A 72089-nucleotide genomic window follows, 5' to 3' on the forward strand; every position below is an offset into this window, starting at 1 on the left:
CAGTCCACATCTCATGACTGAGGCTCTCTGCTACCTGAGCTCACTAGTCTTGGCTTCCAAGGCACATGGCCCCTCATGCTGCCCTGGCGTGAGGGCTGGTCAGAAAACCCAACAGTTTTTCTCAAGAAAGATTTAAATAAATTCATAAAAAATGTGAAACAAAATTAAACTATTTTTTCTTTTCATTTAGTTTTGAAACTTTTTGTTTGTTTCATTTAATACTTAGGGGAGGGAGGGATTTTTGGATTATTTCCCCTCCTGGCTCTATTTTGTACCCCCCCCCCCCAACACACACTTATTTCTATTGTAAAAAGGGGGAAAGTAGAAAAGGGAGAAAAAGTGGAAAAATCAGCTATTTTGGTCTCCCCTGCCCCTTTTTCTTCTAGTGGACCAGGTCGCCAATAGAAAGCAAAGGGAGAGGAAGGGGAAAAATCAGTGTAGAAACTTCCTTTCAACACCGTATTCCCCCCTCCTCCCACCAACCTGTCATTGAAACATCATTCTCCCATGAGAAATTTTGTTTTTATTAAAACATCGTTTTTCAGCATGAACATTTTGGTTGACAAATGTCAAGCGGTTCCAGCGGTCCGGGGTGGGGGTGTCTGGCAGCAGCGAGCAGATTCCCAGCAGCACCCCCATGCCAGCAGCTACTTCAGCTTCTTCACACGCTCCAGAAAGCTGCTCTTAGGAGGGCTTGGTTGGGAGCATTTTTGTTTGTTTATTTTTTGTTTTGTTTTTACCCCAAATGTGAATAATTTGGTCCTGTTTGTGGAAAGATTTGTCGCTCCTCGTGCATTTGACACTTGGGAGCAGACAGTCTGTGAGTAGTGCCTTGGCTCCTTTGAAAAGCAGAAGAGAAGGTTAATAAACACCGTCAATCGTTTTGCCTCTGCAAATTCTTCCCTTTTGATAGCCTCCAGCCATTTCAAGCTTGCTCTTCTTGCTTAGTCAGGTGAACTGCTTGGGCCTGATTCCTTGCACCTTGTGCAGCCATCATCATCTCATAAAGGGACTGTCCCTCCACCCTAGAGACTTACATAGCCCCATCACTGGACTATCTGAGCATCTCATAACCTTTAAAGTTCTTCTCCTCACACACCTCTGGAAGATAGGGAAGTGCTGCCCCAAGTGTAACTAATGCAAAGATGCTGCCTGAGACTGCAGAGAGCGGAGTCAGTTGCTCAGAGAGGAGGGGAACCACCCCGAGTGCAATCAGTATAGCCTAAGACAGTCACTCGGAGAGGGGGAACTGCCACACGCATAACCAGCTGAGGCTCTTTGCAGACCAACATTTTCCAGCCTTTCTTCACAGCCATGAGGGCAAGGAATAGACTTTTTTTTAATTGAACACTAAGATTCTGACATAACCCCATGACTCCAAGATTTGGGGTCCAAATCTGGCCATGATCAGACCCCTGACTGCTTCTCTTATACAAACTGATGAAATCCCAGTCCACGGTGATACGGCTGTTTTCAAATTGTGTAAATTGCCTAAGCAGGCACTAATCACTAAAATAAATCAGCAAAATAAAGAACTGGCTGATACTGATTTAGCCCTACTTTGACCTGTTTACACAGAGCTGGACATTTCTGCCGCAGTATATTACACAATCCAAGCTCCTTTGCAAACACAGATTAGTGACTCAGGTTGTATTGGTTGGTGCTTGTCTGTATTTTCTTTGATCTTGCATGAATGTCTAAGAAACTCAGAGAAGAGTGGTCATGCAGACAGAGCAACACACAAGACAGATGGAGTGACAGGGTGACCAGGGGTCCGTTTTTTGACCGGAACACCTGGTCAAAAAGGGACCCTGGCGGCTCTGGACAGTCGGTGCTGCCCAGCTAAGGCAGGCTAGTCCCCACCTATTCTGACACCGCGCTGAGCTAGGGTGACCAGACAGCAAGTGTGAAAAATCAGGATGGGGATGGGGGGTAATAGGATCCTATATAAGAAAAAGACCCAAAAATCGGGACTGGCCCTATAAAATCGGGACATCTGGTCACCCTACTCTGCGCCCTGGAAATGGCCAGCAGGTCCAGCTCCTAGGCGGGGAGGGGGAGCCCCGGAGGCTCTGCGTGCTGCCCCGCCCCAAGCATTGACTCTGCACTCCCATTGGCCGGTTCCCGGCCAATGGGAGCTGGGGGGTAGTGGTGGCTGCAGGTGAGAGCAGCTTGCAGAACTGCCTGCGTGCCTCCGCCTAGGAGCTGGACCTGCTGGCCACTTCTGAGGTGCAGCATGGTCCGCTGTGCCAGGACAGGCAGGAAGCCTGCCTTAGCACCCCGGCTGCGCCACTGACCGGGAGCCACCGCAGGTAAGCCTGCACCCCAACCCCGCTCCCCAATCCTCTGCCCCAGCCCTGAGCCCCCCCCCCCCACCTGGAGCCCCCTCCTGTATCCCAAACCCCTCATCCCTGGTCCCATCCCAGAGCCCACACCCCCAGCCCAGAGTCCCCACACCCTAACCCCCTGCCCCAGCCCAGAGACCCCTCCCACACTCTGAACCCCTCATCCCCAGCCTCAACCCAGAGCCCACACCTCCAACCCAGAGCCCTCACCGCCCTGCACTCTAACCCCCTACCTCAGCCCAGAGCCCCCTCCCACACCCTGAACCCCTCATCCCTGGCCCCACCCCAGAGCCAGCACTCCCAGCCCAGAGCCCTCACTCCCTCCCACACCCCAAACCCCTCATCCCCAGCCCCAGCCCAGAACCCACACCCCCAGCACCCTGCACTCCAACTCTCTGCCCCAGCCCAAAACCCCCTCCCACACCGTGAACCCCTCATCTCACCCCACCCCAGAGCCAGCACTCCCAGCCCAGAACCCTCACCTTGTCCCACACCTCAACCCCATGCCTCAACCCACAGCACTCTCCTGCATTCCGAATCCCTTGGCCCCATTCCCCAGCCTGGACCCCCCTCCGGCACCCCAAACTCCTCATCCCTGGTCCCACCCCAGAGCCTGGACCCCTCATTTCTGGCCCCACCCCGGAGCCCTCCCCTCCTCCTGCACTCCAACCTCCTGCCCCAGCCCAGTGCAAGTGAGTGAGGGTGGGGGAGAGTGAGCCATCGAGGAAGGGGGAATGTAGTGAGTGGGGGGGGCTCAGGGAAGGGGCAGGGCTAGGATGTTCAGTTTTGTGCAATTAGAAAGTTGGCAACCCGTGACACCCACACTCTGAGATGTTGGAACAAACATGGGAGACACGCTGGACCAGTCACTTTTGAACAGGAAATTAGAAATGTACTTTGATCTGCCTGAAACATGCTTTCATTTACTCCTTGGCCAAAGATCCCCGTGACTCTGCCAAAAGGCTCATAGGCTTAGTTCTTGCTAGGTAAGATATATAGGCAGCTGGCATCAAAGCCTACTGTGTCCCTGCCAACTTGTGTGGTGGTAAATGTGATTAGTGAGACCTTGCTCCTACATTTCCATTTGTGGATTCGTTGGCGAGTGCGCTGCAACTTTTGCAAACACCGACCGTGTGCAACAGGGCAAACAAGGTTACTGCTGTTTGCTATGCCAAACCTAGCGTGCTGCTATTGCATCATTCATTGTCTGAAGGTAGAACATGTCCCACCTGCATGCGCACGCCTCACTTTTCTCTCTGTACAAGCTGCCATGCAGAACTTATGAAAGCAAGATGAAAGATTCCCACACCACTTGTGTAACCAAGCTGCACACACAACGAATGCAGGTTTTGGAATCTCAGCCCTGACCAGTGTTGCCAGCCCCAGGGACATGCAACACAGCAGAGGTGAGACTGCCTCTTGTGATTGCTAGTGTGCTGTGCACGGGCCCACCCGGGGGCAAGGGCCCAGAGCCCTGTACTGAGAGCAGTGAGAGGCTGCAGGGAGCACCAATGGCAACACATCTGGAGCCAGAAGCAGCAGCACCAGCACTACGCTGGGGAGGAGGGCAATCCCGACTGCAAGGGGTTTGCGATGGACCTGGAAGGCACTCAGATACGAAGGTGATGGGCACAGTGTAAGAACTTGAACAGACTGGGCCCAGGCAAAACTCTTGTTTGGGTCAGTGGGAACAGATGATTGGCGGTAGGGATGAGGATATTGCATCACTGGGGGCGTGCGGGGGGGGGAGGAGCCTCCAGGGATTGGCACCCCTCATCCCTATGGAAAGGCCAACCAAGATCTTAGGAGAGCTGTAAACACTGATGGATTAACAGGTCATAAAAAATGTCTGAATAGCCAGGAACCCAGCATGTGGACAGGAGCTAACTGGGATCTGCATTACCACTCCTGAGGTGTGGAAAGAGTTCAGCCTTCTAGGTTAGGCATGGGAGAGAGGGAGAAGTTTTGTTCTTAACTGTGGGAGGGAAGAAGTGCTGGTAGCATCTCTGAATGTATGAAATAGTTGCTAAAGATCCCACAGTTGCAGTCCAGGGGGATAAACTGCAAAACAACGGCTAATGCTGCACAGAGTGGCCCAGTGGTTTGCCCAGGAGATTTCTCACAAAATGTATCCTCTTATGGACACTGAACAACCCTTTGGGGCAGGGCCGGCCTTAGGATTTATGGGGCCCTACGCAGTATTATTAAACTGGTGCCCCATGCCCGACGGCAACCGGGGGGAGGGACGAGGTAGCAAAGGATACCGAGCCGCCCGTCCCATCCCACAGCAGCGGAGAGTCACAGTTCCCCGCAGAAACCCCCAGGCCCTCTCCCTCACGCAGAATGTGCGGCGCTGGTGTATTCGGCTCTGTGAATACGGCCCCTGCCTAATCAGACTGCAGCATGTGCTGGGTGTGCGGGAGACGACTGGCTCTTACCTGCTGTCATGGGTGGTGAGTGAAGCTGCCGCTTGGGGAGTCCAGCTCTCCAGCCCACCTCTTCTGCCTGTGGCTCCACCCATATTCCACCCCTACTCTGCCCAGGCCCCATCCCCACTCTGCCCAGGCCCCGCCCTCTCCCCACTGTCTCCCTCCTCTCTTCCCTCCCCGCTCACCCCCTTCCAGCCAAACCCCTGAACCCCAATGAAGCAAATGACATTTGAAAGAAATTGCAGAAGACTGTTTTTTTTTCAAAAGAAAATGGGGCATGTTTTCCACTGCAGGCCAGAAGGTGAAGACGGGACATGCAGAAGGTACCTAATTAAAAGCAAGTATCAGGGGATAGTTGTGTTAGTCTGTATCCACAAAAACAATGAGGAGTCCGGTGGCCCGTGTATCTGAAGAAGTGGGTTTTTCACCCACAGAAGCTTATGCCCAAATAAATCTGTTAGTCTTTAAGGTGCCACCGGACTCCTCATTGTTTTAATTAAAAGCACTAAATTTAGGAATAAAAAATGTCAGTCACAGGTATTTTGCTACACTCTGAAGTTTGTCAGAGATTTATTTGCAAAAACTTTGTAGTAACAGCAAGTCAGCTGTCCTGCTGACTGTAACAGGAGAGGAGGGACAGCTCAGTGGTTTGAGCTTTGGCCTGCTTAAACCTGGAGTTGTGAGTTCAATCCTTGAGGGGGCCATTTAGGGATCTGGGGCAAAAATCTGTCTGGGGTTTGGTCCTGCTTTGAGGAAGGGGTTGGACTAGATGACCTCCTGAGGTCCCTTCCAACCCTGATATTCTATGATTATGGAATACATGATGCAGCTCTTCTCTGTTTTACATTTTCTTAATCAGTATTTCTAAGCTTCAGTATTTCAGAACTTCTGGGGGGTAGCTGAATAGGGGTTAGATAGCTGAATAGATATAGCTAGGAGGCTAAGGGTATGTCTGCACTATGAGAGTAGTTCGATTTTACTTAAAGCGAATTTGTGGAACCGATATTACAAAGTCGAACATGTGTATCCACACTAAGGACAGTAATTCGACTTTGTGAGTCCACACTAACGGGGCAAGCATCGACACTGGAAGCGGTGCACTGTGGGTAGCTATCCCACAGTTCCCACAGTCTCCGCTGCCCACTGGAATTCTGGGTCGAGCCCCCAATGCCTGCTGGGGCAAAAAATGTGTCGAGGGTGGTTCTGGGTAACTGTCGTCATTCAACCCTCACTCCCGCCCTCCCTCCATGAAAGCGCCGGCGGGCAATCAGTTCGCGCACTTTTCTGGTGATTGACAGCGCGAACATCACAGTACTGCGAGCATGGAGCCCGCTGCGACCATCGCTGCAGTTATGGCCGTTGTCAACACCTTGCACCTTATCATCCACCTTTTTCAGAGGCAGATGCTGAGAAATCGGGCGAGGAGGCTACGGCAGCGCGGTGAGGACATTAAGTCTGAGAGGGGCACAGACCTCTCACAAAGCACGGGACCCCACGCCGTGGACATCATGGTGGCAATGGGTCATGTTGATGCTGTGGAACAGCGATTCTGGGCCCAGGAAACAAGCACGGACTGGTGGGACCGCATAGTGCTGCAGGTCTGGGATGAATCACAGTGGCTGAGAAACTTTCGGATGCGTAAGGGAACTTTCCTGGAACTTTGTGAGTTGCTGTCCCCTGCTCTGAAGCGCAAGGACACCCGCATGCGAGCAGCCCTGACTGTCCAGAAGCGAGTGGCCATAGTCCTCTGGAAGCTTGCAATGCCAGACAGCTACCGGTCAGTCGCGAACCAATTTGGAGTGGGCAAGTCTACCGTGGGGGTTGCTGTAATGCAAGTAGCCAACGCAATTGTTGAGCTACTGCTCTCAAAGGTAGTGACCCTGGGAAACATGCAGGTGATCATAGATGGCTTCGCTGCGATGGGATTCCCAAACTGCTGTGGGGCTATAGATGGAACTCACATCCCTATCCTGGGACCGGACCACCAGGCCAGCCAGTACATTAACTGAAAGGGCTACTTTTCAATGGTGCTGCAAGCACTGGTGGACCATAGGGGACGTTTTACCAACATCAACGTCGGATGGCCGGGCAAGGTTCATGACGCTCGCGTTTTCAGGAACTCTGGTCTGTTTAGACGGCTGCAGGAAGGTATTTACTTCCCGGACCACAAAATAACTGTTGGGGATGTGGAGATGCCTATAGTGATCCTCGGGGACCCAGCCTACCCGCTAATGCCCTGGCTCATGAAGCCCTATACAGGCGCCCTGGACAGTGAAAAAGAACTCTTCAACTACCGGCTGAGCAAGTGCAGAATGGTGGTGGAGTGTGCTTTTGGACGTCTGAAGGGGAGATGGAGAAGCTTACTGACTCGCTCTGATCTCAGTGAAACCAATATCCCCATTGTTATTGCAGCTTGCTGTGTGCTCCACAATCTCTGTGAGAGCAAGGGGGAGACGTATATGGCGGGGTGGGAGGTTGAGGCAAATCGCCTGGCTGCTGATTACGCCCAGCCAGACAGCCGGGCGATTAGAAGAGCCCAGCGGGACGCACTGTGCATCCGGGAAGCTTTGAAAGCTAGGTTCCAGAGTGAGCAGGGTAACCTGTGACTATTAAGTTTGTTTAAACAGAAGCTGAACCTGCCCCCGTTTCTTTACCCAGTTAATGTTGACTATCCTCTCCAGTTACCAACCCCCTTCCCCCCACTTCCAACATATCTTTAAAAATAAAATAAATGAAACTTTGTTCATTAACACCGTTTTCTTTATTAACGATTTTGTGGTAGTGTTGAAACTGGGATGCAGACTGTGGTGGGGAGCGGGTGTAGTGATGGAAAGGACACTTCTAAACTCGATGAATGACAGGCTCCTGCTCCTAGAGCGGTCCGCAGTGGTGGACTGGTTGTTTCAACGGAGCCTGCCACCCCTCCTGTTCGGGACTCTGTGTGTGGGGGCTATGTGACTTTGTGGCGGGGGAGGACGGTTACAGATCCCCTGCTGCGTGACTCTGTCATCCAGGCTAAGGACCGCTGCATAAGATCTGTAACCGCCCTCCCCCGCCACAAACTCACATAGCCCGCCCCCCCAGAACATGAAAACCACCTCCCAGACTGACCAGGGTGCCTAGTGACTGCAATGTGTGTGTGACCTGCTGCTGAACCTGCCCCCGTGTCTGTACCCTGGTAAAGGTGACTGTCCTCTCCAATTACCAACCCCCTTCCCCTCTTCAAACACACTCTCCTCTAAAAGAACATGACGGAAACAGTAATTAACAGAAATGTATTTTTTATTAACAACTACACAGTTAGGGGATGACACTGGGACGGGGGCTTGGGTGAGGTGCTTTTGGAGTGAAGGAAAGGACTTATCAAATCTTTGGGAATGAGAGCCTTCTGCTACTTGAGCAGTCTGCAGGGGTGGAGTGACTGTTTTCACGGCCCCTGCCGCCCCTCCTTCTTGGGACTTTGGGTGAGGGGGGGATGGGAGTTTGTGGCGGGGGAGGGCGGTTAGAGATAGACTGCAGCGGGGCTCTGTCCTCCTGCCTCCGGTCCTGCAGAACATCTACAAGGTGCCGGAGCGTGTCCGTTTGCTCCCTCATTAGTCCAAGCAGCGTTTGAGTCGCCTGCTGGTCTTCCTGCCGCCACCTGTCCTCCCATTCGCTGTGTGATCGCTGGTATTGCGACATGTTCTCCCTCCACTGGGTCTGCTGTGCCGCCTCGGCTCGGGAGCAGCCCATAAGTTCTGAGAACATCTCGTCCCGTGTCCTTCTCTTTCGTCGCCTGATCTGCGCCAGCCTCTGGGAGGGGGATGCCGGGGTAGCTCGGGAGACACTCGCAGCTGTGGGATGGGAAAAAGGGAGTGAATTCCTCACAAAGATACAGTTTTGCGAACAATGAATATAGTCTTCCTCTGTGAACAAGACCATGCATATTACCTATCACATGCGCACTCAGTACAAGGTCGAATTTTCGGCCTTCCCATTGAGTGCCTGGGGTCTTGCTGTACAGATCACACAAGCGGGGCCGGACAATGGAATTCGGCTAGCAGGCGGACATGGTAAGCCGTAGACTTTTGGCTGCTTAAACTTAATTTATAGCAGTGTCCTCCTTTCACGTTCCAAGCAATGCTCCTAGGGTTGGCCAGTTCCTGCTGCCAGCAATCCAGCCAGCATGAACTCTGCCCCTGTCCCACCCCCGTCGCGGCTGTCCCCGGGAAAGATCCCTGCATGCTGCTCCTGTCCCAGCTCCACCACGTGGCAGTAAACCGCCGGTTACAGTTATGTAAAGGAACAGGCAGTCAGTCCCAATACTAACATTCCCCTAATTCAAAGCAGGTCACCGTGAGTGATATCACTCTGATGAGGATTTCGGAGACAGAGAAAGACCGCATGCTGCGTGAATGCCAGCAAACACCAGGGCCGTATGCCGCCATGCTTTGCGAGGCAATGATCCCGGAGTACTTGCTGCTAGCCTGGCGCAGAAAAGTTTCCTACCATGGAGGATGCAATAAGGCCGCTCTCCCCAGGAACCTCATGCAAAAGCTTTCACAATACCTCCAGGAGAGCTTCGTGGAGATGTCCCAGGAGGATTTCTGCTCTATCCCCGGACATGTTGACAGAATTTTCCAGTAGTTGCACTGGCAAGGACTAAAAACTAAAGCGCCTAGGGCAAACTAATCATGAAAAACCCATTGTTAAGATATCATTCCTATTCTGTTCAAAATAAATGTTTAAAACACTTACCTACTGATCCTTCCCCTGATTCACGGTCCGGGTTATGGCCTTGGGAGGGTTGGTAGGGGATCTCCGTGAGGGTGATGAAGAGATCCTGGCTGTCAGGGAAATCAGCGTTGAAAGCGCTATCGACTGCCTCGTCCTCCTCATCTCCTTCCTCATCTTCCCCATCCGCGAACAGCTCCGAGGAAGCGGCCGTCGACAATACCCCATCGTCAGAGTCCACAGACAGTGGTGGGGTAGTGGTGGCGGCCGCACCTAGAATGGAATGCAGTGCCTCGTAGAAACGGCATGTCTGGGGCTGGGATCCGGAGCGTCCGTTTGACTCTTTGGTCTTCTGGTACCCTTGTCTCAGCTCCTTGATTTTCACGTGGCACTGCGTTGCATCCCGGCTGTATCCTCTCTCCGTCATGGCTTTTGAGATCTTCTCGTAGATCTTCGCATTCCGTTTTTTCAATCGCAGCTCCGAAAGCACGGACTCATCGCCCCACACAGCGATCAGATCCAAGACTTCCCGATCAGTCCATGCTGGGGCCCTCTTTCTATTCTGCGATTGCATGGTCACCTCTGCTGGAGAGCTCTGCATCGTTGCCAATGCAGCTGCTCGCCACGAACAGGAAATGAGATTCAAACTGGCCAGACAGGAAAAGGAATTCAAATTTTCCCAGGGCTTTTCCTGTGTGGCTGGTGGCTGATCAGAGCATCCGAGCTCAGACTGCTGTCCAGAGCGTCAACAGAGTGGTGCACTGTGGGATAGCTCCCGGAGCTATTAGCGTCGAATTCCATCCACACCTACCCTAATTCGACATGGCCATGTTGAATTTAGCGCTACTCCCCTCGTCGGGGAGGAGTACAGAAATCGATTTAAAGAGACCTCTATGTCGAAATAAATAGCTTCGTTGTGTGGACGGGTGCAGGGTTAATTCGAGTTAACGCTGCTAAATTTGACATAACCTCCTAGTGTAAACCAGGCCTAAGTCTGTGTAGGGGGGGTATCGGCATCTCTAAGTCATAGCTGCAGGGTTGTTGGGTACCAAGGCAGCTGGGGGGTGTTGGGTCTGTCTGGGGACTACCAAGGCTAAATGGGATCACATGGCACACAGGCCTTTTGCAGGCCCCTGCCCAAAGAGCGGTCTGGACATGAATCCTGGGTTCACGCACCAGGAGCTGCACACTCGCTGCATCACCTCACACCTGAAACGCTCATGTCTGCACAAGCCCTGCCCTACACGGGAGCCATCTAACCAATCCCTCAGCTACCTACATTGCTCTCTCCAGACCAAAGGCCCCCACAAGCCCAGGACGGCCACATACTGACCCTCCACAGGCAGGCCGCATCCCCGGTGCCCACCACTCAGTGTAGTCAAGACACCATCAGATTTTCCACATGAATATTACCTTCAACTGCCCCACCCCATACCCCATTATTGGCTGCAAAGGCCAACTGAGTGTCTCAGTACATACAGGAACTCCCTTTGTGTAATCACAGCAGCCACCACTCATTGTCCTTGCACTCCAACAACACTCCCAGCACACCCTCTTCTCCATACACAGCTCAGCCGCCTCCCCCAAGCGCCCGAGAGTAGCCAAAGGTAAGTGCCCACAGCATGAGCGTGGGGATGCAGGCAGAGCCGAGGCTGGCAGGCTGCTTTTCCACATGCACACACAAAGCAGGCGTGGTTGTGTGCACATGCATGTATGCATGTGTGTGTGTGTGCACGCACGCGCGTGTGTGTATGCATGAATGTTAACGTATTTTTAAAACTCAAACTGTGATGGTACCTCCCATAAGGCTTTATGGAAATATGCTTAGAATGTGTTTTATGCTACATATGCCATGTAACATATCTCCGTAAAGGTGTGATCTACTGAATGTATTAATCCTATTTGCATGCATCTATCATTTTTGCATTCGAAGTTATGAATGTTGGCTGTGTACTGGCTTGATTTCTAAATAACCTTAGTAGAGCATTTGGTCAGTTCCTGGAGAAAGGAATGTTGAAATTAAGTACCCAATCAAGAAACACTTAAAGGACAATGGATCTTGGAATGCTCCTATCCACATAAGAAGTCTACTTGAGGACGTTCAAGGTAGCATGTAAACAATGGATGCTACCTGTAAAAACTGTGAGTCATGCATGGACATGTAACTTCATAGAGTATCAGGGTTGGAAGGGACCTCAGTAGGTCATCTAGTCCAACCCCCTGCTCAAAGAAGGACTAATCTGCAAATCCCTAAATGGCCCTCTCAAGCCTTAAACTCCCCATCCTGGGCTTAGCAGGCCAATGCACAAACCACTGAGCTATCCCACTTGTCCAGGTAACTCCAAAACTCCATCTTGGAGCTGGACTTTGCATAGGAGTGAGGCGGGGGTCTCCACCCACAAGAGAAAGTCTACTTAAAACCCTATAATAATATATGGAGATATACCTATCTCATAGAACTGGAAGGGACCCTGAGTGGTCATTGAGTAGAGTTGAGTCAAGCCCCCTGCCTTCACTAGCAGGACCAAATACTGATTTTTGCCCCAGATCCCTAAGTGGCCCCCTCAAGGACTGAACTCACAAGCCTGAATTTAGCAGGCCAATGCTCAAACCACTGAGCTATCTCTCTATCCCCCCATTTTGTTTTCAGCTGGCTAAAGAGAGAGCATCTCTACCCCCCATGATACTTGGAAGAAACTGGAACAAAGGGCAGTGACTGCAAGGGGTGTGAGTGATTGCTGGACCCAGGCTAAAAGGAGATTAGTCTGTAAAAGGGAGCATTCTGGAACTGGTGAGGAGCTTATCTGTATTCAGTTTGACATAGATTTGACATATTTTATTTTGCTTGGTGATTTACTTTGTTCTGTCTAAAGCGAGAGAGTCCTGTGGCACCTTATAGACTAACAGAAGTATTGGAGCATAAGCTTTTGTGGGTGAATACCCACTTCATCAAACGCATGGCACATTGTTCTGTCTGTTACTACTTTGAACCACTTAAATCCTACTTTCTGTATTTAATAAAATCACTTTTTACTTATTAACCCAGAGTATGTATTAATACCTGGGGGAGCAAACAACTGTGCATCTATCTCTATCAGTGTTATAAAGGGCAAATATTTTATGAGTTTACCCTACATAAGCTTTATACAGTGTAAAACGGATTTATTTGGGTTTAGACCTCATTGGGAGTTGGGCATCCAGCAGAGGGCAACAAAAATGATTAGGGGTCTGGAGCACAAGACTTATGAGGAGAGGCTGAGGGAACAGGGATTGTTTAGTCTGCAGAAGAGAAGAATGAGGGGGGATTTTATAGCTGCTTTCAACTATCTGAAAGGGGGTTCCAAAGAGGATGGATCTAGGCTGTTCTCAGTGGTAGCAAATGTCAGAACAAGGAGTAATGGTCTCAAGTTGCAGTGGGGGAGATTTAGATTGTATATTAGGAAAAACTTTTTCACTAGGAGGGTGGTGAAGCACTGGAATGGGTTCCCTAGGGAGGTGGTGGAATCTCCTTCCTTAGAGGTTTTTAAGGTCAGGCTTGACAAAGCCCTGGCTGGGATGATTTAGTTGGGAATTGGTCCTGCTTTGAGCAGGGGGTTGGACTAGATGACCTCCTGAGGTCCCTTCCAACCCTGATATTCTATGATTTTCTAAGTAATATCACCACCTGTAAAGACTGAAAATACTTTATTTGACATGAAAATCAACATAGGGACCTTAGCTTTTACATGTGGAAATAATACGAGTGATAAAAGTGCAAAGCAAAACCATCTATGGAAAACATGTGGAAAACCTACACTGTCCAGCAAATGAACAAAGGACACATGATAAAAGGCCACATACCAGAATGCGTAGTATTCTAAAAAACAATTGTTATGAATAAATTAGGTATCTGCATTTGTTTTACATCCGGTTATGTGTTTTTGATTTTGCTCATTTTACACACGATAATTTCAGTGAATTTCAACACCTGAATAGGAACCACCACAAACTAAGATTCAGTCAAAATTCACTTCTGAGTTACATACTTGTTCACAGCTACAGTCCCTGAAAATCCCAGAGAGAAGAATGACTGGACTTCATGGGCTGGTTAAGTTGAGAAGAAATTTCAGTTTGACAGATGTGCTTTGCATGAGAACTCAGCCTGTTGAAATCCTGGCCCAGCACCACAGGGTTACACATATTATTAAGAAAGGTGGGGGCGGGGAAGTTTTTGTCTTTTAAAAACTTTTCTTAAATAGTTTATGGTTTTAAATATAAGTAAAAGAAAAAGTAAAACATCAGCCCATGGGAACTCTTAAGTGTCTGATATGATACACACTGTTCTGTTGGTTCAAGGTTTCCTTCCCCCTTCCCTTTTAAGGCACATTTGTAGAAATCTTTAATGCTAACAGCCAGAAAGTTACCACTTACATGAATTCCATTCTTCGAGATTTAAAATACGAAAGCTTTCTATAGAAATTTTCCTGATCTTCATATATTAGTAAGGCAAAACAATCAAGTGCAATAAACTGTCTTTGCATAGGTTGGGCAGCTAGAGGATTAAACAAATCTCTGAAGATTCCGATGTTTCAGCTGACAGGAGAAGGGGGCAGATTGGAGAGGGGGGGGCCACAAGGATTCTGGGATTTTCCAAAGAGCCTCGGTTGAGTTTGGGTCCCACATTCCCCTGGCATTCGGGGGGAGCTGGGGGCCACACTCCTTAGACTCCTTAGAAAATCCCAGGCCACATTTGGCTACTAATCAGTGCTGCTGCATGTGCATGGGTTTTGCAGAGAGAAAATTAACCCAGATTCTGGAAGGGATCTAAGCCACGTGCTATTGCATCCCTGCCAACACATCAGTAACTTTGTAATGCAATTCCTAGCGTGAGGACAATTGCTCCCAAAGGCTCTTAGGTGAGGACCCTGCAATGGGCTCCACAGGGGCACATAAGGTCTTAGCTCCAAACAATGCTGCCAAGAACTGGTTCTCTCTCAGACTGATCAGAAGCCAGAGTTGTACTGGTTTAACTAAAGGTGTGATTGTTGTATACAGATTTGGTGCACCTGTGTGTGTGGACACGCTCACATGGGTTTGTAAAAAGCAACAGAAAGTCCTGTGGCACCTTTAAGACTAACAGATGTATTGGATGCATGCATCCGACGAAGTGGGCATTCACCCACGAAAGCTTTTGCTCCAATACATCTGTTAGTCTTAAAGGTGCCACAGGACTCTCTGTTGCTTTTTACAGATCCAGACTAACACGGCTACCCCTGTGATACTCGTCACATGGGTTTGGCTTGTGCTGGTAGAACCAGTTCCAAACAGGTAAGAGAGTGTCCACACTGGCTTCACTTTAACTTGTGTCGGTAGACAAGCCCTTACAAATCAGACTGAAGGGCAAGCACCTCCCCAGGCACCACATGGGCTTATTGGGGCTTCTGTCTATGCCTTCAGCCAGAGCCAGTGGCCAAAATAAAATAGCCCCCCCCCTCCCCCAATCTTTAGATCAGCCCCTTCCTTCCTTGCGTAAAACAAATGGGACTTAGGCTCCACTTCTACTCTCCAAGGGGTAAACACACCTAGATGCAGAAGTAACCCCACAGGCCTGATCCAGAGCTCCTGCTAAGCCTCCCACTGACTCCTGAGAGTTTTGGATTGGGCCCAATTAACATAAGCCATTTTAGATTGAGCTGGTTGAAAGGTGGCAAAAAATTCACAAAAACTGCTGAGATGTCGGTGCTTTGAGGTGAAATTCTGACCTGCTCTAAATGCCATAATGCTGAAGGGGTTTTCATAATGTCATAACACAGAAAGGCAAGGTGTATAGGCTGGCACTGCCTCCTTTCTGCAGTTTAAAAATGCCAGGAACAAGAAAGCGTGCACTCCTCAGTGGCTGCAGAAGTTACAAACGAGTATGGACCTGGAACACTTTCTCACATCTTAGCAGACACACTTTTAATGCGGGCTTCAGATCAGCAAAGTAAGCCTGATCTTTACTGTCCTGTTTGTACTAAAGCATTAAAGAGTGCAGAAGAGTTCATGGACAAATCTGTAACGCAAACTTAATACATGGCTCATACATCATGAAGCACATAAGAACCTGTCATTGTGGGGACAGGCTATTTTTAAGCCTCATTTAACAATGATGCTGCATCCTAGTTTAATTAAGGTATTAACATACAAATGTCTTTTAAAAACCAAATTTCCCTCACGTCATCTTAAAATATCACAAAACAAAAGGAACAGTGAATTCAAGTTTTATGTACAACATTGAGAAAAATGCATTTTGTTTTTGTGAAATGTATATGGTATTTAAATAGTGTGATAAGCTCTTACGAAAGTAAACAAATTTCAGTAAATTTTAATTAAAAAAGACTATAGTTTCAGCCCATAATTACAACCAAATTGCCTTTCTTAAAAAATAGAATGCATCTTACACTGCTCTATCTAACAAGAGACATCTTTCCGTGCAGGTCACCTGGAGACAGTACTTCTTGCACCAATCATAATGTTTATACCATCCTGTTCAGTTCCCACCAAGCCTAAATGTCCTGTCTATATAGCGCTCACTGGAGGATTGGGACCCAAGTTATTAAAATCCCCTCTGAGATAATAAAATCTGTTACTCTTACAGATTTTGTAAGATCAATTTTTCCAAAACTTGCTCTACATAAAATTAAAGAAAAAAATGTTTGGTTTGGTTGATGTTAGACGAGAATAAATGATACTGCCTCCATTAAAAAAAATCTAATGCAAAGTGTAAACTTGTATAATTTTAGCAGCATTTTCCAGTCCTTCATAAAGTAACAACAGCAAAGAATTTAAAGCAGTGTTCTCGTCTATCTAATTTAACATATGGAAGAAATAATATGGGTAGTAACTGCTGATTCATCATTTGTTTGTGAACAATAACATTTGAATAAAATATTTCTGTGGGGAGCACTGCAGCAGATACATAATGTCCAGCATTTTCTGGCAATGTAAATATTTACAACTCTTATTTACAGTTTCTAAACTTACAAAAATACTGTAGAGCTAGAAAGTTGTGTAAAGTCAAGTTTGGGATTAAAAAGTCTCCCTTGTCCAGGAGACTGGGAAAAAATTTGCATAGCTGAATGAGGCTTTCTTGTTCATTCTGACTGTAGTAAAAACAGTACATATAAGAATCCTATGGATCAGACATCCATGGTAGCTTCTAAGTCTTCACTTCTGCCTCTCCAACACTACTTATTTGGTGAGCCAACATCCACTGTGATTTTTGTATATAGCGGGTATTTCTCAGTTTTCACTACCTTGTATGATAGCGTATTTAAGCCATCGGAATTCATTGTCTCTCTTGTGTGAGCAATTCTGTCAAACCTGTGAAAATAAAATGATGCAATATTGTAATATTAGCATTGTAATGACCTGGAACTGCAAGCAGTGCACCGCACCCCCCGCAGCACAGCTATATAGCTCAATGGCCACAAAAAAGGATTAAAACAGAGGTGGCCCAACTGTAGCTTGCGAGCCACATGCAGCTCTTTTATATAGTCCCCTATGCCCCCCTCCCCCATTCTCCGCCTACCAGATGGGGGGGGGGGGGAGGGAAAGCTTGGGGCTTCTGCCCTGTGGTGGTGGGGCTAGGGGCTTCTACCCAGTGGGGAGAGGGGTCTCAGGGCTTCAGCCCAACTGGGCATGCCTGCCATGGTGCAGGGCTGAAGCCCTGAGCCCTGGCAGGACCTTTCTGCGGGACTGAAGCCCAAGACCCCCTCCTTCCCACAGGGCTGAAGCCCCGAGCTGGCAGGTGCCCTCGAATTTCTGAAGATTGTCATATGTGGCTCGGAGGCCAATCCGGATTGAAATAATCAAAGGGTTCAAAGTTAATCCTGCATCTGGGTATCCCAGCATGTTCCTTCAGGTTAGGTGCAATAATTGTGTGAACCCTCGGCCCACTCAGTAAAGTAACTTGTGTGATCAGACCTCCACATAGTAAGGGGAAAGCGGGATAATCTGGAACTATCTGCCTTGAGAGCATCTCTAACTTGTCAAGAAGGTGAAGCGAGATGGACACACCTCTGTGGGTTGGGTTCATTTTTATGGTCTCTTGAATGGCGAATCATTCGGCACTTCCCAATTACAGCATCTGGGCGAGATATTCTCATACCTTTAAAAAACAGCCTGCGAAAGTAAACATATCAAGAGGCTATTATTATTCCTAATAAGTACCTGAATACCCAGTTAAAGCCACTTCTATCCAAAACTTTTTTTTTTTTTTTGGCCCAAAAATGCAGATTCAGGGCAACCAAAACATTTCACAAATTTGTGCCAATTTTGGCGAATTGTTTCAGTCAGAGAAAAAGAAAAACAGTTCTGGAAATGTCAAAATGAATGACCTAAATGGTCACTGGGTGAAAGAGAGACCCTAAAGCCCCAGTGTCCTAGAGCCCGGGCTCCAGCCTGAGCCCGGAAGTCTACGCAGCAATGAAACAGCCCCGCAGCCTGAGTTGGCTGACACGGGCGAGCCGTGGCTGTCTAGTTGCTGTGTAGATGTTCCCTCGGAGTGCCTTTCCCAGATCCGAAGAAGAGCTCTGTGTAACCTCGAAGGCTCGTCTCTTTCCCCAACAGAAGCTGATCCAATAAAAGCTATTACCTCACTCTCCTTGTTTCAAATTAAACATTTTGTTTGACTCAACACAAGTTTTTCTGACTTTTTTGATTCACTTAAAATTCCAAAAAAATGTTGGTTTTGAGTTAACCCAAAACAACTCCCTCCCTCCCCCTCCCCCCCAGTTATTTGGAATTGCCACTGAACTGAAAAAATCCATTATTTGCACAGTTCTGCCGATTCAATGGTAAAGCGTCCTGAGCTAAAGCAATGGCCCAGGGCATTTCCAAATCTGCCATTTGCAATCCCGCTGAGAAGGCAATGCAGTGAGAAAGCAGCAAGGTTTGAAGCAAGCTGCAGTTCTGCCTGCTAGATACATACAGAAGACGAATTTGCAGTATGGGGTTAATGACACCGTCTCTCTCCTTGCAGTAGGAAGTTCAATTGTGCTCTCTCTGTGTGCAGGTGTAGAGTATTAAGTGCCATTTAGCAGGGTCGGCAACCACACTACCTTTTAATTTGGGCCACCCACTAAAAACTGCCGCCTTAGCTTTCAAAACTACTCCCCATCCAGATGGTGCACCAGTGCCTCTGCAGAACTGCCCATGAGGTCAGCACTGGAACTCTGCGGTTACCCTCTGGCTTCATATTCTGAACTCCTACGCCTGGCTAACGCTTATGGGTTCAATCCTGTAGGGTGCCAAGTGCAGTCAGCTCCCACAGACTCCAGAGGGAATTGGGGATGCTCAGCACCCCACAGGATCCACCCGTCTCCATTTCTTCCCACCTTAACTGGCTCTCCATCACCTTCCCACAGCAGTCTCTCACTTGCCTGCTCCACCCGCACTATTCCGTATACACACGCCTTCATTATAACGACAGTATGCTCCTGATTTTCCAAAACCCAATTGCCGTCTGAACTGCTGCGTTATCCGAATCCTGTCCTTGGCCCCCGGCGGGGAATAATGCACATTCAGAGGACAGAGCAGAGACCCAGGCTGTGGGGGAGGCCATGCTGCTGCAGAATGGTTCTCCAGCCCCACTGTCATGGGAAGGAGTGAGCGGGGCTGTGACCACGGAACTGCAGAGGGGCTCCCTGTCGCTCATGTCCTTTCAATTATCCGAACTCCCAATGACCTGACTAAAATTGGAGTCTCCCGTGCTACTCGAATCACGGGGAGTGTGCTGGGCTCGTTTGAAACTACCATTACTAGTGCTCCAGCTTTAACTCTGCATATTATGAAATCAGTGCGTGGGACTAAAGCTGGGTCTGTTTCTGCCCATCCTTGGGGGCTGGGGAAAGTTTTGTGGTTAGACACTACGTGCAATACGTAGATATAGTTTTACACCTTCTGGTGGAAGATATTCTGTGCTCCTACCAAAATGGTGGGAAAGTGCTTTCAAGCTGTAAAGTGTTCTGGCAATCCTAAGTATTACCACTGTAGCTTAAATGCAGCTCGCCTTTACTGAGATCCCATCAAATCTGACAGACAGAGCTCTTGCCACTCAGGAAATGTCACACTAGAGCAAGCTTTTCTAACACCGGTCAGCTGGCCCTGTGTTCTCTTTGCTGTTACTACATAGAGTCAAAAGTTGCAGAAAATGTTAACTCTCAGGGTAGTTCAGCTCTGGAACAGGCTTCCGAGGGAGGTGGTGGAATCCCCAGCACTGGAAGTGTTTAAGAACAGGCTGGACAAACACCTATCAGGGATGGTCTAGGTTGGGTTGGTCCTGCCTCAGTGCAGGGGCTGGACTTGGTGACCTCTTGAGGTCCCTTCCAACCCAATATTTCCATGATTCGACGATTTCAGATTTTATACCACTCCTCCCTCTCCCTTTTCTAATGCTCTCTAGCTCTTCTGTAACGGTTTCCAGCCACAGATGTCAGAGCATTTTACAAAGGGAATATAATTTTCCTTTAAGCAGGTGACATCATGCAAAGTTAGTTTTGCTTTCTTTAAATAGGTAAACCATAACATTTACAGATGTCTCAGCCAACATGTGTGTGAAGTTGTTTCATAAACTCAGGGGAAGTACAAAAGTACAAGGCCAAGGGGTAGAGAAACATTTCAGACTAAACAGAGGTTAGTAAAACCTTTCACGTGTGAACTGAAAAATCAAACCACCGGAGATTTCCAAAAACTACTGGTCTGCTCTCCGTGCAGAAAAAATTGTAAAATATAAGCACAAGCTGCACTGTGCAAATAGCTCCCTGTGCTGGTTTCCATGGTATTTTATGCTCATTCCTAGAATTTTCAGTGTTCTATTTTACACATTAGTATTTTGCAGCTGCTTAGATTTTGCTGACAGACATTATTCCCTGCGTACTGGAACTGCAAGATTCCAGACTGGGCCGAGTTTCAGAGCGACTGTGTTCCTATCATGCAGGTGAGGTTTCTCACTTCTCCCACATGCAGAGAACTTGCCATGGGATGCTGAACAGACCCACCCCAGCCAGTGCCCCACAGCTCTTCTCCCCACCCCATCTTGAGCTGTAGAGCATTTCCTGAGTGAGTGACTTGGGGGTTGGATTGAGGTGCCTCTCTGCAGGCCTTCCCAGCTCCACTGTCCCCAGCGCTGGGGAGGAATCACCGAACATAGCAAGTGAGGAGAAAGCAGATACTGGAAGAGACAGAAGGAATCTTGCTGCTGCTGAACCCCTGGCCCTGACCTGGCATCTCTCAGGCCTCACACCAAAAGCAGCACCACCAGCAAGCTGCTCAGAGAGCTCCCACGGCACACCCTCTGCCACTGGGTCTGACTGCTCCTCCCTGCCCCAGCTCCCTTAGACTGGGAGCCAGCGCAAACAGTGAGCAGGGCGCCCCGTGCTCCAGGGTCATCCGTGGCTGCAGGTTGGAGCTCTGCATTTGCATCAGCCTGCACCATGACAGTTCCTCTGGATGAATACAGCACTGTCAGCGAGGCTATTAGGGTGTGTGCTCCCAGCTCCCCTTCTCTGACTTGCTGTGAAATCAGAACCCTGCGCCAGAGAGGAGACTCCATCGCCACCTCCCACTCCCCTACTAGGACTGTGCTGCAGGGTCAGAGATGGCGGAGAGCCCCAAACGGCTGTGGTGGCCAGCAAACACAGCCCTAGCCAGCAAGGAGCTCGGTGCAGCCCCTCAACCCACCCCGACCATACAACACGGGAGCTGGAATGGACGGACGCTCCCAGCTAGTGTCTCCCAGGAAGGATTCCAGGTTCCGGAAGAACTCTTCCACTGGAAGTGCAATTTACAGCATACACACTCCTCACAGAAACCCTGGCCTTTTAGTGCACGCGCGTGCAGCATGTGAAACTGAGGCTCTCTGGCCACTCCAATGCACCTCTGGTGAGGCACTGCCCACAGAGTGCGAGAGGAGGGAAAGCTCTAGCGTGCAGGGCTACAGACACAGCATGGGCTAAAGCCAACTGCTTTAAGCATTACCCGGGGGTCGTACGTCACACACAGACAGGGAGAACCGTGCTGAGGGCCAGGCTAGTAGAGGCTTCTAGCTGCACAGCAATAGCATGTTCCAGCTTGGGTCTTACCTGTTATAAATGTCGTCATCTTCGCCACCCCAGCCCCAGTAATTATTAGGAAATCCATTGATTTTTACGAATTGCTCCTTGTTTAAAGCAGACACACCTCCGAAATACTGATTGTATGGTAAACTGCAAGGGGGAAAAGAGCTTTGTTAGTGCACCAGGCTTGTTACTGAAAAGCCAGGGCTGGATGGTGCCATCAGACACAGCCCTGAGCAAAGGGGTGCATACATTGCACCCCTCGACCTACTCCCACGGGCACTGCGACTCCCAGCTTCTGCCTGGTCTTCCGGAGTAGGGCTAGTGATGATGCTGGCCTGGACCAGCAGTAAGTTACTGCCCCACCCCTAGCCCTTGCTCTACCACCCTGGCCAGTGAGTCAGTCTGTGGGGCGTCACAGGGGGGCAGTCAGTGGCTGAGTAGCCTGGCTCACTGCTATGGATCTGGAGAAGAGATGCAAGAGCCCATGCCAGATATACGTGCAGCATTCGTATAGCGTAGCCCAGTGAAAAGCAATGTCCTCTAGGGCCCGGGCAGGGCTGTAAATGGGCTTGTTATGAGCAAGTTTAGAACAGGCTTCCAAGGGCAGTATTTAAAAATGAGCCTTTGACCATTTCCTAACAAGGTCTGCTAAAAGGCACATTCTCCCTGCAGGGTGAATAAGCAGGTGGCTAGGAAGAGGCATACCACAGGAATGACTAGTGGGGCGGGGCTGGGGTCTGTCACTGGAACGACTAGCAGGGCGGGGCCAGGGGCCAGGGTCTGTCACTGGAATGACTAGCGGGGCGGGGCCGGGGGGGTGAGGTCTGTCACTGGAATGACTAGCCGGCCGGGGCCAGGGGGTGAGGTCTGTCACTGGAATGACTAGCAGGGCAGGGCCGGGGCCGGGGTCTGTCACTGGAAAGACTAGCCGGCCGGGGCTGGGGTCTGTCACTGGAATGACTAGCCGGCCGGGGCCGGGGGGTGAGATCTGTCACTGGAATGACTAGCGAGGCGGGGCCGGGGTCTGTCACTGGAGAGACTAGCCGGCCGGGGCCGGGGGGTGAGGTCTGTCACTGGAATGACTAGCGGGGCGGGGCGTGGGGTCTGTNGGGGCCGGGGGGTGAGGTCTGTCACTGGAATGACTAGCGGGGCGGGGGGTGGGGTCTGTCACTGGAAAGACAAGCAGGGCTAGGTGTGTGTGTGTGTGTTCATGCATTAGGTGGAGCACAGACACATTTAGCATTTCTCTTTTGGTGCTGTCTTCCCTGATCACTCACCCACCATAACCACAATGCCTCAGCCCATACATTAATGGCTGAAAATTCTACCACGCCGCCATTTCTAGGTGCAAATATCTGTGGGGTTTCCCTGTCAGACAAGTCATGATGAATAAGCTGATGATATGGCCAAGAAGATCATATCCTTGTCCCCAAGAGCAGGCATGGTGACTGTTGGTCGGCAAGGGACACACTCTCCTCACAGCAGAGCGTACTGGGATTTTCCAATATCCCAGGGGTAGCCATTCTGGAAAACCTCCTGGCCCAGAAATCCTGACAAACTCTGCTAACACAATGCTAAATACACAGGGCCAAAATCACCCGGGACTTAGGTAGGAGCAACCCCACTGCCTTAAATGGAGATACAACGGCATTTACTGGTTGCTTGAATGGATAAAGGATAAGATGAGCACAAAAAATCTGAAAAAGATCAACTTCTATTTTTTCTACTCCTGTGACTGATATTTGAAAACTTTTAAGAACAGTTACTTAATCTCTCCTGCAGACAAACCTTTTGTTCCAGTCCTACATTGAGACAAATTGCAGCTAGGAGTGATTTTTCCAGGCCTTCAATATGAGGTTTATACTGGAGATGCTGCCACTCTGCCATGGGCATGGAAGGTTAAAATACAGATGAGTAACAAACAGTCCATTGAAAAGAGCTCTCACCGAAATCCAAACTTATCCATCGATACAGAAAGGTGCCGTGGCTGGCTGTAACACTTGTAGATGTTCCTGTCGTCCATTGGAATTAGGTCTACGTCACTAAATACAAAGCAACCATAGTCATATTCTTTCAAAGCTTCTTTGAAGCCTACGTTCAGAAGTTTAGCACGGTTAAAGGTTTCTTCTCCACCCTAATTTAAAACAAATAAAAACAATTAAGCACCTTAAGGAGGTTAATATACACTGTCCATTTCTTACCTGTTACCAAGTGTCCCATCTGTCACACTGGACCTGCACCGCCACCAAACAGAGTCCAAGTCCCCTGAGCCCTCACAGCATGGGTGATGGAATATGACTAGCACTACAACCCATCTAAAGAGTTGATGCCCCCAAACTCCTTTGCCCAAATGCTGTATTTTCTGGGCAGCTGAATTGATGTGTAGCAGTTCAGAGACATATGGGGAAATTGAAATGGTAGACAACAGAATAACCAGACTTGGACAACGCTCCATTTGTCCTGCTAGTTACTGGCACATGAGATCCTAGAAGCACAGGTTATCCCCACTTCACTCTCTACACCACCCCATCGCACAGGTGAACCCCATCAACCTTGTGTGGGCATTAGAGGGGAGATGATCTATGAAATCTCCCTAGCTCTGCACCGGACACTGCCTTCATGTACAGAATGTGACCCAGCACTGGTATTTTGTGGTATCTCAAATTAAACAAGCGACCTTCCTTTCTAAATGTTCAGCTCGTACTAAAAACCCTCCTCAGGTGAGGAGTTTGGGCAGAATCTCAGAAAAGCGCCTCTTGGTTTGAGTGGGAGGAGGTGTTTTGGGCCAAGGCAAGTGGTTCTAGGAAGCACATGAAAGAACAACCAGTTCTCTTCACAGAGGAGATAGCTACTAGGGTGTGAAACCTCTCCCCAGGCCTCAGAGGTGCTTATACACTCTAGTGAAGACTGGGTGACTATAAGGGGTGAGAGGAAGGATGGCTTTGTGGTGAAGACACTGGGTTCTCTCCTGGCTCTGCCCTATTAGACCCTGGGCATGTCACCAAAGCCAGCTCAGCAAAGCACTCATTCACATGCTTCCTCTGAGCACGCACGTGTGCTTAATGAGAGTGAGCCATGTGCTCAAAGTGAAGTTCTTTGCTGGAGAGGGATGGGAGTGTAAACACATTCATAAATGGTTTGCTGACGTGGGGCTGAGGCCATATCTACACAAGGAGTGTGCTACCAGCCTAGGAATACTGGTATGCTGTACTGGCCAAGTGCCCCTAGTGTGGAGACAGCTCTACTGGCAAAGCTACTTTCTACTGGTTACGGTAAAAGCCAAACAAGCTAAGCTAGTTTGCCGGTATAACTGTATTATATGTGGGGCTTCTGCCGGCCAGGGATCACGCCCCTTCACATCCCTGACCAACAGATGTGTGCTGGCAGAAGTCTGTAGCGTAGACCTGGCCTTAGCAAGCGCACTCTATCGAGAGGACCGGCAAAGTATCTCCTGACAGTGCCTCCCGGGGGTATTGTGAGGAGAATACCACCAGCTCTTGGCACTATGGTGATAAGCATCTAGGAAAAGCTTGTACAGTTCAGAAGACAACTCCTCAGCTGAGGTCTAAACATGGACACCAGCTGGGGTGGGAGCCTCTGGCGCTGCCCCACACCTTACCTCCATCTATCTAAGAGTCTGAGGAGATGACTGCTTGGCTACACACACAAGCATCACTTCCAAAAAAACAATATCTTCATTAACGATCTGGAGGATGGCGTGGACTGCACCCTCAGCAAGTTTGCAGATGACACTCAACTGGGAGGAGTGGTAGATATGCTGGAGGGTAGGGATAGGATACAGAGGGACCTAGACAAATTAGAGGATTGGGCCAAAAGAAATCTGATGAGGTTCAACAAGGAGCAGGGGGTTGGACTAGATGACCTCCTGAAGTCCCTTTCAACCCTGGGATTCTATGATTCGGCTGGGACACGGGAGTTCTCAATCGGGTCAGACCACCCCTACCACTGCAAGCTTGAACTGGCATCTGCTCAGCTGGCCGAGCACATCCATGCCAGGGACACAGACAGCAAGCATTTCATCCATTTGGTGTTTTCCCCTCTATGCTTTACGCCTAGACTCTCTCGCTGTAGATTCAGACAGGTCTGTGGACCCTAGAGGCAGCAGCTGTTTCTGTGATGGGGCTGTTATTACAGTGTGACTCAGACACAGCCCTTGGCTTTGCTGCAGCTTGGAGGACTGTAGGCTGTGATCCACAAGCCCTAGCAGGCTAAAATGCACTTGTGCATGGTCCATGGAGAGTTGTCTAGTCACATGGTGCTGGGTCCTCCTCATTTCCAGTGGCTAAAATCTACCCAGTCCTTTCCTGGTGGGATGGGTCCCTCCCATAGGCAACTGCTGTACTTGCCACAGGGACATTGTGTGACTGTGAATGGAAGGGGGGCAGGGAGGGGCTCTGTGAGCATTAAGGGGAGGGGAAGCCGTTCACAAGACATGATCCCTGCTATGGAAAAGCTTCTGAAACCCCATCCCAGCAAGGACGTAGCCAGGGCATTACAGCTGCGATCAGAACAGGAAGGAGCACACTGAGGTTTTTTGTGTGTATTTGTTGTTAAAAAGGGCTGTGTGTTTCTCAACTGGTGACAATTTAGAAGCACTGTCAGGGCTGGAGTAACTGAGATTTAAATTTCCCAGTATCCCACGAGCTGCTGAAGGGTTTAGCCTCATACTAATCCCAACGCTTTCAAAAGGAAAAATACAGAAGTAGGAAATTCACTGTGTTTTGTACTCTCTCTCCTGATTTATTTTTGTGGGGGGTGGTGGGAGGAGGCTTGGTAAAAGCAGAATTAAAAAATCAGGGCCAGATTCTAATACCCTTTCTCTGGTTTAGTATCACCTTGCTCTATGAGTGCTCTCCTTGGCTTCAATGGTATCATTCAGTGTAACGAAGGCTATCAAAGCCGGGCCCTGAATCTGTACTAAAATAAATAAATAAATATCCTCTTCCTCTTGGCAAAAGAAACATCACCCTCTAGGGGAATGCCACTGTGCCCTGGGTTCAGCCAGCTGTTACTGTGTAGCTAGCTTCCACTCGCAGTGTTTGCAACGTGTCTGTGTGGGGCTCTGTTATCCCCACTGAGACCTAGCGTCCAGCCGCAGCACATTCGGTTACTTCTGACGTTTAAGCAGGAGGCAAACAGCTGGCATTCTTGCTAACGTGACGATCTGTGCTGATTTATTTGCCTGTCCTCTGGTTATGCAAACCAATTCAGATCTGAAGGACGATAGGCAGCGAGCACCTGTGCAGAATGTGTCACCATGCAAACCTCAAAGGGAGTGCCTTTTTCCTTTTCCATGCATAGAACGGACCGTCGCAACGGGTCTCAGCAGCACACACAAGGTGGATTCACAACCAGGCAAGTGGGTAACCCTTCGCATACAGGGCAGAAAGTTGGCAGCCTGATGAAAACAAAGACTTCCCCTTCTTCATCATCTTAGGACTTAGAACTTGCCGAGCCAAACTGAACAACAAGTGCTGTCCGTGTTAATGCCCTGTCAATTAACATGAGAGAGGCAAATCTGTACCAAGAGAATCCCTCAGATGGTAGAGTGGTCATTCACATGGTGGAGACTGAAGCCAAAAACAGAAGAGTTAGAGAAGAAATCCCTTTTGCTTCTGTGACTCAGCTACCCCCAGACAAACTGCTTGATACTTGATCTAGCAGTTGCTTGTACAGACTGCAGTGAGGGATCTAGAGCCATTTGTCTCACCCATGGAGGCTGGAATGCTAATTCTGTGGGGCCTACCAAATAGCTAACTTCCACAGCCCCACACATGCACCCCACCATGCCAGAAGAGAACCTTGCACTTTGACCAAGCAGGAAATATGGCCCAACTGAACCCCGTGCATTAGTCTATCACAACCCTTGAGGCTCTACCCTCTACATGGAGACCACTAACAAAGGAGCAGCAGCAGGCTCTCACCGAGGAAGGGGCAACTGTAGTTAGACCTTCAGGGCCCTGTAGATGTACAGAGAACACCTTCGCTTCTTTGTCACTTCAGGAAGAAGAGCACCCTGTAATTAAAGTGGGCAATTCTGCCATCCCTGTCACAGCAGAGGGAAGGAAAGGAGCCCCCAGAAAACTCCTCTTCCCTGCTTGGTGGCAGGTTGGAAGCCTACCTAGCTCAGAGAGGGGAGTGCAGTCAGACTAGACTCAGACCGGTGGCGTTCTATGGGAGCAGCTCTGCTGGAGAAACTGGAGTTACCTGCTCTGAAAGTCTTAGAAGCAAGCTGTGATCTGAAGCTCCTGGATGGGCCCAAGGGCAGGGAGGCCAGCCTCTGTCCCATGGGCTCTGAAGGCTGTTGCCAACTGCCAGCATGGCGAAGCCTTTGAAGGAAAGCAACAGGAGGCTTCATTTTGTTTAGAAAAACCTCTTCTAAGCCAGGAAATACCAGCTGCCCATGATACTGTCCAGCAGTGGGGAAGTGGCACAGAGTATGCAGAGCTGTCAGACACTGGGAAGGAACCAGCAATCCCCCTGTGGGACATGAACTGGGTTATAATTGCCATCTTCAGCCTCGGATGTCCACTGAAAGTAGGAAGCACAGCATGTACTCCCAGGTTCCCATTTCTGCACAGCACCCACTTCTGGGGTATGTATACATTACACACTACGCCCAGGTTCTGACTCAGGTTTGAGCCTAAGATCCCACACCAATCAGTCTGCCCCGGGTCAGCAAGCACTCAGGACCCAAGTCCTAGAACCTGGCTGGGGAGGGGTGGGGGCGTCAGTGCCCAAGTACCACTGTGACTTGGGTCCAAGCCCTGTGCTTTGGCAGTGTGGACACAGCTCAGAAGGGTTGCATAGGGCAGTATGGATGCGCTAGCACAGCTGAGAGACCCAGGTCTAGCAACTGTAAATGCAGCTTTGCAATGCAGTGCAGTGGCTCGAGTGCGTGGAAACACATGAGCTGGGTTTACAATGCAGTGTAGATGAACTCTAGAGCTCGGAGGAGATGGCAGCACTCGTGGGAGAGGGTAAGGCTCTGGGCACCGGGCTTACTGCAGGGGTGACAGAGATCCCCTCAGTGTGGCAGGGGGCATGTCTGTGTTACACGTTAACACGAGGGGTTAGAGAAGTCTTGGGGACTTGGACATCCGACTCCCATTGGCCGTCTATGGGGTTTGGACGTCTAGCCCCTTTGATGTGTCTGGAAATCCAGCCTACCATCTCTGCTGACCCCCCAGGAGCTCCTGGCAGGATTCCACAGACCCCTACGCTGCAGCTTACTTCTCACACAAAGGGACCAGTGGAAGCCTCCAAACGCATTTGAAACCCACCTACCTTGGGTTTGGAGGCAGGTTTCAGAGGGGGAAGGCTAACATATGCGCCTACTGCTCCCTTCTCGTAGCTCCACGCCTGAGGTGGCAGCATGGGGAGTGCAGGGTACTCTTGTCCCTGAACACCAAAGCAGCCTGATCGCCACGTTACCAACAGTGCTGTGTCACCAGCAGCACAGGGAGAGATATTTTGGACAGGACTGTGACAGGCCTGCTTGCGTGCAAGTGTCTGTGGGATCATGGCCTTAACGCTTAGGTGCCTAACTCCCCAAGAGACATAAGAACGTCCATATTGGGTCAGACCAATAGTCCATCCAGCCCAGTATCCTCTCTTCCAACAGTGGCTGGTGCCAGGTGCCCCAGAGGGAATGAACAGAACAGTTAATCATCAAGTGATCCATCCCGTCGCCCATTCCCAGCTTCTGGCAGTCAGAGGCTAGGGACACCCACAGCATGGGGTTGTGTCCCTGCCAATCCTGGCTAATAGCCATTGATGGACCTGTCCTCCGTGAACTGATCTAATTCTGTTTTGAACACTGTTATAGTTTGGAGCACATGACTTATGAGGAGAGGCTGAGAGAACTGGGATTGTTTAGTCTGCAGAAGAGAAGAATGAGGGGGGATTTGATAGCTGCTTTCAACTACCTGAAAGGGGGTTCCAAAGAGGATGGATCTAGACTGTTCTCAGTGATACCTGATGACAGAACAAGGAGTAATGGTCTCAAGTTGCAGTGGGGAAGATTTAGGTTGGACATTAGGAAAAACTTTTTCACTAGGAGGGTGGTGAAGCATTGGAATGGGTTACCTAGGAAGGTGGTGGAATCTCCTTCCTTAGAGGTTTTTAAGGTCAGGCTTGACAAAGCCCTGGCTGGGATGATTTAGTTGGGAATTGGTCCTGCTTTGAGCAGGGGGTTGGACTAGATGACCTCCTGAGGTCCCTTCCAACCCTGATATTCTATGATTGGCTTTCACAACATCCTCTGGCAAGGAGTTCCACAGGTTGACTGTGCGTTGTGTGAAGAAATACTTCCTTCTATTTGTTTTAAACCTGCTGCCAATTAATTTCATTGGGTGATCCCTAGTTCTTGTGTTCGGTGAAGGGGTAAATAACATTTCCTATTCACTTTCTCCACACCAGTCATGATTTTACAGACTTCTATCATATTCCCCCCCTTAGTTGGCTCTTTTCTAAGCTGAACAGTCCCAGTCTTTTTAATCTCTCCTCATATGGAAGCTGTTCCATTCCCTAATCACTTTTGTTGCCCTTCTCCCTTACCTTTTCCAGTTCCAATAGATCTTCTTTGAGATGGGGCGACCACATCTGCACACAGTATTCAAGATGTGGGCGTACCATGGATTTATATAGAGGCAATATGATATTTTCTGTCTTATTATCTATCCTTTTCTTAATGATTCCCAACATTCTGTTTGCTTTTTTGACTGTCGCTGCACACTGAGCCAATGTTTTCAGAGAACTATCTCCTAGACACTTCTTTGAAAGCCCCAGTCTAAATCTACATGTATTTGATTACTTCTCTAGGACTGCTGCAGCATCCAATGCGTTTCAAGTCCACACTGGACGTTATTCACTAGGAATATTATTGACTCTTCAGGCCCTGGTGCCATGCAGCCAGCAGTAGCCACAACATTGCTGCAGTGAGTAAAATAATTCCTTAACAGAAAACACCAGGAACAGAGCGTGGCGCAGAAATGTCTGTTATTTGACTTGCAGCTGGAGGTGCGTGCTGCCCGCTGAGCAGGCCATCAGCAGAATGCAGGGAATGGAGTGCCGTGGACACTTACAGGCCACACAGTTGTCAGCTGCTTTCCAGATTGAAGGTGAGGAGATTAAGGAATAACCAGCTGTTGCGGGTGCCTTGCACAACTGCCTTCCGGCACACATGCAAAAGAGAGCAATTGGCGTTGCTCCCAACAGAAGGTCAGGGCTGTTCTGAGCAGCCTCCTCACAGGAGACTCTTATTTTTCTTCTCAGTACCCACAGGAGATCATAGAAACAACAGCATCTGCCTCTGCTGTACACTATCCCACAAGCAGAGTGACCCAGCAAGCTGGCAAATAGGAGCTAGGCAGCATTTCTTTTTATTCTTTCAAAAACACAGCCAGCAGCTCCATCCTGCCCTGTGAAATAACATGTAAAAACACAACACCCACACATGAGCACAGTCAGATACCACACAATGTATCACACATGCAATCACAGCATAGCCAGGGCCAGTGGGAAATTGCTGGAAAAATAACTGAAATTTGCAGGGAATTTTCTAATCCTCCCCAATCCCTCTACCCACTTTAGTAACATAATGTGACACTCACAGCCATGTGCACAGTCAAGTTGCTAAAGAGAACCCTCTTTTTAAAAACTTTGTAAGTGCATATATCAGGGTGAATGTGTTAGCAGGGGTAACTGTGGATGTAGCTACACCCAGCAGCCAAGTCAAGTGAGGGCTCTAGGAGGGGAAGGCTGGTTCAGTGGCTGAGGTGCTAACTCAGGAGACCCAGGTTCAATTCCCTGCTCTACCACACACTCCCTGTGTGATCATGGGGAAGTTCCTCACCTACAGCAATGGGATTGCTCTGCCTCCCAGGGGGGCAGGAGGATAAACTCAGTACAGACTGGGAGGAGCCAAGTAATGGGGCAAGAGAATTATGTAGGGAACAAATAAGCAGAGTTCCCATCCTGGAGAGAGTGACTGAGATGACACCCAAACTGGTCACTTGAGTTTTACCTGGGAGGAATTTGCCCCAATGTTTTTAAAGACTGCCTCGTCCCCAGGAATGGACACCAAAGGAGGAAAGTGGTTACAGGGAACGGATGGTCATCTCACTCACAGGCCTACTGGTGCATTCCACAACTCCTGGAGTGCCTATCCCATAATGCCCAGGGGCATTCTAAACATGAGGTATGGCATTGTGGGATGTAGTTTGGAGGACCAGCTAAGCTGGTGGGGCAGTGGCACTTGTGGCTTCCATTGTTGTCTGGGCTGGGTCAGGTAGATCTGACCTGAAGACCTCATCTCAGGTGTTGCAACACATTGTGACCAGTGCTTGTAGATTACGCGGCATGACTGTTGTTTGCAGATGCAAAACATTAGAGGGATCTTGCAAGTTCCAGCTGTCCTAATCGATTGTTCATTGTAACATCTTTTTTATCTCCCACAAGCAAGGCACAGCTGCAGGTTTATTTCTTAGATTACCCATTTTAATAGATGTTGGCATGTTAATGGCCCAAATTAGGTTCACACTTAATTGAGGAGAACAGGCCAAAGGTCAGGTTCACAAATGTGTTGATGGTATTTGTTCCACTGAAGATAGGTGATTGCCTCATTAACTGGGGTTGGCAGAAATGTATCCATTTACATCAGGAGGAATTTAAAAAAAAAAAAAAAAAAAAAAAGACTAGATTTTAAAAAACAACAGACCATAAAATTGCTGCTCTGCATCCCCCCCTCCCCCGCTCATGTTTTCCACTGGCTCTGGTTATACCCCAGACACTTTACAAATACCATTTTTCTGACTTCAGTCCAGCATTAATGTGGCGCATTTCAGCCAGCCACGAATTGAATGGTGAAGATGCAATGGATTCATGCCTGAATTGCATTGCACTGAAAGGAAGAAGTTTGACATTACCAGTGCAGCAGCAGTAAGGGTCAGCGCTCCTCTCTCTTTCTATGAGATGTAGGGTACAGAAGAGCACGTAGGTGGAGTGCAAGAATCAGATCACACAGTAATTTTCCTTGCTTCAGTGACTGCTTTGCTATAGACACGATTAACAAGTAAAGGTAAAATTTCCCCACTAGAAGGAAAAAAAAAAGAAAGAAAAAAAAAAAGGAAGGATGGATGCAAAGGGAAGGACAGACAAGAAAAAGAGAAAAGCAATTGTCAAGACAGCAGAGAAATAAGAACGTTTTCCTCCTCTACTTCTGTAACCGCCCCTGACGCAGCTTTCCTCTCGCCCCCACGGAGGGTGGCGGCTGGCTTAGTGCCACTGACAGTTCTCAATGTTACAGACATAATGTTTCAGAGATGTGCAGAACATGTTTAGACTTCAGCACAGGAGAAGGCAAACATTTTAGCTGCAAATTAGGTCACGTCAGTTACTACAGATAATCATTGCCCTCCCGTCAAGGAGATACTTGCAGAAGAATGAACTGTACCTCACTAGGGTCTGTATACTCAGTATATTGGCACCATGTCTGTTTAACTTTTCGGCAAGGGGGCATATTTTAAAAGACTGACTAGATAATTTTTGTGCAGGTTAATTTTAGAGCATGTAACAAATGCCCTATGATATAGTTCGGTCCCCATGACCGGGCAGTGCTCGCCTTCATTGCCAGGCACTAACCACTGGAGATTAGTCCCAGCGGTGCTATCACCACTGTGATGTGGATATCCACTCACTAGCAACTAGCCCAAGGCCACAAGTCATTTTTCAAAGGCCCCTGAAAAGCTATCATATGATAGGAGATATTTACAGTGAGCAGTAACCCCAGTCGTAGGACTGAAATCCCATATTTTAAACAAGATCCTGCACACCCTAACATTTAACATATGAAACTTAGAGCAACCAGTGACCATTTATTAGAAACGGCCACACACCACTAACTTATGACTTTCCAAGTTATGCAAATGTTCCCAACTTGTGAAACTAGCATGTTGGGTGAGAGGAGCATTCTGGTGGGAGGAAGTACAGAACGCAGAGGCATCCAGCTTCGTCCCCACCCCCACACGTGTGTTTTCAATGGGGATTTTACCAGAACACTAGTTTCACTATATGGGCAAACAAAATATATGCATGTTCACAGTGGATCCTTAGTGCATCAAAATACCATCTTCACGAGCTAGGGGTGGCTGGGTATTTACGCCACCATTTGTGAGAGGCGTGTGGTCTGGAGAGCTGCACTCTAAATGGTCATTTATGCTATGCTGCAAAGGGGGTCTGCAGAGCAACTTCAGGGATAACATTTAGTATAGTTAGTCGAGCATGTTATTACCAGTTGTAGGAAAGCTGATTCCATCACCAGTATGGTCTGATATATAAGCATGTTACACATATAAACAAAAATGATTTGAGGGGGATTAATGACAGTACATTATAATCTAAGCTAAAATAATCTGTTATTTGCAGTTGCATATCATCTGTAAATAGAGCACTCTGCCATCACAGAAACATGAACAAAGTCATATCAAGCACAGCAGGTAAGTATTAACATTCCTTAGGTGAGTATTTACCATTAGCATAAATGCATAGCAATCCATTTCCTGAGGCACAGAGAAAAGTTCAAACCTTTCTGCTGCACCTGAACATACCAACTGATCTTGACTTTAGATACCATCCATTGTTGTTTGCAGTGTTGTCGTAGCCAGGTTGATCCCAGAGTATTAGAGAGACAAGGTGGGCAAGGTAAAGCTGAGCCGATAAAAGATATTACTTCACCCACCTTGTCTCTCTTGACTCTAGAAACAGCTATGCTCCAGGGAGCGTGCTGCCTTTCAGCATTGCACAGGGCTGGGATCCAAAACTAGACAGAGATGCTGTGTTAATATCTATGTGCCAGATACTCAGAGAGACTTCATTGGCACCCTTCGGAGTGATAGAGGAGCCCTTTCATCACAACTAATGCATTTTTCTTAACTTGTTAAGCTGCTCAATGTGTGCACAACAGCCAATTTTTTTTGGAATCATGGCATATGCTCAAGCCAGTCATGTTGTTTGGAGAGGGACATAGGCAGGGCTAAAAGGCAAATACACCTCTACCTCGATAGAACGCTGTCCTCGGGAGCCAAAAAATCTTAACCGCGTTATAGGTGAAACCGCGTTATATCGAACTTGCTTTGATCCACCGGAGTGCGCAGCCCTGCCCCCCCCGGAGCACTGCTTTACCGCGTTATATCCAAATTCGTGTTATATCGGGTCGCGTTATATTGCGGTAGAGGTGTATATTGGAAGTAATGCCAGTAATTTTTTTCTATTCCATTTACTTGAAATGGACTTGTCTACATCTATAAGAGATCTATGTTCTATCCACACGCAGGACAGTTAGTGCACTGTTCCTATTAGTGTTACTGGGGGTTATCTGGGTATCTGGCCTGCATCACACAGGCGGTCAGACTAGGGATCTGATGATCCCTTCTGGCCTCAGAATCTAGGACTGAAAGTCCTGCACAAGTTGGTGATAAGTGTATCCTGGTGGAAATAAGATGAGACTCTATTACTAAAAGTTCTCTTCAAAATGGCTACTTAAGTAGAAGTTACTCACAAGGAATTTGCCTAACTTGAGAACTGGATTTCAGTTTACTGGGGGAAGCATTTTTCTAAAGCTATAAAAGCAACTAGCAGAAGTGTTTGGATTTGTTTGCAGATTGTGCAGTGAAGATTCCCGACTCTTCACTCTTTCATTTTGTGCATTAATCTGCTCAACCAGCAAGTTGGTTACTGAGTATAAGCCAACTGCACCTTTGCACGGAAGTATTATAGCCATTATTCTGTGAACGTATGCACGTCCCAAGTCCTTACCTGATTGATGACATACACTCCATAGTCAAGCTGTTGCCTTTGAAGGATTGGGTGGAGATAATACAGCCAGTACTTCAGATGCTCATCACGGTTCCTGAATGGTATGATGATTGCTACTTTCTGAAGTGCTTTACAGTCTTTTGGAGCATATCGGCCTCCTTCTCTCACTTCAGGGTTTATCTTCTCAACTTCCTCAAGATTCACAGGCTGGGAAAATTCCACATGCAGTGCACCAACTGGAAAGGACCATGACAGACAGTGAGTATGCAGATTCCAAAAGACCCATACAATTCTCTGTAAAGGTTTGAAGAAACACATTTCTTTTATAACCAAGGATGGGGACATGGGTGGAGGAGGGGGTTTGGATCTGAATAAAATCCTATGAACATGAAAAACTGCCCTCTTAACCAAGCACAACAAAACCAGCTGCACAATACAGGAGCAGCGTGAGATCCTGCCCCACTCAGGGAAGACTCACACGTCAATGTGCTTTGGATCAGGCCTCAAATTTGTATCGGATATTTACTAGGTCTGAAAGTCCTCAGACCTGCCATAGGTCACTGGCTCCTACATGGAATAACAACCCAGCATGCATTCTGCTGTCGGCACACCCTGGTACCAGCCCGAGGAGAGAAGAAACACTCCACTTAATCGCTACCCCGCAATATAGTGCGGGTCTTACATGGTTTAAAAACAAACAAACAATCTCCTTACTCCAAGGACTAAACACATGCAAAATTAACAAAACCCCCTTTTTACTAAGAATACCCACAGAGCAACTGAAAGTACACCCCACCTTTAAAGTTCCTGTTCTAGAAACAGGAAACAAAGCCATATTTGCATTTAGGTTGGCAACTTCAGTGCCTGGTTTCAGTAGAATAGGTTTGGAAAGTGCCACTGTCGTCTTCCCTGAAGCAGGGGTTTCAAACTGAGGGGCTCATAGGCAAACATGGCTATTGTATTAGTGTTACTTCAAATAAGGCCGCACATAGCTCAGAATGGCGGCTGAACCCCATGGGAACAAGCCAGTCACAGAGGGCATGACCCCCACGGCAGGGGCTGGTCAAAGGCTCTGAATAAAAGGGTGTGTGTTGGGGGGAGGCAGGGGAGAGACTGAAAATGGGTAATAACTAACAAAGAAAAGTATCCCGACAACAAAAGCCAGGCTGCATACTCTGCCAGTCCCCCCTTGCCAGGGTGCTGTGCACTCCTCAGCGCAGAGGCCCGTCCTGGGACTGAGGCTGGGGTTGACCCCTCAGTGCAGTTGTGGGTGCCCTGGGGAAAACTCAGTCAGCTCAACTGGTGCAGACCCTGGCCTGTCCTTCTCTGCACTGTGACACATTACCACAGTCCAGCAGAATTTTGAACCATTGTGTTTGCCAACATGGTGCTCACCAGACCTTGCAGCTGGTGCAGAAAAGGACCCATCATGTTCAGTGTTGTGCCAGTTACACCCTAATGTGCTGCCAAGTCAGGGCTACTCCTGAGCCCAGACAAGGCCTCAGACACTCTACACAGCAATGTCATCATCAAAACGACAGGGCGGGGGCACCAGCCAAGTCTGCAGCCGCATACTGGAGAAGATGGATTCTTTTTCATTGGACGGTTTCTCCGTAGCAGCTCTCTGCTCTGAGTCAGTCCTGCCCATTCTAAAACAGATGCAGGGGAAATCCGACAACCTCTCCAAGACGTGAGAGCAGCCCAGGGAGTAGGAGCCCCCAGTAACAGAGGCCAAAGTTCCTTGGGGGCCTCTGATTAAGGCGCAGAGCACCGTGAGCGGAGTGTCAGCGGGCTGTTTGCTTTAAAGGAAGAATTCAGAAAATGTCAGCTCTTCCGTCTGACGGTGTAAACACACTGCGGAATAGGGCTCAGCTTTAGCTAAACCCTATTGGCATGTCCTTCAATTTAATCATTTAAAGGCCATCTGCACTTCATCCAAAGCACATATGTTTTTTTGGAGAGATGTTAGGTTCAATTCACATTTGGATGAGCACAATACCAGACCTGCTATGTACACACACCTCCACACACCCCTTTTTAATCCCAAGATTTAATTTAATAAGTGAAAGCTCCATGCCCATGCTCACCAGCACGTGCTGGCACAGGAGAAAGCACTCAGACTGTGCACAGCTGGGGAAATTACTACAGACCAAAGCTCATCCTCACAAAGCATCTTCATTAGATGTAGAGAGCGTGACTGGTAAGGAGAAAGGGCATGGTTTTCAGAGATAAATACAGATAAGTAGCTGTTACAGTGAGTTTTCTCTATATTTACATTAATGCACCCTATACACTATCATGTATAGGGGATATCACCACAATATGACTTTAGTTCTGGCCTGTGGCCTTTTTCTTGCTTATTGAACTACAAGGAGTTACTTCTGCTTCAGGCTATACTCCTACAGCCAGTGCCATGCAAGGGGTGATGGGGTCAGGGTGGGGATTGTCAATACTCTCCATGAGCCAGCAAGGTCTCTGTAACAGGGCATCTCACCCCTTCAGGGCTGGGGCTAGCCAACTCTCATTACACACACACACTTTGGCATACCTACCTCCTTGCTCAGTGCTGTGAAAAATCCACCCCCACTCCGCCTCCCGAGCAACGTACTTATGTCAACCTAACACTCCATGCAGACAGGGCTATGTTGGCGGGAGAGCTTTTCCCACTGATAGAATCATAGAATATCAGGATTGGAAGGGACCTCAGGAGGTCATCTAGTCCAACCCCCTGCTCAAAGCAGGACCAATCCCCAACTAAATCATCCCAGCCAGGGCTTTGTCAAGCCTGACCTTAAAAACCTCTAAGGAGATTCCACCACCTCCCTAGGTAACTCATTCCAGTGCTTCACCACCCTCCCAATGAAAACGTTTTTCCTAATATCCAACCTAAACCTCCCCAACTGCAACTTGAGACCATTACTCCTTGTTCTGTCATCTGCTACCACTGAGAACAGTCTAACTCCAGCCTCTTTGGAACCCCCTTTCAGGTAGTTAAAAGCAGCTATCAAATCCCCCCCCCCATTCTTCTCTTCTGCAGACTAAACAATCCCAGTTTCCTCAGCCTCTCCTCATAACTCATGTGCTCCAGCCCCCTAATCATTTTTGTTGCCCTCCGTTGGACTCTTTCCAATTTTTCCACATCCTTCTTGTAGTGTGGGGCCCAAAACTGGACACAGTAATCCAGATGAGGCCTCACCAATGTCGAATAGAGGGGAATGATCACGTCCCTCGATCTGCTGGCAATGCCCCTACATATACAGCCCAAAATGCTGTTAGCCTTCTTGGCAACAAGGGCACACTGTCGACTCATATCCAGCTTCTCGTCCACTGTAAGCCCTAGGTCCTTTTCTGCAGAACTGCTTCCTAGCCATTCGGTCCCTAGTCTGTAACAGTGAATGGGACTCTTCCGTCCTAAGTGCAGGACTCTGCACTTGTGCTTGTTGAACCTCATCAGGTTTCTTTTGGCCCAACCCTCTAATTTGTCTAGGTCCCTCTGTATCGTATCCCTACTCTCCAGTGTATCTACCACTCCTCCCAGTTTAGTGTCATCTGCAAACTTGCTGAGGGTGCACAGTCCACGCCATCCTCCAGATCATTAATGAAGATATTGAACAAAACCGGCCCCAGGCCCGACCCTTGGGGCACTCCGCTTGAAACCGGCTGCCAACTAGACATGGAGCCGTTGATCACTACCCGTTGAGCCTGACGATCTAGCCAGCTTTCTATCCATTCATCCAGCCCATACTTCTTTAACTTGCCGGCAAGAATACTGTGGGATATAGTTACTCCACCTCCGCGAGAGGCAGTAGCTAAGCCTCTTGTGGAGCTCCCCCATCAGCTCTGAGTGTCTTCATCAAAGCGCTTTGCCGATGCAGCATTAATCCTGCAGACCTGCCCTGAGAGAAGGGGTTCGGCCTGCAAGGGCTGTGGACCAGAGGGCTGAAGGCGGCAGAGCTCCAGCCAGATAAAGCCTGAGAGATTTTGAACTGGGTCCTAGCTCTGGGGTGTCCCTAAGTAAAGGGAGAGAGTGTCTGAACTGGGTTGGGGCCTAGAGGGCCAGTGTGCAAATACTCAATCCATGGGAGCCCAGGAGGGAAAAGCTGTAATTATTGCGGACTGAGAGTTAAGGGACCCGGAAGAGGAGAGAAACTGGAGCAGGCACCACAGAATGACCTCCACCCAGGAGGCAGCTGGCACCTCTACAGTCTCCGATAAGGAAGATGTCACTACCTTTACAAAAGATACTACAGATAGATGGACGACTAGAACACTGTGAAGCACTGTAAATAATTAAACTAAATTGTTCAGTGAAGTGCATGTTGTGATCAGAGACGACCTGTAAAGGGGGGGAGAAGGAGGAGCACAATTTAAAGGTTTGGCCAGCCCCAGAACAGTTCAAGTCACACACACACACACACACACACCAGATCCTCCCCCTTCCCCTCAGCTTCCCCTCCCTGCAAGCAGCGGCTCCTCCCTGCAGCTCCCAGCTGTTGCTCCTGCCTCTACCGGCAGCAGCTCAGGGGTTCCAACAGCTGCAGCACAGGGAGAGGGCCCAGCTGCACCATGTGACCGAGAGGGGCCAGCAAACACTGACAGAAATCTGGAAGGACCCCCCCCATATTGCCTCTGTTGTGATGTTCTAACTTTGCTTTTTGTGCCTGTTCTCTTACGCTCTAGTTCACCAATTCCAGTCATTTACAATGGGTCTCCGAATTCCAGGTGAGGCTAATGGTTATATCACCAGTGCTTCCCGCACAGAAAACACCAGCAGGCTTTACCTGTCCTCAGCAAGAATCAAAAATGGTCCTCTACCTCCCCCCCATTCTGTATTGTTGTTTAATGGAACATGACACAGGCATGGCTTGATGTTTTTCCTTGCATTTCCCTAAAATGTCTGGGAGGAGAGGGACAGTTAGTTTTCCAGGTTTGAGTGTGAGACCTTAAGAGCATGTCAGTGCCAAAGGCTCACTGGTATCAGGTAGCGAGTTTCAGCTGGCCTGACCAATTCATGGTACCCCAACTCACTAGGACTATAATCTGTATTTAAAAGGTGTCATGTAATATGTAACTGGAAAAACTAACAACTCACTGATCTTCAATATTCTTGCGTGATATACATACGTGGTGTGTTAAGAGTTATGGACATATGCTGGAATGATGACTAAAATGTGTTTAAGACAGGCGTGTCAGGGAGTTGGTCAACAGGTCTGCCCTAGACAAAGTAACATTTGCTTCTCTAACCAGCCTAGTCACCAGGTGTCATAAACATACAGCTAAGGGTAGCATAAAATCCCTCCTTTACCTGTAAAGGGTTAAGAAGCTCAAATAACCTGGTTGGCACCTGACCAAAAGGACCAATAAGGAAAGAAGATACTTTCAAATCGGGGGGGGGGGGGGTGGGAAAGTTTTGTTTGGGCTCTCTGTGTGTGCTCTCTCCAGGTCAGCGAGGAACCAGGGCAGGGAAAATACATCTCCTAAAGCCATATCTGAACTAAGCATCTAAGATTACAAATTGTAAGTAACAGGACAGAAATGCGTTAGATTATCTTTTGTTTTAGCTTGTGAATTTTCCCTAGGCTAAGAGGGAGGTTTATTCCTGTTTTTTTTAACTTTAAAGTTCTGCTTAGAGGAGAATCCTCTGTGTTTTGAACTGATTACCCTGTAAAATTACCTTCCATCCTGATTTTACAGAGGTGCTTCTTTTACTTTTTCTTTATAATAAAGTTCTGCTTTTAAGAACCTGATTGGTTTTTAGTGTCCTAAAAACCACACAGACCAGCCCACTTTGTTAACCTATTTGGTTGGTATATTATTCTCAAGCCTCCCCAGGAAAGGGGGTGAAGGGGTTTGGGGGAACAGGAACTCCAAGTGGTCCTTTTCCTCGAATCTAACTCACTTGGTGGTGGCAGCGATACCGTTCCAAGGACAAGGAAGAATTTGTGCCTTGGGGGAGTTTTTAACCTAAGCTGGTAGAGATAAGCTTAGGGGGGGTCTTTCATGCAGGTCCCCACATCTGTACCCTAGAGTTCAGAGTGGGGAGGGAACCCTGACACCAGGCAAAGACAATAAAGGTCCATTTAGGTAAACAAAGCTATTGAGTTAACAAATGGAGGAGGAGGAGATACCATGGCGTCTACACTCAGCAGTAGAGAGAAGCTTGGTCTGAGTTTTACTTTTCGAAGAATCCATTGCAAAGGTTTCCTGATCTATCAAGACAGGGGAGCTGAACCTCAAGTACTAAGCAATTGAGTCAGCTGACTTGTCAGGCAGTAATATTGTACACCAAGTGTATTGAGTGAGGTGCTTTGTGAAAGCTTATCACACAGTGAGGATAGCAGTGTGAAATGTCTGTATTAACACTGTCTGAGGAATTACGGATACTCACTGTATTAGGCTTTGCAGTCTATGACCAAACACAGGGAGAAACCGGCTTTCCCCCCGATAGGGAGAAGGCAACTACCTACCGGTCTCCAATAAAATTAAGCTGAGAGTGACCAAAAACAATGGAAGCCCTATTTACATATGAATCAGCAGGGGGATAGGAAGTCCACCGGAGGGGAAGAACAGCATGACATCATCCTATCTCTTGTAACAAGGTCACCGAGCTTTGGAAGATATACGCAAGGACAGAAGCCATCTTCCGCATCCCTCACTAGATAGAAACAAGGGAACAGAGCTCTTGCAAGCTGAGAAAGATGGGTCTTTCAACCAAGGGATGGGAGTGGAGTCAAAGTCTCTGAAAACTGAACATAGGTGAGAAACCTGCTTAGACAAAGATCTTTCACCTTGGAAGACAAGGGAAACCAACACCTTGTACTTCTGTGGATAGTCCCAAGTGAGGGAAAGTCAGCCATGGCTGGGAAGAAGGAAGACTGGTGAGAGAAATCATCTTGAACAAAGTCTACTGTACCTTGCTAGATTGAGATATGGTCTACACTACAGACCTACATCAGATTAACTATGTCATTCAGGGGTGCGAAAAATCTACCTCTCTGAATGACGTAGTTATACTGACCTAACCCCGGGTGTAGACAGTGCTACGTTGACGGGAGAGCGTCTCCCGACAACATAGCTACTGCCTCTCAGGTGGATTAACTCCATCAATGGGAGAGCTCTCTCCCGTCGGCACAGAGCATCTTCATTGAAGTGCTGCAGCTGCGCCAATGAGGCGGCTTAAGTGTAGACCTGCCCTACGGTTTAGACTTTTAGATGCATGGTTTCACTTTTATTTCCTTGTGACCCTTTCTAACTTTGTTTTTACTCGGTACCATTTAACCTACATCCTATTGTTAATAAATTTGTTTTATTTTTACTAGATACAAGCTCCATGCCGTGTTTGCAGGGATGGGTATATTTACTGCCGCTAAGTTGTTAATCTGTAATGTACCTTTGTCTCTTTAAAGGAGCAGCAAACTTTATTTTTCTTTAGCTGTCCAGGGCTGGACACTCCTAGGCACACAGTTCTGAGGAAATTCGGGACTGGGAGTGTGTTGGGGTCACCCTGCTGGTGGAAGCCACAGCGAAGCTGTAGACAGACTGCTGGGGTCAGAGCTGCTGAACCAGGGCTGTCTAGCACACAGACACGCATGACCTGCACACCGGCCAGCTGACAGGGAGCGTCCCAGGCTGTTTGCTACACCATTAATGCATTGTGAGGCACTCAGGGCTGCAAGGCAAGAGGTGACAACCCCTCACTGGTCTGGATTGCACTGTGAGCCCCGAGACAAAGTGATTAATGATTAAGCTTTCAATATTTTAAGACTCATCTTACTTTGGCTATTTGAGGATTTTCTTATGAATTTCTCCCATTCTTTCCAGACCTCTGCCAGTTTGCCTCTCTACCCACCAGTTTCTTCAGTACATAGTGCTGAAGCAAACTCCTTGAGCATGAGTGGAGCCTGCAGACTTGGGCTGGTTTATAGCTAAGCTTCTAGAATGAAAAGCAGCTTGTAACAAGAGATAAGCAGGAAGAAGGAGAGCAGGTGAATACGTGACAAGTTTGTGTCAATACACGACACAGCACCCATGGGTGACTCTCTGACATCCTGGACAGGAGTCACCTTGTATTCTACTGCACCTCCCCTGGGAGAACTGGCTCTCCACATGTTTGTCATACACGCCCAGTCTCTAAACAACATGTACTCCCACGTACTCAATGAATACAAAATACACAGTTAACACTTACCCAGAAGTGGCTTTATTGCGTAATTGGCAGCTACATTTCCTGTTGTGACATCAGCCTCAATGCGCAGCCAAGCCTCTGGGTAGGGAAAAAGGATTTCCCAAGAATTCTAGTAGAATTTCCTCATACTGACTGTGTTCTCAGCAGGGCCGGCTCTGGCTTTTTTGCCGCCCTAGGCAAAAAAGCCACCCGCTGCCACACACCCCCCCCGCAGCGCGGCAGGGGAGGGCGCAGAGCCTGGCCGTGGGCCCGCAATCCCCGACCGGCCAGAGCGCTGGGAGCAGGGCGGAGACCCAGGCCGGGGCTCTCCGCTCTCCCCAGCGGCCAGAGCGCTGGGAGCAGGGCAGCGAGCCCAGCCGAGGCTCTCTGCTCTCCCTGGTGACCAGAGCGCCGGGGGGAGGGTGGAGAGCCTCCAGCGGCCAGAGCGCCGGGAGGAGGGCGCAGAGCCCGGCCGCGGGCCTGCAATCCCCAACCGGCCAGAGTGCTGGGAGCAGGGCGGCGAGCCCGGCCGGGGCTCTCTGCTCTCCCCGGTGGCCAGAGCGCCGGGAGGAGGGCGGAGAGCCCGGCCGGAGCTCTTCACTCTCCCCGGTGGCCAGAGCACCGGGAGGAGGGTGGAGAGCCTCCGGCGGCCAGAGCGCCGGGGGGAGGGCGGAGAGCCCGGCCAGGGCCCCGCCGCGCCGCCCCCCTGAAGGTGCCGCCCCAAGCACATGCTTGGTGGGCTGGTGCCTGGAGCCAGCCCTGGTTCTCAGAATAGCTTCTGCCTCCAACCTCTTCTGCATACTTTATTTGAACTCTTTCATTTAGTGTTACATAGAACCCATTTCATACATGATTCATTCTCTCTCTCTCTCTCACCTCCCCTCCCCATCTGACTAGCATAGATGCAGAATCCACCTCAACCAGGGCCCAACCACTCCTCCTCTCACACAGCTATTGTGGGGGTTTTCAAGGTTGATCTCATGGATTCACCTACTCCTTATTACCCCTAAATGTGGGTCCATTAGGATGAAATGCAGAGCAATAAAGCAATCATAAGGTCAATATTAAGGAAATGCCTAGCTATTTTCACTTAAAACTAGGTGGTATATCAGGCTACAGTTCATCCAGACATTTGGGAGAAGGGGGGGAGGGGAGATAAAAATCACTTAAACCACCCACTCCACCCCAAGAATCAGTATGGTATATTGCGTCTTTCCTATGTGTTCAGGTGGCTCTGCTGCTGTGCTGCTCCAGGAGTTATAATTAGGATACCTGGTATTATGAATCCCTGCAGCTAAGTCTCGTCACAAGCACCATACCACAAAGGTTCACTGACATCACCCCAGCACTTTTATTGAATCAAAGGTAACCACATAGGCCCCAGTTCTGCAAAGACATGAAGTCCAAATGTAAAACTAAACACATACATGTGTTTGCAGGACTGGGGCCTTAAATGTAAAAACACATGAACAGCCACCCACCCGTTGTACAGAAAATATGTTTAAGATACAAGCAAACCAACCTTGTCATGTAAACCTATGTATGCATTTTAAGGGCCACCCTGATTTCTTAGTGGACTGACACCAGGAGTTAAGACCCAGGTATGGTAAGTGCTAAGTTCCCTGTAAGCTGTGCAGCTGCTCAGCTGCCGATTAAGCCCCATGCAGGGGCTCAGGGCCGCAGCGGGAAGAGATACCTCTCCCCCACCACGGACCTGCTGCGGCGGGGAGAGGTGCCCCCTTCACTGGACGCCGGCCCCAGTGCAGACGTGCCCCGGACTTGTCGTGGCCAGGGGACAGGAGCCCCTCCCTTGGCCCAGCGCCACCGGAGCTGCTGTGGCAAGAGAGGGCTGGGGGGAGTCCTCTCTCCCCGTCGCAGCCCCAGGGCAGCCTGCACCCCAAACCCCTCATCCCCGGCCCCACCCGAGCCCTCACTCCCCCCCTTGAACCCCAACCCTCTGCCCCAGCCCTGAGCCCCCTCCCACACTCTGAACCCCTCGGCCCCATCCCCACCACATGAATTTTGTTTTGTGCACCGATATGAAGGTGATGTGTGACACAACAAAATTCATTCCGCACACGGAGATAGAAGATTAGCGGGAACACTGGATAAGTGTCATTTCAAAACCCTCCAAACCTTTCTGAACAGTCCAAGGCTTTAGGGTATGTGGTCAAACACCTGCGGCTGGCCTGGGCCGGCCTACTCGGGCTTGTGGGGCTTGAGCTACGAGGCTGTTTAACTGTGGTGCAGATGATCAGGATTGAGCCTGGGCCTGAATTTCTGCACCACAGTTAAAAAGCCTCACAGCCTGAGCCCCAGTCAGCCGGCCTGGGCCAGCCACAGGTGTTCAAAGGCAGCACAGTGCTTATCTCACGCCCCACCCCAAGGCCAGGTTTGGCCAATGTACATGGCAGATCTAAGAGAGTGAGGGATCGTCTTTCAGGATATCCTGCAAGATGATCCCTATCTTGAAGGACGATCCCTCACTCTCACAGATCTTGGGAGACAGACCAGTCCTCGCTTACAGACAACCCCCCAACCTAAAGCAAATATTCAACAGCAACCACACACGACACAACAAATACACTAACCCAGGAACCAGTCCCTGCAACAAACCCCAGTGCCAACTCTGTCTGCATATCTATTCAAGCGACACCATCACAGGACCTAATCACATCAGCCACGCTATCAAGGGCTTGTTCACCTGCATATCTACCAATGTGATATATGCCATCATGTGCCAGCAATGCCCCTCTGCCATGCTGCAGTGAGTCAGTGTGGCTCCCCGCCGCCCCGGAGAGGGAAGAGCCTCTCCGGAGGCTGGAGTGGGCGGAGCTAGGGAGCTCTGAGCCCGCCCCTCAGAGGGTCAGGCGGCGACCCGGAAGTATAAAGGCTCACCCTCAGAGCTCAGTAAGCCCCCAGCCGCCAGAGAGGCCAGACGCCTCCAGCCTCGCCCGCGACTGGGAAAACCCCGTGGCCCAAGATGGCCGCCAGGACTGGCTGGGCCTGCCCTGCGCTCGCTACTCGGAGGAGTCCATGGTGTTGGACGCCCCGGAGGACAACACCCTGATCCAGGTACTACCCGAGCGGGAGTGTGCAAGTAGCCCGGGGGCAGCCGACCCTGGTCTGGCTGCAGCACTGCCAGAGCCAATGTCAGTGTGTTGCGGCCAGGATCCCCACTGACACACCAGCGAGTTTCCGCCGCTGCTAGGGCCCCGGGCTGGGACGTAGTGGAGTGGGAGGGCCTGCGTCCCCCCTGCCACCCACCTCATAGATGGCCGTCTCCCCCCTCCCTGGCCTGAGGAGGCTGGGCCTATTGTTGTTGCTTAGCCCTGCCTGAGGGCCTGAGTCCTGACTCATTGTTACCGGGGGACTCATTGAACCAGGGCCTGGGCTGATTGCTACGGTTTATACTGCCAGTGCTCAGCTCCTGCCGGAGGGCCTGAGCACCTGACTCACTGTTGCCTCGCCCTGACCCAGGGCCTGGGTTTATTTCTATTGTACTGTGGTTGCTCAGCTCCTGCCTGAGGGACTGAGCACCTGACTCACTGTTGCCCCACCCTGACCTAGTGTTTAGTCCAATTATCACCAGGGCCGCCAGGAAAGACTCCTGCGGCCGGACTAATTCCCCAAACCTCAGCAGCATGCAGTGAGCCGGAGAGGGTCAAGCCCCAGCCAGCACCCCTACACACGTACCTTGGCCAAACCGGACAGTCTCTATGCAAAAGAATAAATGGACACAAATCTGACATCAGGAGTCATAACATTCAAAAACCAGTAGGAGAACACTTCAACCTCTCTGGTCACTCAACAACAGACTTGAAGGTGGCAATTTTGCAACAGAAAAGCTTCAAAACAGACTCCAAGGAGAAACTGCTGAACTTGAATTAATATGCAAATTAGATACCATTAACCTGAATAGCTTGAATAGAGACTAGGAATGGCTAAGTCATTACACAGATTGAATCTATTTCCCCATGTTAAGTATCCTCACATCATCTTGTCAACTGCACGAGATGGGCCATCTTGATTATCACTACAAAAGTTTTTTTTCTCCTGCTGTTTATAGCTCATTTTAATTAATTAGCCTCTTAGAGTTGATATGGCTACTTCCACCTTTTCATGTTCTGTATGTATATATATATCCTTACTATATGTTCCATTCTATGCATCTGATGAAGTGGGCTGTAGCCCACGAAAGCTTATGCTCAAATAAATGTGTTAGTCTCTAAGGTGCCACAAGTACTCCTGTTCTTTTTACGATCTATTGTGCAACCCATGATAAAACGGTGAGAGCAAGCAGCACAGAGTAAGTGTCCTGTAGGCAGGCAGTGCTGCAGAAAAGAGCTTTACCCAGCATTCATCTAGGTTAATGTTACAGGCTGGGGCGCTACAGTTTGAGACACAGCAGCCTGGCCTTGGCTTGCGTTTCTGAACCCTCCGGTGTCACATTGGATTGGGTTCCCCCCCGAACGTTTTCCCAGGATTACCCATCCAAGTAGTGTAGGTGGCTCAGAACACCCACTCTTGTTTACCTCCAGGTAGGCAGGACTCCCCTCCCACACAAGCCCATGTTTGTTCATATAAAGAAGTATCAACACTAGATCAGGGGTTTCAGGCGGGTGTTTTCAATGTGGCATCCCATAGGTGAGAATAGCCATGAGTCTGTCCCCTCCAAATGAGGCTGTCGCCCAGCATGCTTTGCAGACATGTGGAGAAGGCCTGCAGCGTTTGCTGGTGCTGCAGGATGGATAAAAATCAATGATTTAAAAAATAATAATAATAATAATAATAATGACTTTTTGATAAAATGCTTTTGGAGGAAAAAACCTATCTAAAGATAATTTAAACTAAAATACATTATAGCTCAAAGATATCTCATCATGGACTAGGGATTATAAATTCTAATTCTATAGTATGAGACAATATATTCATGTAATGTTTAAGAAAAGTTTTGTAAATGAGTTCCAATAGTTCATGGATTAGGGACCCAATCTTATGGGGTTCCAGGGGCTTAGATTATTTAGGTTAATCTTTCTATCTACCCAATGAGACTCAGTGCTCAGCCTAGAAGATACCATCAGAGATGGTTAGTTTTGCAGTTCTTAAACTGTGGATTTGTGTCTCCAGAGAACATGCTTGTTAACAGCAAAAATGTTTTAAATAAATAAATAATATATAGAGGTGAGAAATAACAGACCTCAACCCTATTGTCCCTCTGCAAATTTATGTACACAGAGTCAATCCCTTACCTCTCTAAAAGTGCAAAGTTTCAAAAAGTTCAGTGAATAGAAGATTAGTATTCTAATCTAGAATAGGGGGTGGAATAGATCTAGACAAGGAGTAGTCTGTAGATAAATGTGAGAAGGGAGGGACAGGCAGTAGAAACAAAAGTGAAACTGTTTGAGCAGCATATTCCAGAAGTCTTGAGGTCTTTCTGAGTGTAGCCTTCATTGATTTGAGATCTAGCATACCATTCTCTCACTAGAAGGGAAAACCTATAATGGCAGCAGACTGTAATAGAGACCCAGTTTGGGAATAAGAACCATTCAAGAAATGTGTTTGCTGATGATGTTTTAAAGAAAGTGACACCAGTGAACTGGTGGAAATCACTTAAGCACTTGAAGTGATAATCTCACTTTTAACAGCAGTGGCTTCTTCTGCCAGTGTAGAAAGAATATTTTCTTCCTTTGGACTAATTCATTCCAAATTGAGAAATCGTTTGGGACCTGAAAAAGCAGGAAAGCTTATTTTTCTTTTCCAGATTATGAACATGAAAATGAAGGTGAAGACAACTGAGTTAGCTGCAGAAGCCAATATTTTAAGTTTCTCATGTTGATCTGGCTGACACAGTCGATTTAATTTTTTTTTAATATTTCATTTAACTATTTTAGTTAAACAATTAACAAAAACAAACCTGACTTTAAAAAACTTGAATGTTTATATTCAAAAATTCATATGCTTTTATTAAAAAAATGTTTGTTTGCTGTTGAAGAAAAAAATCCAGACTACCTAACGTTGTTGTTTTAGTTAAATAAAACAATTTAAATGTCTGTCTGGTGGTGATCGCCTCCTAATACACCATGGCAAGAAAATCCTCCAAATATTAATGATTAATCTGTTGAAATGGAGATAGTTCACCTCCCAATGACTTCATAAATATCTGCTTCAATTACCTCTGGTAAATGAAATAACCAAACAATCATTCATTTCCTGATATAGCTGTAAAACTGATCTGAAAAGTTTTCAAAATAAATCACTTAAAAAATGTATAGTGTGTATATTTCATTTTTAGAAGGTACATCTCTGAGTTGCAAAGAATATGTATTAAGGTTACAACAACCAACAAGAATGCATTTTTATGTAGAAATCCATGATTAAATAGAGTCTTCCTGACTAGTGATTTAAATCAATTTGATTTAAATCAAATCCACCCTGTGGTGCTGTCACATGAACTTTATCTAATCTATTGTTGACTAGGTAAACTGCTCAGACTGATTCGCTCCATCTCAGTCCTCCTCACAGTCCCATCAAGGTGATTGGAACAAAATATGACATTGATACAGGAGCCAATTCATGTCATACCTCTGCCAAACACTCCTCCTCCCCCCAAGGAGGAACACTCTTTACAAGTGCTCAGGGTTTAAAAGACGTAACTCACCAAGCTGTGATCACTAGTCTCCATGGATGTGCATCGTCTAGGAAGTCTTAACAACTGCTGCCAGGGCTGGCTCTGGCTTTTTTGCCGGGGAGCGCAGCAGGGGAGGGCGTCGAGCCCGGCCATGGCCCCGTTCTCCCCGACCGGCCGGAGCACCGTGGGGAGGGCGCGAGCCCGTCGCAGCTCCGCTCTCCCCGGCGGCCGGAGCGCCGGGGGAGGGCGCAAGCCCGGCCGTGGCCCCGCTCTCCCCGGCCGGCGAGCCCGGCCGCAGCCCCGCTCTCCCCAGGTGAGCACCGCCCCCCTCCAGGTGCCGCCCCAAGCACATGCTTAGAGGGCTGGTGCCTGGAGCCATCCCTGACTGCTGCTCTGAGACCTAAATCCCCTCAGAGACATTACCTGGGCATCTTTCAGACTAGGGAATTTTCAGTGCTTTCCAGTTCCATTTTTCGGATATTTAGCTAAAGACTTCGCTCTCTTAGGCTACTAGGAATGTGCCAGCTTCTCCCTTCACATCACCCAGCAAGGCAAAGAAGCCACACCCCTCTTCTGCAAGGCTCCCTCCTCCACACCAAACAGGGGAGCAGATAGCTCCTAAGGTCAGTGATGCCTGGCCTCCATATCCCTGTATTACCCAGACACTCTGTGCAGGCATCTCTTCACGTTCAACAGTACTCACATGCTGCGACCGCCAACATTATACTAGCATGTCAGGCTTCATATTAACTTGTCAATGTACGGAGAATTCTACTCTGTAAAATGCAATGATCACAGTATTTCCAAGAGTTGCAGACAATGATACTAATCACATTAAAACATCGTGCGGAAGCTGTACAGGAGCAGATGTGGCCTGAAGAGCTGGCGTGGTTGTACTAGTTGCTGAACAACAGGAAGTGGCTTTTCAAATAAGGTGAAAGGCGAGGCTTGTGTAGAAGAACAGAGACATAGTGGCTGAGATGTACTTTGCAAAATACAGCTGGAGATATCTACATGGCACCGTGTGCAGAGTGGGGGTGTGAAAGAACTGTCCTCTACCTGCCTCGCGTGGATGGTGCTGGTGTGAACTAAAGGGTACCTAGCATGCATTAATGTAGTCCTCTTTCCAACCTTTTAGTTCATGCCAGCAGTGTCCACGTGGGCAGTTAGTATGCAATTTGCACCCTGGTAGTCCTCACTGTGGCGCAGTGTAGACAAACCCTAAGTGTGCTCTGCTGACCCAAAGCAGGTGGCATGAACTCTCACCTGTAAAAGGGAGCTGGGAATGGGTCTGCAATGAGAGGATGAGGATGTGGGCTGAGCAGGTCTGGGCCAGGAATCCTAGAGCAGCTCCGCATGTGGAGGAGGCTTGAGCTAACTCTGTTCTCTCATGGTTCAGGTCTATATTAGTAAAGCCAAACCCCAGGTGGAGGAGTTTGGGCTCTACATGGTGTAGAGACCTTGTCCTAGAGCAGACTGGGAAAAGCACTCACCCAGAACCCATTCCGTTTGCATTATCTTTATGACATTCCTAACATTTGTTGATAGCAAGCACTAGAGATTTAAGGTACGTTAACCCAGGTGATTAGCGTCGGGTCTAGGTTATCCTAGCCTTGGTGTGAGTGGCCACACAGCAAAGCCCTGCCCAAGTTACTGTGTCCTCACTGGTGCTTTACTCACTTGTGTGTGTCACTAGGACCTCTGGGGGAATCTCCTGGTTCTTTGAGCAGCAGTACACTAAGCTGTTCCATGATCCTTCCCCAGTGGCCTGTGCATCACGGATGGAATCATTAGCTAAGGTGCAGTAGCAGAGCCATCCGTGCCAAACCCATTGTCCTTAAGTCATGCTCCCAGTTGCACCTGTGCGACTCCACAGACAGTAACATTGCAGGGGGTATAATTTGAGGACAATGGGGTTGCAAATGAAAACCGTCTCTATTGCTGTAAAGGATTCATGAGTCAGAAGGACCAGAGCCTATCTTTTGGATCTCTAGGCAAGTTGGCAGGGCTAGCAGTTAAAAACAAACAAGTTACGCATCTAGAAAGGTATGAGCCAATGAAATATGTGATTATTAACACTAAAGTGGAAACTCATGCCACCTTATCATCACTTTAAGATATAACTGCCCCATAAAATTTTATGCAGGTTTACATGATAATCTACTGCTCCCTCATACTTATGGCTTTAAAAAAAAAATCATTGCTTTGTTCTGATACTTTACATTCTTAAATCTTCACCCAAAGCAGATTTTTAACATCTGAATTGAGTTATCAGTGAGTACATTTTTTTAAAATGTACTTTTCACATCCAATTATTTTTACAACCCTTTAATTTCACATTGATAACTCATAATTGCCTAAACCTCACTGAAGAACTGCCTCCAGGATAATCTGTAAATTAAAAAACAAGTTTAATTCATTGAAATGATCACTTTTACATATACCCAGTAGGAAAACTGCAACGTTCTCTCATGGGGTTTCTGGCTAACGTGACAGTTTCTTTCAATCTTAACTCCAAGTTAACCAAGTGTTTTGTCTAGGACAAGATACCCATGGCAACACTATGGGGGGTGGTCGGGGACTCCCTCCTAAGGGGGACAGAGTCATCCATCTGCGGACCAGACCTGGAGACTCAAAGTGTGCTGCTTGCCTGGAGCTAGAATCCAGGATGTGATGGAGTGTTTGCTGAGCCGGATCAAGACCTCGGACCGCTACCCCGTCCTACTTCTCCATGTGGGCACCAATGATACTGCCAAGAATGACCTTGAGCGGATCACTGCAGACTACATGGCTCTGGGAAGAAGGATAAAGGAGTTTGAGGCACAAGTCGTGTTCTCGTCCACCCTCCCTGTTGAAGGAAAAGGCCCAGGTAGGGACCGTCGAATTGTGGAGATGAATGCGTGGTTACGCAGGTGGTGTCGGAGAGAGGGCTTTGGATTTTGACCATGGGATGTTGTTCTGGGAAGAAGGATTGCTAGGAAGAGATGGGATCCACCTAACAAAGAGAGGGAAGAGCATCTTCACAAGCAGGCTGGCTAACCTAGTGAGGAGGGATTTCAACTAGGTTCGCCGGGGGATGGTGACCTAAGCCCAGAGGTAAGTTGCGGACTGGGATACCGAGAGGAAACACAAGGAGGAGGGTACAAGATGGGAAGCCTTCTGATTCATACTGAGAAAGCAGGGCAATCAGCTAGTTTTCTTAGGTGCATGTATATGAACGCAAGAAGCCCGGGAAACAAGCAGGAAGAATTGGAAGTCCTGGCACAGTCAAGGAACTATGATGTGATTGGAATAACAGAGACTTGGTGGGCAGTTCACATGACTGGAGCACTGTCATGGATGGGTATAAACTGTTCAGGAACGACAGGCAGGGGAGGAAAGGTGGAGGAGTTGCACTGTATGTAAGAGAGCAGTATGATTGCTCAGAGCTCCAGTTTGAAACTGGAGAAAAGCCTGTTGAGAGTCTTTGGGTTAAGTTTAGAGCCGAGAGCAACAAGGGTGATGTCATGGGCGGGGGAGGGAGCTATGCTATAGACCACTGGACCAGGAGGATGAGGTAGATGAGGCTTTCTTCAGACAACTAACTGAAGTCTCCAGATCATAGGCCCTTGTTCTAATGGGGGACTTCAATCACCCTGACACCTGCTGGGAGAGCAATACAGCAATGCACAGACAATCCAAGAAGTTTTTGGAGAGTGTTGGGGACAACTTCCTGGCACAAGTGCTGGAGGAACCAACTAGGGGTCGTGCTCCTCTTGACCTGCTGCTTACAAACAGGGAAGAATTGGGAGGGGAAGTAGAAGTGGGTGGCAACCTAGGCAGCAGTGACCATGAGATGGTTGATTTCAGGATCCTGACAAAAGGAAGAAAGGAGAGTAGCAAAATACGGACCCTGGATTTCAGAAAAGCAGACTTTGACTCCCTTAGGGAACTGATGGGTAGGATCCCCTGGGAGGCTAATATGAGGGGGCAACAAGTCCAGGAAAGCTGGCTGTATTTTAAATAAGCCTTATTGAAGGCGCAAGAACAAACCAACCCAAAGTGCAGAAAGAATAGCAAATATGGCAGGCGACCAGCTTGGCTTAACAGAGAAATCTTCGGTGAGCTTAAACTCAAAAAGGAAACTTACCAGAAATGGAAATTTGGACAGATGACTAGAGAGGAGTATAAAAATATTGCTAGAGCATGCAGGGGTGTAATCAGGAAGGTCAAGGCACAATTGGAGTTGCAGCTAGCAAGGGATGTGAAGGGTAACAAGAAGGGTTTCTACAGTTATGTTAGCAACAAGGAGGTCAGGGAAAGTGTGGGACCCTTACTGAATGAGGGAGGCAACCTAGTGAGAGATGATGTGGAAAAAGCTGAAGTACTCAATGCTTTTTTTGCCTCGGTCCTCACAGACAAGGTCAGCTCCCAGACTGCTGCACTGAGCAGCACAGTATGGGGAGGAGGTGAGCAGCCCTTAGTGGTGAAAGAACAGGTTAAGGACTATTTAGAAAAGCTGGACATGCACAAGTCCATGGGTCCAGATCTAATGCATCGAAGGGTGCTGAAGGAGTTGGCTGATGTGATTGCAGAGACCTTGGCCATTGTCTTTGAAAATTCGTGGTCACTGGGGGAGGTCCCGGACGATTGGAACAAGGCAAATATAGTGCCCATATTTATAAAAGGGCAAAAGAGAACTCGGGGAACTACAGACCGGTCAGCCTAACTTCAGTCCCCGGCAAAATCATGGAGCAGGTCCTCAAGGAATCCATTTTGAAGCACTTGGAGGAGAGGAAGGTGATCAGGAACAGTCAACATGGATTCACCAAGGGCTAGTCATGCCTGACCAACCTGATTGCCTTCTATGACGAGATAACTGGCTCTGTGGATGAAGGGAAAGCAGTGGATGTGTTATTCCTTGACTTTAGCAAAGCTTTTGATACGGTCTCCCACAGTATTCTTGCCAGCAAGTTAAAGAAGTATGGATTAGATGAGTGGACTATAAGGTGGACAGAAAGCTGGCTAGATTGTTGGGCTCAATGTAGCGATCAACGGCTCGATGTCTAGTTGGCAGCCAGTATCAAGCGGAGTGCCGCAGGGGTCGGTCCTGGGGTCAGTTTTGTTCAATAACTTTATTGATGAACTGGACGATGGGATTAATTGCACCCTCAGCAAGTTTGCAGTTGACACTATGCTTGGGGGAGAGGTAGATATGCTGGAGGGTAGGGATAGGGTCCAGAGTGACCTAGACAAATTGGAGGATTGGGCCAAAAGAAATCTGATGAGGTTCAACAAGGACAAGTGCAGAGTTCTGCACCTCGGAACGAAGAATCCTATGCACTGCTACAGACTGGGGACCGACTGGCTAAGCAGCAGTTCTGCAGAAAAGGACCTGGGGATTACAGTGGACGAGAAGCTGGATATGGGTCAGCAGTGTGCCCTCGTTGCCAAGAAGGCCAACAGCATATTGGGCTGTATTAGTAGGAGCACTGCCAGCAGATCGAGGGAAGTGATTATTCCCCTCTATTCGGCATTGGTGAGGCCACACCTGTAGTATTGCATCCAGTTTTGGTCCCCCCACTAAAGAAGGGATGTGGACAAATTCGAGAGAGTCCAGTGGAGGGAAATGAAAATGATTAGGGGCTGGGGTACATGACTTACGAGGAGAGATTTAGTTGGTGTTGGTCCTGCTATGAGCAGGGGGTTGGACTAGATGACCTCCCCTAATCTTCTATGATTCTATAACTGATCTACATTGCACACTAAGCATCTTGGGTCACTAGGTCAGCTGATGGGTGCTATACGCATGAGCAGGCAGAAGGGTTTCTATTGTGAGGCAATGGAATATTACTCCAGTAAATGTTCAGGAAAGAGAACATATACAGAGAATTAATCTGTTCATCTTGGGGAGGCCCAGCCACCAGGTATTTACATATGTGAAAGCGAAAGGTGGTAATGAGCAGTTTTTAAACCAGTCATGCTCCATTGCTTCCCAATGCATTTTTCCTTTGCTGCACCTTACACTTGGTCATGTTCCATTCAGTTGCGTTTCAAGTGCAGTAGTTTCTAGACAGTAAACTGTAAGTATCAGCCCCAACGTAGCACAGATGGGCTAAAGTTATAGACAAGGAGACCAGAAAAAGAAAAGCACAATTGTTATAGGACAAACTAAAACAATCTGTAACCCTAATGAGAAAAAGCAAAGAGCCTGGTATACTATTTCTGAAGAATAATTCGGAACTCATTTTTTTGTTTTAAAAATTTACCCGCCCCCACCATCCTCAAGGAAAATAAATCCATGATATTTAGGAAAACTGGCAATGCCTGTTTAGGAGGGTGAGGAGTTGTGCTACCTTCAGCCACATATTTTATTCCAGTATCCAAGACACTCTATGTCTAGGAAGTTAAGTATAATAGTTGTACCCTAGTGCTCAAAAGGTGGATAAAAATCATTGATCTTTTTTAAAAAATTGATTTTAAAAGTTACATTAAATACATTTTTCTTTAACAATAAACCAATTTAAAATTAAAATTATGACAACCTAAGTTAAAGCCTAAATTTACTATACTCTATTAAAATAATTTAAATAAAAATAATACTCAAGCAGTCGATGTTTGCTGAGCAAGTTTTAAAGAAAATCAAAGCACTGAACTGATGGACATCACTGGCTCAGCACAATCTGTTTCCAAAGGCTGAAGTGCTAAACCAGCTTTTAAAAGCCGTGTTCTCTCTGCACCTGCAAAAGAGGCTATTTTCATTTCAATTTATTCAGCTAGTTCAGTTCCACAACTCTCTCATTCAAAGTTGAGAAACCAATTGGGAGTTGAAAAAGCAGGAAAGCTTGTTTTCCACTTCCAATCTCTGAATAAAAATGTGGTGTGAGAGTATGAGATCAACTAGTTCTAAAACCTTGGAGGACATGGGAACCAAACAAACAGTTCAATTCATTAACTACAGTTAATACTTCCTGTGTTTAATAAATCAATTAGTTTATATGCAAGACATGTTTTCATAAACTTATTTTTCTTATCTTTAGTATCCAGCACATTTAAGGTAGTTGTATTTAATGAATAAGAAACTTAAAATGCTGTTTTTATGCATTTTGACTGAATTTCAGCATCTATCCAAATGTAACTTGGCACAAATCAAAGTAAAAAATTATCATCTAGTAAATAAAAAAGTGTAATTCACTATTTTCTAACATGAGAAGTGTAAAACTTGAGTACCTGAATAAAGGCATGTTAAACTACATAACTACTTAAACAAAATGTGTATAGATATATTATATCCTCCTGGTTAGCACATTCAGTGTCAAAGCTATGCTTAGTTGCAAAGCAACTTGTTTTAATCATTCCCAACCAATGAGAATCAACCTTGCTTCAGGAAAAAACTAAAAAGTACAAATGCAATACACGATTAACAATTTCCTAATTTAAATCCGGATTAAAATTGGTGATTTAAATCAATCCACCCTGTTGCTCAGATACCCAGATGTTTGCTACTAGCAGGAGCTCTTTAGAAAATTAGGGTGGTTTTGTTTCATTATTTAAGTGGCCAAAAATCTGTCATGACTTGAAATTCAGCAGGAGACTGGGAATCTAATGCCCCCGGCCCTTCCAATACCTCCACTTCCCACTTCTCTTCCTGTAGCATTTTTTCACTAGGTTAAGATTTTCCCAATGACTAGTTGCACAGAAGAGCTGGAAGCCACGTTGCTGGGGTAAACATCAGAGATTTTTGCACAGGTGTAGTTACACTGACACAGCTACATGGTGCAAGCACCCAGCACAAAGGCACCGCACCAACATACAGCTGGGCTTGCCCCAGTGCAAAAATCTCTTAACACAGACAGGCCCTTTGCTAGCAGTTGGTGCTGCTCAGAGGACAGATGAAATCTGACCATATCAGACTCAGAAGAACGGTCAAAAATTTGCAGACAGTCACGTCTTAACTGCATAACCTGAATTAGCATGTCCACTGAGGCCCAGCTCCTCAGCCCAGCTCTGTGCCATGGCCTCTCTCTTTGGCCTAGAACCAGCACAGCAGATCCTAACTCCTCACTGGCCCCTGCGTAGTGGATGTCTGCATGGAAAAGAGACATGTCTACACTTATGCAACTCCAGCAGCAGGATTGGAGTGTGAAGTTGGCATAAAGCCACCCCCCTCTCTCGGCTGAGCTACATTCGGGCAACTGGAACACAGTTCAGGGCCACAACTTGTGTATGTGAAGTCTTGTCTACACAAGAGTCACATTGGTTTAATTTAAATTGGTTTAGAAATTGGTGCAAGCTCCTCTGTGGACATGCCCTTACATTGGGCTAAAACTGGTACAGGCTAAACCAAAATAAGCCAGGTTTAAATCAATAGAAAGCGTCCACACAAGGATCTGCACCAGTTTAACTATATTGGTTTAAAATATTCCCCACCTTTTGTCAGACCAGCACAACTGTGTGCGCAGAGGACACCTCAGCTTCAGGAGCATGCAGAGGTGGCACAGACTTTGGTTTGCCCTGCGTATCTCTCGTCCATCCTCCCTGTGCAAGGAAAAGGCCGGGGTAGAGACCGTCGAATCGTGGAAGTCAACGAATGGCTACGCAGGTGGTGTCGGAGAGAAGGCTTTGGATTCTTCGACCATGGGATGGTGTTCCAAGAAGAAGGAGTGCTAGGCAGAGATGGGCTCCACCTAACGAAGAGAGGGAAGAGCATCTTCGCCAGCAGGCTGGCTAACCTAGTGAGGAGGGCTTTAAACTAGGTTCACCGGGGGAAGGAGACCAAAGCCCTGAGGTAAGTGGGGAAATGGGATCCTGGGAGGAAGCACAAGCAGGAGAGCGCAAGAGGGGAGGACTCCTGTCTCATGCTGAGAAAGAGGGACGATCATTGAGTTATCTTAAGTGCCTATACACAAATGCAAGAAGCCTGGGAAACAAGCAGGGAGAACTGGAAGTCCTGGCACAGTCAAGGAACTATGATGTGATTGGAATAACAGAGACTTGGTGGGATAACTCACATGACTGGAGTACTGTCATGGATGGATATAAACTGTTCAGGAAGGACAGGCAGGGCAGAAAAGGTGGGGGAGTTGCGTTGTATGTAAGAGAGGAGTATGACTGCTCAGAGCTCTGGTATGATACTGCAGAAAAACCTGAGAGTCTCTGGATAAAGTTGAGAAGTGGGAGCAACAAGGGTGATGTCGTGGTTGGAGTCTGCTATAGACCACCAGACCAGGGGGATGAGGTGGACGAGGCTTTCTTCTGGCAACTAGCAGAAATTGCTAGATCACAGGCCCTGGTTCTCATGGGAGACTTTAATCACCCTGATATCTGCTGGGAGAGCAATACAGCGGTGCACAGGCAATCCAGGAAATTTTTGGAAAGTGTAGGGGACAATTTCCTGGTGCAAGTGCTGGAGGAACCAACTAGGGGCAAAGCTTTTCTTGACCTGCTGCTCACAAACAGGGAAGAACTAGTAGGGGAAGCAAAAGTGGATGGGAACCTGGGAGGCAGTGACCATGAGATGGTCGAGTTCAGGATCCTGACACAAGGAAGAAAGGAGAGCAGCAGAATACGGACCCTGGACTTCAGAAAAGCAGACTTTGACTCCCTCAGGGAACAGATGGGCAGGATCCCCTGGGAAAACAACATGAAGGGCAAAGGGGTCCAGGAGAGCTGGCTGTATTTTAAAGAATCCTTATTGAGGTTGCAGGAACAAACCATCCCGATGTGTAGAAAGAATAGTAAATATGGCAGGCGACCAGCTTGGCTAAACAGTGAAATCCTTGCTGATCTTAAATGCAAAAAAGAGGCTTATAAGAAGTGGAAGATTGGACAAATGACCAGGGAGGAGTATAAAAATATTGCTCAGGCGTGCAGGAGTGAAATCAGGAAGGCCAAATCACACTTGGAGTTGCAGTTAGCAAGAGATGTTAAGAGTAACAAGAAGGGTTTCTTCAGGTATGTTAGCAACAAGAAGAAAATCAAGGAAAGTGTGGGCCCCTTACTGAATGAGGGAGGCAACCTAGTGACCGAGGATGTGGAAAAAGCTAATGTACTCAATGATTTTTTTGCCTCTGTCTTCACGCACAAGGTCAGCTCCCAGATTGCTGCACTGGGCAGTACAGCATGGGGAGAAGGTGACCAGCCCTCTGTGGAGAAAGAAGTGGTTCGGGACTATTTAGAAAAACTGGACGTGCACAAGTCCATGGGGCCGGATGCGCTGCATCCGAGGGTGCTAAAAGAGTTGGCGGGTGAGATTGCAGAGCCATTAGCCATTATTTTTGAAAACTCATGGCGATCGGGGGAGGTCCCAGATGACTGGAAAAAGGCTAATGTAGTGCCCATCTTTAAAAAAGGGAAGAAGGAGGATCCGGGGAACTACAGGCCAGTCAGCCTCACCTCAGTCCCTGGAAAAATCATGGAGCAGGTCCTCAAGGAATCAATTATGAAACATTTAGAGGAGAGGAAAGTGATCAGGAACAGTCAGCATGGATTCACGAAGGGGAAGTCGTGCCTGACTAACCTAATTGCCTTCTATGATGAGATAACTGGCTCTGTGGATGAGGGGAAAGCAGTGGATGTGTTATTTCTTGACTTTAGCAAAGCTTTTGATACGGTCTCCCACAGTATTCTTGCCACCAAGTTAAAGAAGTATGGGCTGGATGAATGGACTGTAAGGTGGATAGAAAGCTGGCTAGATCGTCGGGCTCAACGGGTAGTGATCAATGGCTCCATGTCTAGTTGGCAGCCGGTTTCAAGTGGAGTGCCCCAAGGGTCGGTCCTGGGGCCGGTTTTGTTTAATATCTTTATTAATGATCTGGAGGATGGTGTGGACTGCACTCTCAGCAAGTTTGCAGATGACACTAAACTAGGAGGCGTGGTAGATACACTAGAGGGTAGGGATCGGATACAGAGGGACCTAGACAAATTAGAGGATTGGGCAGAAAAAAACCTGATGAGGTTCAACAAGGACAAGTGCAGAGTCTTGCACTTAGGACGGAAGAATCCCATGCACTGCTACAGACTAGGGACCGAATGGCTAGGTAGCAGTTCTGCTGAAAAGGACCTAGGGGTCACAGTGGACGAGAAGCTGGATATGAGTCAACAGTGTGCTCTTGTTGCCAAGAAGGCTAACGGCATTTTGGGCTGTATAAGTAGGGGCATTGCCAGCAGATCGAGGAACGTGATCGTTCCCCTTTATTCGACATTGGTGAGGCCTCATCTGGAATACTGTGTCCAGTTTTGGTCCCCACACTACAAGAAGGATGTGGAAAAATTGGAAAGAGTCCAGCGGAGGGCAACAAAAATGATTAGGGGTCTGGAGCACATGACTTATGAGGAGAGGCTGAGAGAACTGGGATTGTTTAGTCTCCAGAAGAGAAGAATGAGGGGGGATTTGATAGCAGCCTTCAACTACCTGAAGGGGGGTTCCAAAGAGGATGGAGCTCGGCTGTTCTCAGTGGTGGCAGATGACAGAACAAGGAGCAATGGTCTCAAGTTGCAGTGGGGGAGGTCCAGGTTGGATATCAGGAAAAACTATTTCACTAGGAGGGTGGTGAAACACTGGAATGCGTTACCTAGGGAGGTGGTAGAGTCTCCTTCCTTGGAGGTTTTTAAGGCCCGGCTTGACAAAGCCCTGGCTGGGATGATTTAGCTGGGAATTGGTCCTGCTTTGAGCAGGGGGTTGGACTAGATGACCTCTTGAGGTCCCTTCCAACTCTGATATTCTATGATTCTATGATTCTATGATTCTCCCAGTGACCCCAAAGGACACATTCCTCCCAAGAGCTGGGAGCAGGGCAGGCTGCTGCCAGGACACAGACCTTGGCCAGCAGGGAGGGAGCTGGACTGCAGCTGGGCAGAGACCAAAAAGTGGCACAACCACTCCAGCAGCCAACACCACACTGCAGCACGGTGCCTAGCCGCTGCACAGCTGTGCTCCGCAGCACAGACTCTTAGGTACATTTCTTTCCTGTAGGCCTGGCTAGAAATTGCCTTCCTTGCTGGTGTTTTAAGGATCGGTTATTATCATAGAATCATAGAATATCAGGGTTGGAAGGGACATCAGGAGGTCATCTAGGCCAACCCTCTGCTCAAAGCAGGACCAATCTTCAACTAAATCATCCCAGCCAAGGCTTTGTTAAGCCGGGCCTTAAAAACCTCTAAGGAAGGAGATTCCACCACCTCCCTAGGTAACCCATTCCAGTGCTTCACCACCCTCCTAGTGAAAAAGTTTTTCTTAATATCCAACCTAAACCTCCCCCACTGCAACTTGAGACTATTACTCCTTGTTCTGTTGTCAGGTATCATTGAGAACAGCTGAGCTCCATCCTCTTTGGAACCCCCTTTCAGGTACACCTCTACCTCGATATAACGCGACCCGATATAACACAAATTCGGATATAACACGGTAAAGCAGTGCTCTGGATGGGGCGGGGCTGCGCACTCCGGTGGATCAAAGCAAGTTCAATATAATGCGGTTTCACCTATAACGCGGTAAGATTTTTTGGCTCCCAAGGACAGCGTTATATCAGGGTAGAAGTGTAGTTGAAAGCAGCTACCAAATCCTCCCCTCACTCTTCTCTTCTGCAGACTAAATAATCCCAGTTCCCTTAGCCTCTCATAAATCATGTGCTCCAGCCCCCTAATCATTTTTGTTGCCCTCCGCTGGACTCTCTCCAATTTTTTCCACATCCTTCTTGTAGTGTGGGGCCCAAAACTGGACACAGTTCTCCAGATGAAGCCTCACCAACGCCAAATAGAGTGGAATATGATCACATCCCTCAATCTGCTAGCAATGTCCCTACTTATACAAGCCAAAATGCCGTTAGCCTTCTTGACAACAAGGGCACACTGTTGACTCATATCGAGCTTCTCGTCCACTGTAATCCCCAGGTCCTTTTCTGCAGAACTGCTGCCTAGCCACTTGGTCCCTAGTCTGTAGCAGTGCATGGGGTTCTTCCATCCTAAGTGCAGAACTCTGCACTTGTCCTTGTTGAACCTCATCAGATTTCTTTTGGCCCAATCCTCTAATTTGTCTAGGTCCCTCTGTATCCTATCCCTACCCTCCAGCGTATCTACCACTCCTCCCAGTTTAGTGTCATCTGCAAACCTGCTGAGGGTGCAGTCCCCGCCATCCTCCAGATCATTAATGAAGATATTGAACAAAACCAGCCCCAGGACCGACCCTTGGGGCACTCCGCTTGATTCCTCACATTCTCTTTGGCCTGAGCTACACTTGCAAAGTTTACCACATAACTACCTCAGTGAGGGGTGTCATTTTTTGCCAACATAGTTATGCCGGTACAAGCCCTAGTGTAGATGCAGTTTCACGGATATAAAGGTGCCTTACACTGACATAGCTTATCTCAGGGCCCAAACCAGAAGCACTTTTATACAGTATAACTGTGTCCACACAGGGGACCGGGTTTGCTGCTTTCAGTTTGCCTGTCTAGTTAAATCAGCAATAGTGTAGACAAACCCTTCATATCCTGGGCAAAATGAAAGCACCCAGCTGTGACAGGGTGTGCCCCTCCCACCAGTCCTGACGAGGGCCAGATGGGTGACCTTGGTTAACGCAGAGGGCCAGGGTGAACTGAGAAGGAAGCCCCATGGGGGAGGGCTGTGGCAGCACTAGAAAGCTGGCAGCGGAGCACAGAAGGAGTGGCAGGGGAAGGAATCTGCAGTTGCTCTCTGGCAGGAAGGAAGCTCCTAGGAACAAGGAGAGTCAGCCCTGGAGTAAGGAGGCTGACACGAGGCTCACAGGGGGGAGTGGCCACGGGGAGTAGAGGAGGCTCCGGCGATAAACCCGGAAGCAGGAAAGAGAAGAGAGGGAAGGGCTTGGGAGGAAGGAGCCCAGGGAAACAGCAACAGGGATGGGGACTGAGGACCTGCATTGTGGATTATTGGGTCTCAGGACTGGAACCCGGAGCAATGGGCAGGCCCAGGTTTCCCTGTCACCCACTGATATAGTGGCATAGAGCCCGAGCTGCGGCCAAACGCTGTCTGGAGACAGCATCTGCCAAGGGATTCTCAGACCTGCTAACCCCAAAAGGGGAGACCAGGCTGGACAAAGATTATCACAAAGCGAGCAACGAGCAGCAAGGGGGCACCAGAACTAATTCCCAGTCCCATCCACAAGGAGGTGCACTAGTAGCGAGCAGCAACCCTGTTACACCAACAAAAGAGAAATCCCTGTGGCTCGCTCTCTTACTGATGCCCCCCTGGGGCTGTATCCGTGGCTTCCTGCCGATGGCCCCATAACCTATGCCCTTGCCAGGCTCAGGGAGAAACGGTTCATACCGATGCAAAATGCAAAAACAGCAAAACAGATGCACAATTCTTGGTCTTGCCCTTGATGATGCAGGAAAGGTCTCATTTATAGATCTGAAGTATCAGATTCCTCTTTGGTTTGCTGTTCACCTTTAAGGAAGCAGCACGTACAACAATTCCTGCTGGAGGGACCTGACCTGCCTGGCAGGTGTAGGCACACTGCACAGATAACCCTTCCCGCTCTAATACCCCAATACTGCAGCTTGATCCCTGCCCCTGCCCTGGGGGTGGTTTTATTTTGTTGCCAGGAGAGCTCTGGCGACAAAGAGTGGCTATACTGCACACCTTACAATGGCACGACTGTAGTGGCACAGCTGGGCCATTGTAAGGTGCGCAGTGTAGACGTAGCTTTAGTCATGTGGGAACGCATGCTATTTGCTACCTGCTGGAGAAGGGGCTAGGGGAGGTGAGGCGAGGCGGATTATAAGGGAATAAGAGGAAAAAATGCTGAATACGCCAGGGAAATGTGAAAATCCATACTATGTGGAAAAACAACAAAAGTGTATATCTGAGTCGTGGCTAAACTATCTTTGCACATAACTCCCCATCCACCCTGAACTGTTCCATGAATTGACAGCTTAGTCAGTAAACCAGCATTGCAGATAAACTGAGGCAGCAGGTGCATTTGAATGCCTTATTTGGACTAGATCATTTCACATTAGGTTAAGTGTTCACAGGAGGTTCTCAGAAGTGGCTGAATTTAGAACACAACAACTGCTGGCTTAAAGGTAACAGCGCCTAGAGCATGTGGGGAAATCAGAAGGGGAACCCCCCCCCCATACTGCACAGGAGAGTGGCTGTTACCAGATGCAGAGAAATTCAACTGCTGAAAGGCAGAGTCACAGCAGGCAGGCTGAATTCAGGAGACATCACTGAAGAAAGTCATTTAATGAGCGGGGAAAACAGAAATGGCAGAAGCAAAATGAATTGTGGGTAATTGTTAATATTCTGTTTAGCTGTTTCACAAAATTAGTTGATGGAAAACAAAAACACCCATTCAAACAAAAAGCTCGCAACTGGCATGTAGTTCAGGTGGGCTTGAAATACTCACCACACTGTTATTTCTATAAGAAGGTGCGTTTGGCAGGAGAAGAATGTCTGTACCAGGCAAATTAGTCAAAACAATAGTTAAGAATAAAATTGTCCGACACATAGAAAAACAAACTGTTGAGCAATAGTCAACATGGTTTCTGTAAAGGGAAATCGTGTCTTACTAATCTATTAGAATTCTTTGAAGGGGTCAACAAACATGTGGACAAGGGGGATCCAGTGGACATAGTGTACTTAGATTTCCAGAAAGCCTTTGACAAGGTCCCTCACCAAAGGCTCTTATGTAAATTAAGCTGCCAGGGGATAAAAGGGAAGGTCCTTTCATGGATTGAGAACTGGTTAAAAGACAGGGAACAAAGGGTAGGAATAAATGGTAAATTCTCAGAATGGAGAGGGGTAACTAGTGGTGTTCCCCAAGGGTCAGTCCTTGGACCGATCCTATTCAACTTATTCATAAATGATCTGGAGAAAGGGGTAAACAGTGAGGTGGCAAAGTTTGCAGATGATACTAAACTGCTAAAGATAGTTAAAACCAAAGCAGACTGTGAAGAACTTCAAAAAGATCTCACAAAACTAAGTGTTTGGGCAACAAAATGGCAAATGAAATTTAATGTGGATAAATGTAAAGTAATGCACATTGGAAAAAATAACCCCAACTATACATACAATATAATGGGGGCTAATTTAGCTACAACAAGTCAGGAAAAAGATCTTGGAGTCATCGTGGATAGTTCTCTGAAAATGTCCAAGCAGTGTGCAGAGGCGGTCAAAAAGCAAACAGGATGTTAGGAATCATTAAAAAGGGGATAGAGAATAGAGAATAAGACTGAGAATATATTATTGCCCTTATATAAATTGATGGTACGCCATCATCTCGAATACTGCATACAGATGTGGTCTCCTCATCTCAAAAAAGATATACTGGCACTAGAAAAGGTTCAGAAAAGGGCAACTAAATACAAGAACTAGGGGTCATCAAATGAAATTAATAGGCAGCAGGTTTAAAACAAATAAAAGGAAGTTCTTCTTCACGCAGCGCACAGTCAACTTGTGGAACTCCTTACCTGAGGAGGTTGTGAAGGCTAGGACTATAACAGAGCTTAAAAGAAAACCGGATAAATTCATGGTGGTGAAGTCCATTAATGGCTATTAGCCAGGACGGGTAAGGAATGGTGTCCCTAGCCTCTGTCTGTCAGAGGGTGGAGATGGATGCAGGAGAGAGATCACTTGATCATTGCCTGTTAGGTTCACTCCCGCTGGGGCACCTGGCATTGGCCACTGTCGGTGGACAGGATACTGGGCTAGATGGACCTTTGGTCTGACCCGGTACGGCCTTTATGTTCTTATGTTCTAAGAAAAGGATTTCCTCTTCGACCTGCAGCTACGAAATGCAGTTAGGTCATCGGAAGAATTCTTTTGTCAACCTAGCTTCTGCCTCTTGAGGGGCTGAGTTTACTACAGCACTTACTAAAACCCCTTTCATCACCATAGTAAGTGTCTACACCATGGCACTACAGCAGTATCGGTGCCCCTGTAGCACTTGCAGTGTAGATATACTGCAGCTCCAGTGCTTCTGCTGCTGCTCAGAGGTCCCACAAACTGCAGTGGAATCGAAACAGGCCAGAGATAGTCAGTAGAGAGCTTCCAGCAGCTGTTGTGCATCAGCGATATCAAGTCTTTACAACTGGCTAACTCCAGTGAAAACTACGAACTACCTTGTCTCCACAGGGGTGTCACCTCCAGTTAGCTGACTCCAGTTCAGAGCACAGCCTTTTTTTGTAATGAAGAGAAGGTCTCAAAGTAAGCTTGTGGCTGTGAACTCCTGAAGGCCAGCTCTGCCATTCCCATTTTCTCTACAGAGACATAAGAGTCAGAAAGGCCCAAGGGGATTTCACCCCCCCACCAAAAACTGCAGGTATGATTACACTGCAAAAAAACCCAAATAAAAACAACCCCCCCCCCCCCAAAAAAAAAAAAAAAAAAGCATGTTCCAGTGTCTGCAGACCCGGGCTCACGCGGCTTATACTACGGGTCTAAAACCAGCAGTGTAGACACTCCTGCTTGGACTCTAACACCCAATGAGGAGGATGGGTCTCAGAGCCTAAGCGTGAACATCAGGGGTGGGCAAACTTTCTGGGTGGGGAAATTGCATGCAGGGCCATAAATGTAGGGCTGGGGCAAGGGGTTGGGGTGTGCAGGAGGGAATGCAGGGTGTGGGAGGGGGTCCAGTGTGCAGGAAGGGGCTCAGGGCAAGGGGTTGAGGTGCAGGAGGCATGCAGCAGGGGGCTCAGGGCAGGGGGTTGGGGTGCAGGATGGTGCAGGGTTTGACAGGGGGCTCAGGGCAGGGTGCAGGAGGGGTTCAGGGTGCGGGCTTCAGCCTGGTGCCGCTTACCTGGAGCAGCTCTGGGATGGCAGCAGTGCGCAGTGGGGCTAAGACAGGCTCCCTGCCTGCACTGGCCATGCGCTGTGCTGCTCCTGGAAGTGGCCGGCACCACGTCCCTGCAGTCCCGGGGGGGTGAGGGGGGCAGCAGAGGGCTCCGCGCGCTGCCCTCGCTTGTGAGTACCTCCCCCGAATCTCCCATTGGCCGTGGTTCCCCGTTCCCGGCCAATGAGAGCTGCGGGAGGTGGTGCCTGCAGGCGAGGACAGCACACAGAGCCCTCTGCCCCTGCCCCCTCCCCCAGGGGCCACAGGGATGTGGTGCTGGCCACTTCCGGGAGTGGGGCCGGGTCCACGGTGCCACGGCGGTGGCAAACCCCCGGGCTGGTTCCAAAGCCCTGACTGGCTGGATCCAGCCCACGGGTCGTAGTTTGCCCACCCCGGTGAACATCTACACTATTTTAGATGCAGAGCACAAGCCCAGACTCACTACCATGGATCTTGTTTTGCAGAGTAGACATATGTTTACTCTGCAAGACCTGGGTAAATGATTCAGGCCTACTGCTGCAACAAGCACGCGTAAGACTTTTCTGCACAACTTCAGGAGGCTGTGCAGGACACTGAAAAGGGAAATAAGAAGTGTACAACACGAGTTATTCTCTCCCCAGGCCATCTGCCGAATCCTGAGGATGCACTGCCTTTCCCTGACCTCCCAACTTATAGCCATTGCCTGCCGGTGCAAAGACTAGATGAGCCTGGCTGCACTCTGTAAGTGGCTGGAGGGACCCGGGGTACAGTCTAGTCTCTCTTTCAAGTTCTGGGTCTCTAGGGAGCCCTCCCAGCCTTGGACCTTGTCTGATGTTCTTCCTTGGGACGCGGGGTGCCACTGACACGGTGACACCTCTGAAGGCCCCATACACATTACCCCAGAGCTCCATCTAGGCTGTGGGCACTCTGGGCTTCTCATTTAACCCCTTCTGGGACAACATGGCAGGAAAGCAAGGCACACAGGCTTCGTAGAGGAATTTCTCAACCAGATTCACTTTACCCTTAAAGCTTTCTAGAGTTACAAATCTTTGAAAACAACCCCAAGTCCTGAGATGCCCCCTCCCCTAGTCTGATCTCATCTCTCCTGTGTATTCATGGCTCATCAGCGTTTCAGGCTGGGCAGGATCCCTCCTGCACGTGGCAATGGCTCATCCCCCTACATATAGCAGAACTCTGCTCTTAAATAGGTCCCCTTCCTATCCCCGTGAGCTCCTGTGTAGGAAACCCTTTGTTCCACAAGGCTGGACTAGTAGTTGAGAGACAATTGGGGGGGAGGGATAGCTCAGTGGTTTGAGCATTGGCCTGCTAAACCCAGGGTTGGGAGTTCAATCCTTGAGGGGGCCACTTGGGGATCTGGGGCAAAATCAGTACTTGGTCCTGCTAGTGAAGGCAGGGGGCTGGACTCGATGACCTTTCAAGGTCCCTTCCAGTTCTAGGAGATGGGATATCTTCATTAATAAAAAAAAATAAAATAAAAAAAAAATTGAAGTTCATGGCCCCAGATTGGGGTCTTGATGGCTTCTCAGTGATTGTCCTAAACTCCTTTCTGGACAGGGCAGTTGTCTGGAATGCAGCAGTACAATGCCTACAGGCTTGTGCAGTCAGCACACCCAGCATTACCACATAGAATACCAGACAGAATTTTCATTTTGACACAGACACATCCCACTCTGCCACAGATGCCACCTCAGCAGCACCCGGTTGTATTAATTTAGATGGAATAAAGGGGCCCAAAGAGTTCGCATGACGCTGAAATGACCCAGCATTAAACACGGTTGAACAAGATTCTGGGTTTGGTGTACAGAGACCTCAGCCTGCTTAGCAGCATGGCACACACACCATTAACAATCCTTTGCTCTTTTTGAACAATATAGAAAAGAAGGAAAGAGAGTTAAAGCCTTTGGAAAGTATTAAATAGAGCTTCCATCCCTGGCTTCCTTTAACTGGAAAGAGGGTTTTAAAATGAACTACCCCACAGCCCCACGTGGCAGTCTCTGAGATGGTATTATGGATGGTAATCCATATACTTTGGAAGGAAAAGAGAAGAAGTTAGTTGAGGTGGGCTGGAACTGCTGCTGTTGAAGTCTGGTTCTATTTTTTTACAAGACAATAGACAAACACACGAAAGGGGAGAGAAAAGAACATCAAAGAAAGAAGATGCAGCTTGTGTCTCTGGTGCTGACTCTCACGTACAACCTCACTGCTGGGAAAACAGGCGTAGCACTCAGTCTTATCAAGGTCTGACTACACTGCAATTAAAACCCTGCGTCTGGCATGCCTGATGATTCAGGCTTGCTGGGCTCCGGCTATGGGGCTGTTTCATTGCAGCATAGATTTCTGGGTTCAGAGTGCAGTCCCCACTCTGGGACCCTTCCAGCTTGCAGGGTCCTAGAGTCCAGACTCCACCCTGAGCCCGGAAGTCTACAGTGCAATGATACGGCCCCACAGTCCAAATCAGCGGGCGCGGGCCAACTGCAGGTGTTTAATTGCAGTGTAGACATATCCTCCAAGTCCTGGCAAACTAGCTGTTTAAGGTGTTGCTTTTAGCTGCCTTTTTCTGGTCACAAATATCAGAGGGGTAGCCGTGTTAGTCTGGATCTGTAAAAAGCAACAGAGTCCTGTGGCACCTTTAAGGCTAACAGATGTATTGGAGCATAAGCTTTCGTGGGTGAATGCCCACTTTGTCAGATGCATGTAATGGAAATTTCCAAGGGCAGGTATAAATATGCTGGCAAGAATCAGTCTGGAGATAACGAGGTTAGTTCAATCAGGGAGGGTGAGGGCCTCTGCTAGCAGTTGAAGTGTGAACACCAAGGGAGGAGAAACTGCTTCTGTAGTTGGCTAGCCATTCACAGTCTTTGTTTAATCCTGATCTGATGGTGTCAAATTTGCAAATGAACTGAAGCTCAGAAGCTTCTCTTTGGAGTCTGGTCCTGAAGTTTTTTTGCTGTAAGATGGCTACCTTTACATCTGCTATTGTGTGGCCAGGGAGGTTGAAGTGTTCTCCTACAGCTATCTCCGTGACACCACTGATTTCCTGAGAAAACTACAATGCATTGGGGATCTCCCAGAAAACACCATCTTAGCCACCATGGATGTGGAGGCTCTCTACACAAACATCCCACACGCAGATGGAATACAAGCTGTCAGGAACAGTATCCCTGATGATGACACAGCACAGCTTGTTGCTGAGCTTTGAGACTTTATCCTCACACACAACTATTTCAAATTTGGTGATAATAAATACCTCCAGAACAGTAACACCGCCACAGGCACCCGCATGGCCCCACAATATGCCAACATTTTTATGACTGACCTGGAACCAATGCTTCCTCAGCTCTCGTCCACTCACGCCCCTCCCCTACCTACACTACATTGACGACATCTTCATCATCTGGACCCATGGGAAGGAGACTCTGGAAGAATTCCACCACAATTTCAACAGCTTCCACCCCACCATCAACCTCAGCCTGGACCAATCTACACGGGAGGTCCACTTCCTAGACACCATAGTACAAATAAGCGATGGCCACGTTAACACCACCCTATACCGAAAACCCACCGACCGCTATGCCTACCTTCATGCCTCCAGCTTCCACCCTGGACACACCAAATGATCCATCATCTACAGCCAAGCACTGAGGTACAACCGCATCTGCTCCAACCCCTCAGACAGAGACCAACACCTACAAGATCTTCACCAAGCGTTCTCAAAACTACGATACCCGCACAAGGAAATAAGGAAACAAATCAACAGAGCCAGACATGTAGCCAGAAGCCTCCTGCTACAAGACAAGCCCAAGAAATAAACCAACAGAACTCCACTGGCCATCACCTACAGTCCTCAGCTTAAACATCTCCAACGCATCATCAGTGATCTACAACCCATCCTGGACAATGATCCCTCGCTTTCACAGACCTTGAGAGGCAGGCCAGTCCTCACCCACAGACAACCTGCCAACCTTAAGCATATTCTCACCAGCAACCACACACCGCACCATATCAACTCTAACTCAGGAACCAATCCATGCAACAAACATCAATGCCAACTCTGCCCACATATCTACACCAACACCACCATCACAGGACCTAACCAGATCAGCTACAACATC

General features: G+C 48.3%; 1 protein-coding gene across 1 annotated transcript; it reads right to left on the bottom strand.

The window, feature by feature from the left end:
• Positions 1-13154: 13154 nt before the first annotated feature.
• B4GALT1 (beta-1,4-galactosyltransferase 1) lies at positions 13155-50932 on the bottom strand. The gene is made up of 6 exons (XM_034773519.1): positions 50899-50932; positions 35401-35636; positions 23511-23698; positions 21589-21711; positions 17525-17629; positions 13155-16828 (listed from the first exon to the last, which is right to left on the bottom strand). Exons 1-6 carry the CDS (start codon positions 50915-50917, stop codon positions 16693-16695), a joined length of 807 nt encoding a protein of 268 aa, XP_034629410.1. The 5' UTR covers positions 50918-50932; the 3' UTR covers positions 13155-16692.
• Positions 50933-72089: the final 21157 nt, after the last annotated feature.

This window comes from Trachemys scripta, chromosome 6 (genome assembly GCF_013100865.1).
Source record: "Trachemys scripta elegans isolate TJP31775 chromosome 6, CAS_Tse_1.0, whole genome shotgun sequence".
In the NCBI taxonomy this organism is placed as follows: domain Eukaryota; kingdom Metazoa; phylum Chordata; order Testudines; family Emydidae; genus Trachemys; species Trachemys scripta.

Bases quoted from the DNA above. Each gene is read 5' to 3' on its own strand.
- B4GALT1 (XM_034773519.1), bottom strand. The intron at 21,712-23,510 runs GTGAGAGCTCTT...TCCCCCTTGCAG, and splicing joins ATGGATAAGTTTGGATTTCG to TTTACCATACAATCAGTATT. The intron at 17,630-21,588 runs GTAAGACCCAAG...TTACTTTCGCAG, and splicing joins GATGACGACATTTATAACAG to GCTGTTTTTTAAAGGTATGA.